Raw genomic sequence first — 68,523 nt, forward strand, 5'->3', positions numbered from 1 at the left:
CCGAATGCCAATTCTCCCCCAGCCAACGTGGGCAAAGCAATGTTTTATTTAGTACCAAACACTCCCAATACACAAAAGCCAAACTGCACAACAGGAAGGAGGGCAGGAATGGCCTCCCCAGAGGCCTTATTCTGTATACCCTGTGCTAAAAGAGATTTGTCTGGAAGTATCTAAATGGCAAAACTGGAACGGCTTCGATCCAGAAACCACAGGTTCCAGATGCCCACGGATAAGGATTTGCCCGAGCACACCCTGGAGAACAGGTATGCATTTCAGGAAATGAACCGAATGCAGCCGAGTTTGGGTCCCATTATGTGCACCTTAAAAGCAGAAGTTTCATCAACATCCTCAAAAACAGCTGTTCCTGTTTTCCCGATACTTGCGACCCAAAATAAAACTTCCCGGGAATACCGCACAAGAGTTGGCAGACAGCTGGGTTTTCTCTAGAATGCTAGGTGGACCATGGGCTCTTGGTTCTGCCCAATCTGACAGGGGTCTCTGCAAATCTGTGTACAGGGGCTCCGTGAGGGGACCCCCGGGGCACAGAGCGGGGCCGGGAAGGATCATGGAGGGAGTCACCACCCTTGGCCACCTTCGAAACTGCCTTCCACCAAAGCCCAAGCCTCCTCTCCTTGCTGTGTGTTCCCCGGTGCTTACTGACAGCCCCGGGGTGGGGGGGCCGAGACTGGGGCGTTTCCCTGCACCCCTGACCCAGTCTCGCAAGGCGCCCCTGCCAAGGCCCCCCACCGCTGTCTGCCTGGTACGTCCCTCTCCGCCCCTGGGCACTACCTAAGACGAGGGCACCACAGACTTCAGACAGAAAGCACCTAACACATGGATCGTAAAAATTTCAGGAAAAATAATTCGGATCTTCTCCAAGGCGTGTTTCTCGCTGCTTGTTGTTCCTGAGAATGCCTTAGGAGCAGCGACAGACTTGGAAATGTTATCAGCTGCTACGGTTTGTCTTCCTTCCATGGTCCTGGGTCCACCAAAACCACAAGGAAACAAACAACAACCCTGCAGGGCAGAACTTTCGTCTAGAGATCTGGCTGGCAGACGGCGACGTGAGGGCATCAGATAGACTCCTGCCCGAGGGAGCTTCGGTGCTCCCCCCCCCATGGCTCTCGGCATCAAACCCCAGAGACATTTCTTTGCCTGGTCCTTGAATTTTCCTTTACAAAACGTGCTGGTTAAAATACATCAAAGTTCAGAAGGGAAACAAACCAACCAACCAAGTAATCTCAGGTTTTCCACAAATAATAATCTTTCCCTCTGAAATATAGTTGACAGGCACCTGGCTGGGGGACACTAGGACCCAAAAGATGTTAGGCTCGTCCTGGACCCGCCCACACCCAGAACGGGCCAGCTCCGTCAGCCCAGTCACCATCAACTGAAAGTAACATAAAATGAAGCCCGCGGTCTCGGAACCCGAGAATCACGCACCCAGACCTCCCCGGCCAAGCCCTGTGCTGTGAAAACAAACGCTAGCTTTGGAGCTTTTAGTCCAAAGTGTCCCATTAGCACATCCTTCCCCTCAATGTGAAGTTTTATTAAACTTGACTCGATCTGCCTTTATTAAAAAACCTTACAAAAGATGTATTTAAGTGCTTGAAAAAATCAACTTTATGCTCTATGCACAGATAAACTCTTACTGTACAGCTAATATGGTTATATCCTTTGTTTAAAAAATATTTTCCCCCCACTAATGACACTCGGTGGGGGGTTCTACACAAGTGATCCCGTCATTCCTCCGGGAACGTGTCCTCAGGGTCGACACGTGGCCGGAAAGACCCTCACGGAGCGCGCCCCGCCGTGCTCGGGAACGTTTATTGAGATTGCTTGGGGGTTGGTGCTCTTTTCTTCCTCCTCCGTTTTTGTTTTCTGAGAGAGGGCGCTGGCGTGAGGGGACCCGGCCGGCTGGCTGATTGTCACTTGCCGTTGGCGCGGTCGAGACTCTCCAGCACCTTGTTGAGGCGGATGTTGAGCAGTCTGACCTGGTTCTCCAGGTGCTCCAGCTTCTCCTCCACGCTAGGGCCGCTGGGCCCGCTGCGCCAGTAGAAGCCCATGGGCCCGGTCATGAAGTAGATGGCCACCACGAAGCAGAGGGGCAGGACGGCGTTCTCCGGCTCCCCCTCGTACTTGTGCAGGACATACACGCACGACATGGAGAACAGGATGACCCGCGCGACCCAGAAGAAGCGGCCGAACACCACGTGCAGGAGGCTGAAGGTGAAGCCCAGGGTCAGAGACAAGAACCAGTAAGCCAGGAGAACGACACCGACCAGCAGGAGCGCGCGGGCCGGGCTGTTGGCCACCGAGGCCGGGCTGAAGTACTGGGACAGGTTCGACACTGCGGCACAGAAAAGAGGGACAGTGGCCGGTCACCAGGAGCCAGGGCTTTCTCTCCAAGTGGGGCTCGGGCAGCTCGGTTCCCTTGCTGGGTCTCTGCAATAAGATGTCCCTAAAGTCGGCTGCCTCACGATCCTTCGTGCTAAGCCCTGGGAGACTACCTGCCATATCCTGAGTTTAAGATGCCTTTTTGTGGCAGGGCACAGCTTACAAACTGACCTTGGATTTCCTCCCTTCCTGCCTTCCGGAGTCACAAACGCCCAATTTTAGGCCGGGTATGCGGCTGCCTAGGATGGAGGCATGTCCGGCCTCCCTTGTAGCTACAAAACTAAGCTTTGGTCAAGGAGATGTTTTGCGGTGGCCCCCAGGGGTTTTTCCTAAAAGTAGCAGGAATGTGCCCTTTACCTCCTTTTCTTCTGTCTGCTGGAATGTGGATGTGATGGCGGGAGTGGGAGCAGCTGTCTCGGGCCATGAAGTAAGGGAAGTCACCTATTGGGGAGCAATAAAATGGAAGGTGCCTCGGTTCTGAGGACAACGTGCTGCAAAGCCACCTACCTGCCTAACCACCTACCTGTGAACTTTCACATAGAGAAATAAGCTTCCATCTTGTTTAAGCTGCTGATATTTTGGATCTCTTACTCACAGTCAAACCTAATCATACATGAAGTTCCATCTTAAACATGGAGTAAAATGGAGGAGTTGCATCTTCTGTGTGCCCAACTTAAGAAAATTTTCAAACAGAAAAGTTAAAAGGATAGTAAAATAAATACTCCTATTGAAACCACTAGGTTTAATAGTGGTTAACATTTTACCATATCTTGTTTTGTCACATACTTTTTTTTTTTTTTTTACTGAGCCATTTGAAAGATGCAAAAGATCATACTTTGGCATATTTTTTTCCAGTTTTATTGAGCTATAACTGACATAAAGCACTGTATAAGCTCAAGCTGTAAAGCATGACTTATTATATATATTGTGAAATTACTACAATAAGCTTAATTAACATCCATCACCTCATATAGATACAAAAAAAAAAGAATTTTCTTGTCCTGAGAACTCTTAGAATCTACTATTCTCCTAATAACTTTCAAATATGCCATACAACAGAGTTAACTATAATCGTTACATTGTCTGTTACATCCCTGGGTCCTTATTTATCTTGTAATTAGAAATTTGTACCTTTTGACCATCTTGTTTCAATTCCCTCACCCACCACCTCCTACCTCTGACCACAAATCTGATCTCTTTTTCTATGAGGCTTTTTTTTTTTTAAAGATTCTACATATATGTGAGATCATACGGTATTTGTCTTTCCCTGTCTGACTTATTTCACTTAGCATAATGCCCTCAAGTTCCATCCACGTTGTTGCAAATGGCAGGATTTCCTTCTCTTTTTATGGCTGAGGAATATTCCATTGTGTATATGTATCCTTTTTTTTTTAAGATTTTATTTATTTATTTGACAGAATGAGACACAGAGAGCATGAGATGGGGGAGGGTCAGAGGGAGAAGCAGACTCCCCGCTGAGCAGGGAGCCCGATGTGGGACTCAATCCCGGGACTCCAGGATCATGACCTGAGCCGAAGGCAGTCGCCCAACCAACTGAGCCACCCAGGCGCCCATATGTATCACTTCTTTACCCATTCATCCGTCGATGGACACCTATGTTGTTTCCCTGTCTTGGCCATTGTAGATAATGCTGCAATGAACACAGTGGTGCACATGTCTCTGTGACATAGTGTTTTCATTTCCTTTGGGTATATTCCCAGAAGTGGGATTGCTGGATCATATGGTCACTCTAATTTTTAATTTTTTCAGGAACCCCCATACTGTTTTCCATAGTGACTGCACCAACTGACAATCCCACCAACAGTGGACACGGAAGGGTTCCCTTCTGCACACATCCTCGCCAGCATTTGTAATCTCGTCTTTGTGACAACAGTCATTTCAGTAGGTGTAAGATGATATCTCATGTGCTTTTGATTTGCACTTCCCTGATTAGTGATGTTGAGCATCTTTTTACATAACTGTTGGCCGTTTGTATATCTTCTTTGGAAAAATGTCTGTTTGGGTCCTTTGCTCGTATTTTAATCAGACTGTTGGTTTCTTGCTATTGAGTTGTAGGAGTTCGTTATATATTTTGGACATTAACCCCTTAACAGATATATGGTTTGCAAATATTTTTTTCCCATTCCATAGGTACTTTTCATTTTGTAGGTTGTTCCTTCTGCTCTGCAGAAGTTTCTCGGTCTGATGTGCTCCCACTTGTTTATTTTTGCTTTTGGCATCAAATCCCAAAAAAATCATTGCCAAGACTGATGTCAAGGAGCTTACCACCTGTTTTCTTCTAGGAGTTTTATGGTTTCTGGTCTTACATTTAAGTCTTTAATATATTTTGAGTTCATTTTTGCGAGGGGTGTATTATAGGGGTCTAGTTTCATTCTTTTACACGTGAATATTCAGTTTTCCCAGCACCGTCTATTGAAGACACTGTCCTTTCTCCACTGAGTATTCTTGGCTCCCTTGTCAAATACTAGTTGACCAGAGGTCCATGGTTTATTTCGGTACTCTCAATCCTCTTCCGTTGGTCTGCGTGTCTGTTTTTATGCCAGCACTATACTATTTTGATTACTACAGCTTTATAATACAACGTGAAATCAGCAAGTACCACTTTGTTCTTCCTTCTCAGGATTCCCGGGTCTTCTGTGGTTCCATATAAATTTTAGGACTTTTTTTCTACATCTGTAAAAAAAAAGCCTTTGGAATCCTGATAGGGACTACACTGAATCTGTAGCTGGCTTTGGGTAAATAACAGACATTTTAACAACATTAATTCTTCCAATCCATGAACATGGGATAACTTTCCATTTATTTGTGTTGTCATCAGTGTCTTGCAATTTTCAGAGTGGAGGTCTTTCACCTCCTTGGTTAAGTTATTCCTAAGTATTTTATTGTTTTTGATGCTACTATAAATGGGATCATTTTATTTCTTTTTCAGAGCATTCATTGTTAGTGTATAAAAATACTGCTGATTTTTGTATGTTAATTTTGTACCCTGCAACTTTACTGAATTCATTGATCAGATCTAACAGTTTTTTGGTGGAGTCTTTAGGATTTTCTATAGATAAAATCATGCCATCTGCAAAGAGAGACGATTTTACTTCTTCCTTTCCAATTCCGATGGCTTTTGTGTTTTAAGAATAAACATTCTCCTCAAAACCACGACACCATGACTGTAACTAAGAGTATTAAATCCCCTATTGTTCATCCCCCTGACCCCCACCACTCCCACTGGGATCCGGTCACAGTTCATGCACTGCCATTGGCCGTGCCGTGTTTGCATCTTTAACCCAGAGGAGTCCTGTGACAATGACTTTCTGAAGACCAGTTTTCAAGGCTAGTTTTCTTGCAAGAAGGTCCTATATCCTGGAGCGGTCTGTCTCCTCATGGTGTCGTTTACCCCGTTCAAGGGGAGTTCTATCCTAAGTACCTTCAATGTTCAACCAAAGTTCTCAACTCGAGTGTGTGCCTCAGACTTCCCTGGAGGGCCCTCCAACACACACAGCTGAGGCCCACCCCCAGGACATGGGATTTTGTAGGTCTGAGGTGGGCCTCGCTTTGAGACCTGCTGGCTGATGCACAACCGAGTCCATGCACGAGGGGGAGGGCATGAGGAGAGAGGTGGGGCATGAGGATTGGAAGTGAGCATGAGATGGAAGACTTGAGCCTTTCTGATGCTCTAAATGCATCCACAGCACAACTGTCTCCCATCCTCCCTTCACCCCCCGCCTGCCTGCCACCTCCAAAGTGATCAGATTACTGTGCCTCAGCTGGCCACTTCACGGGACCCAACCTCGGAAACAAAAACCTTGTCCAAGCCGAAGGCACGGGGTCACCCAGCACTCACTCCCCAAATGCCAGGGCACTGCACTCCTTCATTGTGCCTTCCGGAGGGATCAGGAGCATCTGGCTGAGTATGGCTTTGACTCTGGAGTTTTCACACTTAACCCCAGCAAAAGATGAGACAAAACCAACTGTTTTGGTCTCAGGATTCCCAAGAGATTTTGTTTATATGGGTTCTATCTATTTATATTTATTACAGTAGAAACTAAAACTAATTTCTAACCAATTGTTTTTTAAACACTGATGCATTTTATTTTAACTTTTATTTATTAAGTAATCTCTACCCTGGATGTGGGGCTCGAACTCACAACCCCGACCTCAAGAGTCACATGCTCTTACGACTGAGCCAACCAGGCGCCCTTAATAAATTCTTAATTTATTTTAATTATTATTTTTTTAAATAAATTCTTAACTTAGGGGCGCCTGGGTGGCTCAGTCGGTTAAAGGACTGCCTTCAGCTCAGGTCATGATCCTGGAGTCCCGGGATCGAGTCCCGCATCGGGCTCCCTGCTCGGCGGGGAGTCTGCTTCTCCCTCTGCTCCTCACCCCACTCTTGTGCTCTCTCTCTCTCTCTCTCTCTCTCATTCTCTCTCTCAAATAAATACATAAAATCTTTCTAAAAATATATAGATAAGTAAATAAATAAATAAATAAATTCTTAATTTAAAAAAGAATTTCACTGTGGGTGTCTGGGTGGCTCAGTCAGTTAAGCCTCTGACTCTTGATCTCAGCTCAGATCTTGATCTCAGGGTCTTGGGTTCAAGCCTCATGTTGGGCTCTACACTGGGCATGGAGCCTACTTAAAAAAATAAAATAGGGGCGCCTGGGTGGCTCAGTCTGTTAAGCGATGGCCTTCGGCTCAGGTCATGACCCCGGGGTCCTGGGATGGAGCCCCGCGTCGGGCTCCCTGCTCCGCGGGGGGGTCGCTCCCCCACTACTTTGCCCTCTCCCTCTGTCGCTCCCCTTGCCTGTGTTCTCCTGCTCTCTCTGTCAAATAAATAAATAAAATCTTCTTAAAAAATAATAAAATAAAGTAAAATAAAATAGAACTTCATTATGATTTTGTACTTAGATATACCTCATATTTTAAGGCTAATTTTTTCTTTAAAAAATTTTTTTTATTAAATGGCCTTAATTTTTCAGAGTTTTAGGTTTACAGAAAAATTAAGCAAAAGGAATAAATTCATTTTTAAATATTATTATCAATTTGTTTAAAAATAACAGTGAACCCATTATAGGTTAACACAAATAATATATTTTTCATGAAAAATAACTGCTTTCCAAAACAAAACCCCAAAACCCCCCACAATGAAAACAGTGGAGTTGTTTTGCGATTTTACAAATCTCTGTAATATCTGCCTTGAGAGAGGAGGGCTGGATCCTCAGATCTGGTTTTGAATCCACAGAAACAGGATGCCAGCCACAAAGGTAGGCCACAGATGTAATCTAAATATTTCTAGCGGCCAAATATTTTTGCCCATTAAAAAGGGCAAAAAAGAGGGCGTCTGGGTGGCTCAGTTGGTTAAGCAACTGCCTTCGGCTCAGGTCATGATCCTGGAGTCCCGGGATCGAGTCCCTTCTCCCTCTGACCTTCCTCCCTCTCATGCTCTCTCTCTACCATTCTCTCTCTCTCAATAAATGAATAAAAATCTTAAACAAACAAACAAAAAAAGGGCAAAAAAGAAACAGGTAAAAATTAATGTGTAGAAAGCCCAACGTATTCAATATATTATCGACGTGGAATCGATGCAAAAAACTATGGAAGCACTCCTTGAATGCCTAACCTCACAATTTTCCCTGAGGGGCCTCAGGGAATCCCCCCCAGGGTTCCTTAGAGCATACTTTGAGAGCCGCCAGACTAGCCTCTTACATCCAAAACCATATAACATGTACTATCAGGTTATCAAGGGGCCAAGTTCGGTGACCAGTGGGCCCAAGGACCCCCAGGGGGAATACCGGACCGGGGCAGAGAGTGGTTAACACAGGTAAAGAGACCCTTATAAAAACTGCGCTTCTCTCCAGCGAGGCTCCTAAGGAGCACCCTGCCTCCCGCGGAGACCCTAAAAGTCCTAAATAGGACATGAGCAGCTCTGGATGTCCCGCCTGTATCTGCTTCCCAGGCCTGCCCCAGTGAAGAACCACTGGCTGAGTGGCTTAGACAAGAGGATCATATTCTTACACAGCACGGAGGCCACGATTGTGAGGCCAAGGTGCCGACAGGCGGTACCTTCTGAGGCCGTGAGGAAGAACCCATCCCAGGCCTCTCCCCGGCTTCTGGGGTGTGCGGGCCATCCCCAGCCTTCTTGACTCAGGGAAGCATCCCCCGATCTCTACCTTCATCTTTGCGTGGCCTCTGTGAGGTCGCCGGTCATACTGGATTAGGGGCCCACCCGGTCCAGAGCCCAGGGAGAGCTGGCTCTGAGCACAGCCGGGCGCAGGTGGCCCTCAGCCTCGAGAATCGGGATTACGTGCGCCCCAGAAGTGCATGGTGACGTATTTTTTGGAGCAGAGCCCCTTCGTAAGCCATGCAGTGTTCACGAGGCATTTACCGTGGGCCAGGCACTGTTCTAACGGCTCTGCACAAATTGTCATCTGGTCCTCACAACGCGCTGAGGATACGTAGCATTTCCCACGTGGGGACTCGGGCGCAGAGCGTGACTTGCCCTAAGTCCCACAGCTAGAGTGGGGAGGGGCTGGGATTGCGATGCAGGGAGTCTGGCGCTTGGAGCCACCCACTACCTGCGCTATCCTGATGCGTGGTCACAGCATGTGTGGGAAGTGGCTTCCAAGCCTTCAGAGAAAGTAAACAACTTGATGAAGGCACAAGACTTAAATCCATCCTTCCGACTCTTGGACAAGGGCTCCACTTCCCAGAACAGTGGCTTGAGCCACCAGATCTAGAGAAGGGCTAATGCCATGGTGTCCACTATGGTAGCCACTGGCCACGTGTGGCCACGGAGCGCTTGAGACGTGGCGAGTCTGAACGGCGATGTGCTGTGTCAAATACAGGCTGGATTTCAACGGCTTAATACCCCCCAAAATGTAAGATACCTTAATAATTTTTTGTATTGATCAAAAGTTGAGATGACAATATTTTGAACCTATTGGGGCAACTAAAACACCTTATTAAGTTAATGTCTTTTTACTTTTCTAATGTGGCAACTGGAACGTGTAATATCATCTGGCATTCTATTTCCATTGGACTGCTCTGGCTCAGGAGGCTCCAGGACCCTGAAAACTCCTGGAGTCGGAAGTTAGAGGATTGTACTCATGGAAACATTTTAGAAAACTTCTGGAGTCGGAAGTTAGAGGATTGTACTCATGGAAATATTTTACACCAGAATATCCAACTTTGGGATACAGGTTCCTGCCTTTTGCACACTCAAACTTCTAAGCCTAAGATGCAAATTCCAAAGGCCTTTGGATGCTTTGAAGCTGATGCACCAACTACGAGGGGAAAACACGACGTGGAAGGGAGTTCTTTCACCTCTGGGATGTCCAGCGACCCTGGCCGTGAACACAAGCATGTGGGGCCTCCGTGGAATGATGCTGTTCTGATCTGTCCCACGTAATCAGGAGGCTGTCGCTACTCTAGCTTTCCACTCCAAGCTGCATGAAACTTTTGGCAATCAGGCTGGCTTCTCCAGGGCGCGTCGGTCGGGGATGGAATCTGGGCAGGTGGTGAATATGGAGCCTGAGCAGGATCGCACGCAGTTGTATCTGTGCTATGTGTTGACTCAGCCTGACTCCCAGGAGGGGTCCCCAGCAGCCCCAGGAGGCTGCAGGTGGCACAGCATCCTCTCAAAGGGTCGTCCCGCTGCCGCGGAATCTTTGCCCAAGCCGTGAGGTGCCCTGAGCTGGTCTAAGGTCTCTCACAGGTTGAACTCGGTGATTCAAGGCTGGAGTCAGATTCCCAGGGGCTGAAGGGGATGACAGCGGGTGTGAACCAGGGAGCCCCACCTATGGGGCCAGTCTCCAGTCCGTCAGGTGGGAGTGTCAAAGGCAGGCAGGAGGACTCCCAGAGACCCTGCACGTGGCCAGGGTTTCCCACAGCTGCTGTAACAAATGACTAGATGAGGTGGCTTAAAGCAGTAGGAATGCATTGTCTTGCCGGCTGGGGGCCAGAATTCCGAAATCAAGGTGTGGGCAGGGCTGCTCTCCCTGAGCACTCCACAGGGGTCCTTCCTGCCTCTTCCAGCAACTGGGGGCTCCAGGCGTCCTGGGGTTGTGGCCGCATCTCTCTAGTCTCTGCCAGGGCCATCTCTTCTCTGGGTATTTCTGTCTTCTGTGTCCAAATTTCCCTCCTCATACAAGGACATTGGACGTAGGACCCACCCTGATCCAGGATGACCTCATCTTAACTTGATCATATCTGCAAAGACTATTCCCAAATAAGCTCATGTTCACAGATATGGGGCTTCTGGCGCGCTTCTGGGGGCACACAAGTGAACTCACACCAGCAGCAAAGTAGTGGGGCCAACAGTCCTCCAACTTTTATGAGCGATGAGCCCCTGTGCACCAGAGGCAGAGCAAGGCAGAGGGGGCAGTCCGGAGGAGATGGGCAAAACCCCACTCACAGGAGCAGAGATTCCAGAAGGGAGATGAGCAATAAACACACATGCGCACGCGTGTGTGCACACAGAACATCACAGCTGGTGAGGGGTGGTGGGTGTGAGAACAGATGGGGTCCCTCCTGTACACGGGTTAGTCAGGATGGGCCCCTTGGAGGAGGTGTCATGTACCAGAGAGCAGAGGATGGGAAAGACTCAGCAGGCAAAGGGCTGAGGGACTGCTCCTGGCAGAGGACACCTGATGGAACCAAAGCTGCGTCCAAGAGCAGGATGGAGGCCGGGGACTGGGTAGGGAGGCTGGGCAGATCCTCGGCGCTGACTATCCTCGGCGGGAGCCCTGTGTCAATTCCAAGTGCAACAGGAGTCACTGGGCAGTCTGAAGGTGAATGATGACCCGACTAATTTTTTTTTTTTAAATCACTCTATGCAGCAAAAGTTGTAATAAAAACAAAACAACACCCTGGCTCTCGGTTGAGAAGGAACCACAGGGGCCAAGAGAGGACACCAAGTTAGGAGGTGTGCAGGAAGGGTTAACACAGTGGGCCTGAGGCTGCTCTCTAGAAAGGTGTGCAGGTAAGAAGGGCCCTTGGCTGGCATTTGGGAACTTGGATTTCTGGAGTGTGATATGGTGATTTATAATAAGAAGTATATATATTCGGTCTTTGTCCCCATGCCTGGCACAGAGCAGCTAAATCCTTTGGAGTTTTCTAAGGGACGAGAGCAATAACAGTATCTTGATAATTCAGAACAAGCCCCTTTCAGCCTCACCTGAGCACAATCCGAGGCAGTGACTTTTGGAAAGGTCCTAAGGATGGGGGCTGGGTGCTAGGAGAACCAACCGTGAGGAGGGGGCTGGGATTTCTTTCCCATCCCCTGACCTCCAGGGAGGGGAGAGCGGCTGAAGGTTGAGTCAGTCACCGATAGCCAAGGACTTGGTCAATCATGCCTGTGTCACGGAGCCTCCATAAACACCTGGACAGGGTTTGGGTAGGTTCCAGGTTGGGGAGCTCAGAGAACATTAAAGCTCCCTGGCCCTTCCCACGGACCTCGCGCTGCATATCTCTTCCATCTGGCTGTTCCTGGGTTACATCCATCTATAACAAACTGGTAACCTAGTTAAGGAAATGGGTTTCTGGAGTTCTGTGAGCCACTCTAGCAAATCAGTCAAACCCAGGCAGGGGCACGTGGGAACCTTCGATCTAGAGCCGGTCAGTCAGAAGCACAGGTGGGCTTGCAACTGGCGTCTAGAGAGGAAGGGGCAGTCTTGTGGGGGGAGCCCTTGCCCTGTGGGTTCGCTCTGACACTATCCAGATAGACAGGGTCAGAATTCAGTTAAATTTGCGGGACGCCTGATCAGTGTCCATGGAGGATGGAGTTTATTGGTTGGTGGTGTGGAAAAAACACATGTATGGAGGGGACTTCCCTCCATTCCCTCATAAGGGACTGTGCCCGGACTGTTTGTACGAATCACGTGGTTTATGCTGACCACCTGCTTTCCTGCGGGCAGTCGGGAGTTTTGGTCGGTGCCAGGCAGAAAGTACCTAGGTGACCAGCCCTAAGAAACACCCCGGGCACTGGGTCTCTAACGGGCTTCCCTGGTAGACGACACTTTACACCTGTTGTCACAAATTGTTGCTGGAGGAATTAGAGCGTCCTGTGCCCCTGGCTCATGGTGCTTTGTGTCCTTGCACTCTAATAAGTCACAGCCATAAGCATGACTATAATGCTGAGTCCTGGGTTTTCCTAGTGGCTCACCGAACCTGGGGCTGGTCTTGGGGACCTCAACACAGGCTAATGGAGACTTCCCGGCAAAAGAGGTGGCAGCCTGGCCCAGGGCCCGTGACCTTGAATTCAACCGTCCCAGAGGCAGCCTCCTGATTCCTGGGGCTGAGGAGCAACTCCCCTCTCAGGCCAGTTCGGCAGTGTTCTGGGGGCCACACACCACTTCTTCTGTCCTTCTGATAACTCTGTGAGTGCCCCAAGCTCTGTATGAAATCCCTTTCTGCCTAAATAACTGTCTAGTCTGTGATGGATCCCAACAACCCAGAGGTTCCTCCTCTGGTCCGTGCGGCTTTGCAGGGGGCAGACAAGTCAGCACCACCCACTTGTACCTTGCCCTAAACAGCATCTGTGAATCTCAGTTTGGAGGGGCCATTTCTTTATGCAACTATTACAAGAAAAAAATGTTCATTTGTGTCCCCCTGCCCCCCTCCAAAGGGTCCCCTGTGCCACCCGCTGCAGATACTGCGTCCACACCTTGAGAACCACTAGAATAAAACAGCGCCTTAAATGAATGGCCCCCCTCCACACACGTACCGTCAAGTCCAAGAACATCCAAGAGCTCCATCCAAACTTTCCACAACGTTTCGACAAACATATCCACCCCCAGCACGAACCTCTCGGTCAGCCTGGTCAGGAACTGCAGAAAGAAGAGAATGGTCACTAAGCTGACTTGGACAACTCCCCCTTCTCCTCGTCCAGCCAGGCCCAGTGGTATACATGTCAACGGGAAACAGAGCCGGGTAGCCTGGGCGCCGTCATGAGCCCGGTCGGCCAGGAGCTGGGAGAAGTCTGGTCAAGCCTCCTCCGCCACAGGCCGAGTGGCACACCTATGGGAGACGGGAGGTCCCCGCAAAGCGGCTTCGCTCCACTTCCGATTTCTCCTAGAGCCCTGCTGCTCACGACAAGGTGAAGGTCTCTGCTTTTCTCTGATTTCTCATTTTTAAAGAGTGGGAGTTTCTGCCCCCCAACCCATTTCGCCTGGAGTGTGGGTGCTGCCTCGAGGGACGAGGACCAGGATGATGGTGGCTCTCACATGTGAGCTGTATCCCGTGTCCTGGGCACGTGGAAACGCTAGAGCCCCACACCCCACCTGGCTGTAAGGACCTGGGCCGTCGGAGGGCTTTGTGAGCTCTCCGGGTGATTCCGGAGGAATATGAATAGGAGGTGCAGCCTCGTTCCCCTATTTTTCTGGAGTAATACTCTGCATACATGGTATAAAACTCAAAGCTGCAAATGGGAACTCAGTGAAAAGTAAGCCTCCCACTTCACTCCGCATGATGCAAACCTCCGTCCGGAGGCACCTGCTGTTATCAGTCGCTTCTGTGGCCTCCCTTAGTGGCGCCCAGTGAGCCACGGCGGACAAACGTTCTTCCCACCAGCAGCAGTGAATGTTCACGGTTTTGCAGTTTTTCTCCTGTGCCACTCTGTCTTGGTGATTACTCAACCTCAGCCTGTACAGAGCTGCCTCATTCTCCATAAAGAGGTTTAAGCAATCCCTCCCCATGGGCACCTCGGTTGTACCCATCTGCACTGTTACAGCAAACAGAAGTGACGAGCAGAGCCCTGGACTTGTGCCCTTTGACTCACATGTGGGCAAGAAGTGCCTCGGAGTGAACTGGCTACGGCATTTGGAATCAGACTTCATGGGTGGATCGCTGCCCCAGGACAAGGGTAAAAGAAGCAGGGTTGAATCAGCAACCAGGAGAGAGGACTCAAATAACCTCCACATCCGTTCTGTGGCTTGGCTGAGAGTGCGTGCGGCTGGGAGTCTGAGTGCCTGGGTTCAAATCTCAGATCTGCCTCTTACTGCTATAGCTACGCAGCCATGTGTGTGGTACCTGGATATACAATACGATACACAGCAGGGCTCCAGCTAAGAGATACGTGCCCTTGTCCCACCCCACCTGGTTTTCTGAGCAGTAAGTGCTCTATTCACGTGAAGTGCCTTGAGCACCCGGTAAGTGATCGCAATTCCTACTGACATCCCATATTCTCACAGAGCACTGACCCCAACATGTCCTGCAAGGAATCATCCTTTTATCCTGAGGTCATTGCCCTAACGGGGTTTGTGCATGTAAAGACCATGTGGCCATCAGCTGATGGATGGACGAACAAAGCCTGGTCTATCCAGACAACAGGATATTATTTGGCCATAAAATGGAAGTACTGATGCATGCTTCCACGTCAACGAACCTTGAAAACGTGACGCTCAGGGAACGAAGCCAGACACAAGAGGCCACACAGCAAATGATTATGTTTGCATGAAATGTCCAAGAGAGGCAAAGCCATAGGGATGGAAAGTAGTGGGCGGTTGCCAGGGGCTGTGATAGCTAAAAGGTACACGATTTTTCTAGAAGTGATGAAACGTCCTACCACGGACTGTGGTGATGAGTGCACAACTCTGTGAACAGACTAACAAGGGTTGAATGGCACATTTTAGGGGGATGAATTGTATGGTACTTGACTTATACCTCCATAAAGCTATTTTAAAACGGAAGGGTAAAAAAAAAAAAAATAGAAGACCTGTGATTAAAAAAAACCAAAAACCAAAAAACAGGGCACCTGGCTGGCTCAGTCAGTGGAACATGTGACTCTTGATCTCAGGGTCCTTAGTTCAAGCCCCACGTTGGGTGTGGAGTCTCCTTAAAAAAAAAAATAAAAACAAAAAACAAAAAAACACATACACACACAAATGAAAAGACTGTGTGGAGCACACCAGAAAGAAGCATCTGTGTCACAAAAAAGAGAGGGCGGCTGTCCCTCTTGTCAGTGGAGGGAGGTGGTGCAATGCACCTTCCCCCAGGTAGAAGGCCCATTGGTAATGGTCTAATTAAAACTCTGTTTTTAGGGGCGCCTGGGTGGCGCAGTTGGTTAAGCATTCAACTCTTGGTTTCGACTCGCATCGCGATCTCAGGGACATGTGACTTAGCCCAGTGTTGGGCTCTGTGCTCAGAGGGGACTCAGCTTGGGAGTCTCTCCTTCTCCCTCACCCTCTGTCCACTCCCCTCTCTTTCTAAAAAACAAAAACAAAAACAAAAGGCTCCTTTTTTAAAAAGAGCTTTACTGGCATATGATTTACATACCATTAGGTTCATGTCTTCAAAGTGTCCAGGTGGCTGGTCTTTGGAATAAGTCACGAGGTTACAAAGTTATACAACCATCACCATAATCTAATTTTAGAACATGGTCATCACCTCCAAAGAAACCCCCCCATCCCTCCACCCCAACCTAGGCAACGACTTATCTGTCTCTACGGATTTGCCTTTCCTAGACTTTCCATGCAAATGGAATTGTACAACACGTGACCTTTCATGTCCGGCTTCGTTCTCTCATAATGACATTTCCTATGTCGTACCAGGAATCAGGAGTTCATTCCTTTTTATGGCCACATAGCATTCCACTTTGCAGATACGCCCTGTTTTGCTCATCCTGTTGCATAATGGGTGTACGACCCATACATGTTGGTCTGGAATTGGGTAGCAGTTTTTATACTTTGTTCAAATGGAGGAAAAAGGAAGGGCGCTAGGCTTTTCTAGAAGAGGGTATTGGGCCTTTGAGATGGCACCAGCTCCCCCAGAAAGGGTGTGAGGAAGCAACTATTTTGGAAGGAAGAGGCACCAGTGCTCACACCGCTGAAACTCTCTGTGCCTCAGTTTTGTCAGCTGTCAAATGGGGCCAAGACAGGATTGGACACTGCAACCTGGAAAGGCCTCTGCACAGGGTGGGCACGCACCGGGGGCCCGGCATCGGAGCTGCTAAGGATGCTTCTGTCACAGCGCCTAGACACGCAGGTCTCCAGGTAGGTGCCTGCAGACCCACCATCCTGGGAAATCCTCATGCCCACGCAGGACGGGCATTGCTCAGAAGGAAGAACAGGCCCCTTCCTGAAAACTGGCCAGGGCAGGAGAGGCTGAAAGCAGAGAAGGGCCCACCCTTGGCCTTTTAACCACGCACTGGGCAAGCTCGCTCTCTGACCTGTGGGCACGCTGTTGCTTTAGCAAGAGATGTAGTTCCTGAGATGTAGGACACCTTGGCCCACTTCACCTGGCAAAGACACGCGAGCCCTGAGGGCGATGAACTGTGTTCTCCCTAAACCCCTACCTTGAAGCCCGAATCCTCAGGACCTCAGAATGTGACTGGAGTTAATGATAGGGTCTTCAGAGAGGTAAGTAAGGTAAAACCAGGTCACTAGGGTGGGCCCTAACCCAATGGGACCCATGTCCTTATAAGAAGAGGAGATCAGGACACAGACACACAGAGAGGGAGGGCCACGCGACGACACGTGTACGCATCAAGGAGAGAGGCCTCAGAAGAAATGACCCTGCCAACACCGTGGTCTCGGATTTCTAGTAAATTCCTATTGTTGGAGCTGCACCGTGTGGCCCTGTTCGGGCAGCCCCGAGCCACTACTACAGGGGTTATACTGCAGCCCGGGCCCGGAGCGCTGCACCTGCCCAGTGCGGACGGGGACTCGCCCCAGGACGGGGGCCCGGCTTGTCCACCACAGAAGCCACAGGGGACAGAAGAAGCAGTGAGAGGGAAAGAGCCCTTCAAACTAAGGCCACTTGAATCAGGCTGAGAGTCTGTGCCCTTGATGTGTCTTCCACTCAAACCCACACGAGAAAAACCTCAGACCCATCACAGCCGACGGGTGTCTTGCAGAATCCTTGACCGGGGCTCCTGCAAACTGCCCAGGTGGCCGCCACCAAGGAGAGGCCGAGAGATGTCCCAGCTCAAGGACAGCTCAATCCAGTGCACTGTTCTGGATGTGATCCTCGGACACAAAAGGATGTGGGGTAAAAACCAAGGACATCGAAAGAAAGCATGGGCTCTGAACTACTAATAATCTATCAATACTGGTTCATTCACACAACAAATGTGCTCTAGGAATGTAGGACGTTCCCAACAGGGGAATCTGGCTGCAAGGAATGAGGGGATTCTGTACCATCCTCTCAATTTTTCTATAAATCTAAAACTGTTCTTAAAAAAATAAAGATATATCTATTTTTAAAGATTTTTTTAAAGTCATCCCTAAGCCCAACGTGGGACTCGAACTCACAACCCGAGATCAAGAATCGCGTGGTCCACCGACTCAGCCAGTCTGGCGCCCCTTAAGGGAAAGATATTTTTTTAAAAGGGTGACTTAACAGACACAGTGGTTAAATGCAGGGTAAACTTTGCTTGGATCCCAATGCAAAGGAAGTAATTTTGTCGGGAGACCTTTCAAGTCCGTCGAAAAACTGGAAAATGGACTGGGGTTAGTCACTACAGAATATTGCCATGAGCCGTGTGTTCTGTGGTCATGTTTTTGTTGTTTGTTAAAGATAGACTAAGGGGCACCTGGGTGTCTCAGTCGTTGGGCGTCTGCCTTCGGCTCAGGTCATGGTCCCAGGGCCCCGGGATCGAGCCCCGCGTTGGGCTCCCTGCTCGGCGGGAAGCATGCTTCTCCCTCTCCCGCTCCCCCTGCTTGTGTTCCCTCTCTCGCTGTGTCTCTCTCTGTCAAATAAATAAATAAAAATCTTAAAAATAAATAAATAAATAAATAAGATACAGACTAAAGTATTCTCAGGTTAACTAATATGTCTTGGATTGGCTTTAAGATATTATTGCAGGTCAAACGTCGTTTTTGGCGAGGGGATAAATGTAACAGGAATGGCAGAAGGTTGATAAACAGAAGCCATGGGTGTTGGGTGTGGGGTTCATTACAAGATTCTTTCTCCCTTTGTGCAGGTTGTACAATGTTCGGGGTGAAAAGTTAGAACAAGGGGGACTCAGGTGAACGGACTCAGGAGGCCCACAGCTGTCCCCGAGGGAGGAACAAAATTACTCAAGCCAGGATTTCATTATCCCTCTTCTTGCAGCAGAAAAGCCTGGACACCCACCTCCGGGCAGCGTCCTGCACCCCAGTCTCACCCCTGTCACCCTCTGGCTTATGAAAACTGACTCCAAGGAAAATCCGCAAACGTGTCTTGATGAGCAAGTCAGAGAAGGAGTGACGTTTCTGCGGTTTCGAGTTTGCCCGAGCCTGTGAAGGACACGCCAACTGCAAAGACCGCAGGAACGAAAAACACTAGGACATACACAGAGATCACAAATGAATCACCAAGGGGAAGGGCAACCACACAGGCCCCTTCAGTAGAATTCTTGCCGGATAGGTGTGTGTGCCCTTATGTAAACTGTGAGGGAACAAGCAGACAACACACGCTGCAGGACATTTCAAGAAACGACTGGTCTGGGGGCACCTGGCTGGCTCAGTCAGTGGAACTGCGACTCTTGATCTCGGGGTTGTGAGTTCAAGCCCCAGGTTGGGGGTAGAGATAACTTAAAAATAAAATCTCAAAAAAAAAAAAAAAGAAAAGAAAAGAAAAGAGTGGTCTGTCAAGACCACAGTGAGATACCATTTCGGCCTCACTCCGATGGCTATAATCAAAAAGACAATGACGAGTGTTTGCAAGAATGTAGAGAAATGGGGATCCTCACATGCTGCCGGTGGGAATCCAAAATGGTGCATCTGTACAGTGATCGCTTGAAATGTCAGTTACCACGTGCCCCAGCAATTCCACTCCTACTTACACACCCCAAATGTTGAAAACGTATGTTCATATGAAAACTTGTACATGGGGCCACCTGGGTGGCTCAGTCGGTTCAGCGTCTGCCTTTGGCTCGGATCGTGCCCCCAGGGTCCCGGGATCGAGTGCCACATCGGGCTCCCCGCTTCTCCCTGTCCCTCTACCTGTTGCTCCCCCTGCCTGTGCGTTCTCGCTCTCTCTCAAAAAAAAAAAAAACAAAACCAAAAAACTCGTACATGAATGTTCACAGTAGCATTATTCATAGTAGCCAAAAAGTGGAAACAACCCAATATCCATCAACTGATGAATAAATAAAAACTCGTAAGAAGGGATGAGGTTCTGATGCAGGTCACACCGTGGATGAATCTTGAAGCAGCCAGATACTCCGTGTGATTCCCTTTGTATGAAACGTCCAGAATAGGCAAGTCTACGGAGCCAGAATGCAGATTTGGGGTGTCTAGGGATGCGGGAAGAGGAATGATGGCTAATGGGTACAGGGTCTCTTTCTGGGGTGAAGAGGATGTTCTGAAATCGACTGTGGTGACGGCCATACAGTTCTCTGAATGTACTCAAAACCGCTGAGCTCTCCATGACCGAAGTGTATGGTACCTGAATTAGCGCTCCCTAGAGCTGTTACCAAAACAAGGGGGAAGAAAAGGCAATTGGTCTGCGCTGTTCAAAAATGTCAATGTCAGAAAAGCTCTCCACACCCCCCCTCCCAAGAAAGTGAGGGAATTTTGACAAACTCAAGGACACTAAGGAGACGTGAAACCTAAATGCAGTGAGCAATGCCTGATTACGCATTAGATTTTTTTGGAAAGCTGTAAAGGAAATGTAAATATAGACTATATGATGAGTTCTTATTGTACTAAATGCAAGGTTTTTTCTGGCGGCGTGGACAACGGTATCGTGGTTCTGTAGGGAGAAAGTGTCATGACACCTGCAACTCACTTTCAAATGTTTCTGTGAAGAAAAAAACATGCCTGTGCATGTGCACACGTGAGCCCGTATGCACGTGTGTGCTTGTGCGTGTGTGTGCGGTGTGTGCAAAGAAAAAGAGAAAAACAGGTTTGCGGGAAATGTGACCCAACGGGGGCCAGGGGAGGAGTTTCTAGCTGTTCTTTCAACTGCTCTGTACTTCAAAATTTTTCAAAATAACAAGTTAGAGGAAACATTTTGATTGTGGTGATGTTTTCACAGATACGTCAAAATGTATCAACTTGTCCACTTTTGGACACTTTCACCCTACTTTAAATAGGTAGTCTCTTGAAGTGTAATGTCAGTTACACTACTCTGTAAGGCTTTTCGATGGGGTGGGGTGGGAAAAAAGGACCGGGAAGTGTCAGAGTTATTTTGCTCAGAATACTTTCTTGCAAACAGCTAACAATGCAAGCCTCTCAAAAAACAAAAACACAAGACGGACAGCTCAATAGAAAAATGGCAAAGAAAACAAAGGCAGTTTCCAGAAAAGAAAACGCCAATGGATTCTGAATAAGTGAAAAGACCATCTATCTCAAAGATAGTAAAACCAAAAATTTAATGACACACTTCGTTGGAGAAGGTTGGAAGCCAGCCTTCACGTGTCTGGGAGGAGTGAAAACGCGTCATTCTTTGGAAAACAATCCAGCAGTCTCTCTTGGTATTAAAAGTATATATGGGGCGCCTGGTGGCTCAGTCGGTTAAGAGTCTGCCTTCAGCTCAGGTCATGATCTTGGAGTTCTGGGATCGAGTCCCGTGTCGGGCTCCCTGCTCAGTTGGGAGTCTGCTTCTCCCTTTCCCCCTGCTCGTGCTCTCTTTCTCTCTCTCTCAAATAAATACATAAAATCTTTTTTTTCTTAAGTGTATATGGAATTAGAACTGGGTGTAAAGACAAAACTAATTTATGTTGTCAAAGTCAGGAGAATGGTTGCCTTGGGTTGGGGGGGTAGAGGGCCTGGGACAATCCATTTCTAGATCCACGTGCCGGTGACACGGGTGCATTCAGGGTATAATGATTCACTATGCTTTATACTTCTCATGCAGAAAAGTACACCAACTAGAACTCAATTTAAAAATTTCTAAATGCACAGACCCTTTGACTCAGCAATCCCATTTCTAACAGTCTGCAGATGAACTTGTCTATGTGCACACACAACACTCTGCATATGGAGACCTTTATTGCCACCAGGTTTGGAGGGGCAAAAGATGTGAAGCTAACAAATCATCGACTATTAGGGGGTGGGTTAAATTACGGTACATCCTGAATGATAGTTTGCTTTTTGCAGCCCTCCAAAAAGAAGGAATCAAAGCTTTATGTACCAATAGGACCTGGTCTCCAAAACTCATTAATTAAAAAAGAAGAGGAAGAAGGAGGGGGAGGGGGAGGAGGGGGAGGTGGAGGAAGAAGAAGAGTGGAAGAGCATGCATAATGAAAAACAAACAGAAAACCCATGAAGAGGCAGGATCTGTCTGTATGCTCAGAATATCTGGCTGCTCTGGGAAGGAGAACGGATGGGGTCAGAGGTAGCAAGCAGATCTCTTTTTCTTTCTTTTTTTTTTTTTTAAAGATTTATTTATCCATCTGAGAGAACAAGAACGAGAGAGAGAGAGAGAGAGAGAGAGCACACGAGAGGGAAGAGGGTCAGAGGGAGAAGGAGACTCCCTGCCGAGCAGGGAGCCCGATGCGGGGCTCGATCCCGGGACTCCAGGATCATGACCTGAGCCGAAGGCAGTCGCTTCACCAACTGAGCCACCCAGGCGCCCCAGATTTCTTTTTCTTAACTTTTGAACTATTTGAAATAGGATTCCATGCAACTGTGGCCTTATTAAAAAAAAAAAAACAAACAAAAACAGAAAACAAAACTTTAAACCTAAAAAAAAAAAACTAACTAAAAAGCAAAGGGGTAAGAAAAAAACACCAGCTCTCAGCTTAGCATTCAGACGTTCCCACCATGTGAGTCCAGCTATAATTTTTCTCTGTGCTCCCCAAGATCTACACCCCAGTGCAGCCAACCTGTGAACCGTGCCCCAACCTTGCCCCAGCCCTTTCCTTCCCTGCCAACCCATCTTCCCAGACCCAACTCATGGCCCCTTCCTCCACCCCCTGCCCAATGCCTCCAGGCAGGGCACTCCACCCCTTTCTCCTGGCTCCCCACAAGGCCTTTCTTGCATCACTGTTGAGCCTGTTTTGTTAAACCCTAGGTCCTGCCTGACATGTTTGTCTCCCTCTGTTCCTTGCTCTGTCACAGCCCTACAACTGGCCCTCCCTGGCCCTCATACACCAAACCCATTCCCATCGCAGGACCTTTGCTCATGCTGTTCCCTTTGCCTGGCATGCTGTGTCCCTCCACCTCCTTCTCATTCAGCTCACTCTATTCCACGTATTTCCAATTCTGCAGAGGTTACAAGTGTAGGCACGCCCAGCCCTCTCCCTCTGATTAGCTAGACCGGGGGCAAGAGATTCAACCTTTCCATGCCTTGCTGTCCTCATCTGTAAAACAGGGAAGGTCATCACAGAGCCTCTCTCTTAGAACAGTACAGACACACACTAAACTTAAAGATTCTTCTTCATTATGATTACATCATCTTCTCTTATTTCTGTAACGGCACTTATTACTCGGAAATAATCTTGTTTTATGTGTCTGACTTATCTATCGCCCGTCCTGTGAAAGGTCCACAGGAGGGGCCATTTTGTCTGGCTTGTGCTCATATAATAGGGGCTTAAGAAATTTTTTTAAGTTGTTGTAAAATATACACAGCATAAAATTAACCATTTTAAAGTGTACAGTTCAGTGGCATTTAGTACGTTCACACTGTTGTGCGATCTCTACCTAGTTCCAAAACATTTTCATTGCCCCCAAAAGAAACCCCTTATCAATTCAGCAGTCACTCCCTATTCCCCCCCTCCCCTTAGCAACCATTTTACCTAATTTCAGGCTCTACGGATTTGCTTGTTCTGGATATTTCATACAAATGGAACCATACAACATGTGGCCTTTGGTGTCTGGCTTCTTTCATTTGTTTTTCACGTTTCATCCAAGTGCTTTCTTTATTCCTTTTTATGGCTGGATAATATTCCCTGCTTGCACAGGCCACAGCTTATCCGTTATCAACTGATAAATATTTGGGTTGTTTCCACTTTTTGGCTAATATGCAAAGCACTATGAACACTCATGTACAAGTTGCTTAATAGTTTTTAAAAAATAAATGAGTTGATCACTCTCCTACCAGATGAACCTGTTTCTTATATAATAAATATCTTCTACCATGTACTAAATGCTTATTCAGTACCTGGTATTGTACAATGTGGCTCATTGCATTCAACCTCTAGTTCATCTCCCCTGTGCAAATGAGACAGAGAGGTCAAACAACTGGCCCGCGGTCACAGACCTAGGGATTCCGACCCATGTCTGCTGGACAGCAAGGCCCATGCTCCAAACCAGAACATCACGGGTTTATTCTAGTCGTGGCCCAGATTAGAATACGGGGTGTGTCTTTAAACACCCTCAAACTTCACAACCCACCAAGCCGGTCTGGCTCCAATTAGTAACCCCAGGCATGCTGAAAACTACAGTTGCCAGCAGACCCAGTTTTTGTTTAATTAAGAGTAACAAAACAGCCTCCCCCAAGCCTGGCCAGTCTAGGCTACACGCAGCAGGAAATGTCAGGTCAGCCTCATTCTAGATGCTGGATTGATGGGGGGAACCAGAAAGGATCATGAGGCAAGAAGACCTGGGAAGGTACCAGTGTGGACTCCAGGCCCACTCTGCCTGGGTTCAATTCCTGGCTCTGGCACTCAGTTTGACTTGAAGCCACGCACATCACCACTCTGTGCCTCAGTTTCCCTACCTATAACATGAACGCATTAACAGTACCTACTCATAGGGTTGTTCTAAGAACTGAGTTACCTTATCTATAAAAGCACTCAGCACATTTCAAGCAAATAACAGTTTATCATCCCTACTGAAGGCACAAACCCTGGTTTACCCCAGGAAGAATTCTGAACTTGAGATTCCCAGGTTCTTTGCCGGAATAGAGCTGTCTTATTGTATCAATAACCCAGAGCTTAGGCCCTTAAGTATCATTCTGTATTTCATGCCCATAGAACTTAGATTCTCACCTAGGACCATCTGCTGAAACATGAGTTGCCTGCCCTTATACCTGCACAAGTCAGACTTTCAAAATTTTTGCTCCAAAACAAAAGATTTTTGCCTTCAAATCATTCAAGAACAATGGCATCTTGCTCACACCCTTTATGCCCAGGCAGACAGGATGAGAATCTTTTTGCACCCACGTGCTGGGTCATGCCCACCTACAAAGTGATCTTCTCCCCACAGAGCCCACAACCTCCACAAGTGTCTGCACACCCATAGGAGAGGGCAGTCAGAAGTCAGTTTTCCTACTAAATTAATCTTTTTATTTCACCCAATAAGAATATCCAGCTAATCTGATTTGGGTTTTAATTTTTTTTCCCACCTCCATCTCAAGCACCAGAAAACTTTTTTTTTTTCCCACCCTGGAAGTCCTTCCAACAAGGCTAAAAGCAATGTGGATTTGCACCTTGGCCAGGGTGTAGCTGATACTGATTCAGCCATTATTCTGGGCCAGGAAGGCACCGACGATTCATAATTACCACTTCATAATGAAGGGGATATTATGATTAACCCCTTTCAAAGGATAAAGAAACTGAGGCTCAAAGAAACGAAGCCACTTGTGCAAAGCCAGCCGGCTTGTAAGCTGTAGAGCGAGAACTTGAGTTCCCAAACCCCAGGGCTAGCTTAGAGCAATGATTTTAACAGGAGGAACAGCAAGCGCTGCGCTCAGGGAACCACATTACCACATGCAACTGTCCCTCATTCACTTCCCCTTTCTCAGGGGACTTGGCCCCAAATGAAGCCCGTCCCACCAGGCTCCAGAGGGCAGACAGTGTGTGGGGAGAAGTTCCCGCGCTCCTCCTGGACGCTCAACATACAGGGGTCTGCAGGTTGATAAAAGCTCCAAAATAAAAACGCTCCAAATCAAGGGGCGGCACACAGTAGGAACTCAGGAGACTTACTGGGCCAGGTTGCCAAAGCAACAGAGCAGACCGCACTTCTCCCCTTTCTTTTCTTGTAAAGTTAAAAAAAAAGGGGGGGGGGCTAAATATCCTCAAAGCAGAAGGAGGAGGGCCTAAGGTGCTCAGGGTAAGTGGGTCGGTGCGAGGCTAGCAGAGATGTGGGGTTGCTAGGGAGCGGGCAGGGCGCCCCCTGGGCAGCCCGCGCGGCGCCTGGCTCATAGTAGGTGCTCCTTCAAACGCGCTGAATGAATGAATGAGAGGCGCGGCCGGCGTCAGCGCAGCCCAGGGGCCGCCCTGCCCGCGCCGCGCTAGCGGGCAAGGTCCAAGGAGAAGTGCCGGGCGCTGAGCCCAGGGCGCCCGAGGCCCTGCGCCCCCGCCGTGCGCGGGCACCCGCCGCCGGTCCCGACCACGGCCTGGCGCGGGCGCGGGGGCGGGGGCCCGCAGGCGGCAGGCCGCGGGGCGCAGGCCGGCCCCCCCTCTCCCCTCTCCCCGCCGCCCGGCAGCCCCGGAGGCCGCGCACGGCCCAGGCCGGACCCGGGCGCCAGGTGCGCGGCGGCCGGGGCAAGGTGACCGCGGGCTCGAGCCCGGCGCCCACCTTCTGAGCGGCGCGCACGTTGTCCTCGCCGAACAGGCTGCTGACGCTCTGCGAGAAGGTGTTGACCGTGCGGCGGTAGCTGTTCTTCTCGGTGCCGCCGCGGCCCCGCGCCCCCTGCGCGCCCGGGGCCAGCAGCCCGAGGAGCAGCAGGAGCAGCAGGAGCCCAGCCCGGGCCCGGGGCCCGCCCGAGGCGCGCGCGCCCATCCTGGGGCCGGCGGGATGCGGGGTCGGGAGCGGGGCCGAGGGCCGCACCGGGGACGCCGCGGTTCCGGCGGGGACCGCGTTGGCGCGCTCGGGGGGCCGCGCGCCGCGCCTCTGTCAGCCGCCACCGCCGCTGTCGCAGCGCCACCTGCCCCGCCCCGCGCGCAAAGCCGCGACGGCCCTGCCCACGCCTCGCCCCGCCCCCGGACGCGGGGTCCCGGCCAACGACCCCGCCAACGTCCCCGCCAACGTCCCTACGAGGGGCCGCGGAGGCCGGAGGCTGCTTTTTCTCCCCGCCCCCACTGAATGTGTGTGTGGGAGGTTAACCTTTAGCAAGTATATACTAATTTTTATTTTTAACTTTTCGGTAAAAAGCAGCCCGCGCCCGTAAAACTTGAAACGGCCTCAGCAAGGATAATGACCTTAATTGATTGGAAACCCAGATACAAACATGTCACGGAGTTTATAACGATTCCCCAAACCTTGGCCACCGTTGGCGATGGCAAGGGCCCCAGCTCATCCACTCCTCCGTTCTGAAATTTTGAAATAAAGGGGAAGCAGCGAGCATCCCTCCTGCCCTTCCTGAACGAACTGTAATTCAGCATCACGGAATAGGTGAGGAGGGAAAGTTTTCTGAAGATGAAGTCCAGCTGGTTAAAAAAGGAGGGCGCGAGAGAGTTAGAGAATCACGTTGCACCCCGTTCGTGAAATGATGGATGCAGGAGCCAGGCAGCAAGAGACTGAAACCAAAAAGGTGACTTGAAAATGGAGAGGCCTCGCTGTCCTGACCGGGACGCGCCCTACCCTAGTAGCAGGAAGTACCTGCGCCACCTACGATGGATTCTTGCCAAAACACTTTGAACCCTCAGCCGATCTAGCCTCTATATCTAACCCAACAGTTTACAGGAAATAGGGGGCCATGGAGGAGAAAATGAGGAGAAGCCTCCGGTCAAATCCAGCATATGGAGCCTTCTACAGGGCAGAAGACCCAGTTTCTTCAGTAAGTAAATGGTATAAAAAGTGAAGGAGGATGATTGATTTTAAAGGACTGAAGAGCCATCATTAACCAAATGCAACACAAGGGCCTAAAGCAAACCGTGACCAACCAGACATTTTTTTTTGAGACGGCCAGGGAAATAAAACTTAACCTTTGCCAATCCAACGAGTGAAAAATTGTATCTTATTTTTGAACTTACACTTTCTCTGGATTCCTGGTGAAGTTTTCATATATTTATTGACCACATATTCTAAGGTTTGTTTTTTTTTTTTAAAGATTTTATTTATTTGACAGAGAGGGAGCACTAGAGGGAGTGTGAGAGGGGGAAGCAGGCTCCCCGCTGAGCAGGGAGCCCAATGTCGGACTTGATCCCAGGACTCAGGGACCATGACCTGAGCTGAAGGCAGATGCCTAACCAACTGAGCCACCCATAAGTTCTTATTTTTTAAGAAAACTTTTTTACTGAAGTATAGCATACAAACAGAAAAATACCCAAATCATAAGGTGCTTTTGTATGAGTTTAAACAAACAACACATGAGGTAACCAGCACCCAGACCAGTTTACCAGCCTCTGGGGAAAGCTCCCTTTGTCCTCTCCCACTCACTATTTCCCCTCCAAAATGTGGGGAATTTATTTTGCCTGTTTTTGAACATGATGTACATGAGATCACACAGTATGCTCTTTTGTGATTGGTTTCTTTTTTCAACATATTTACGAGAGGTCTTTTTCATTATATTTTCTGGAGATAATCCTTTGGTATATAATATTTTAGGAGAAAATATAGGAGAATGTACTATTACCTACTTAAGTTTAAAATGGGCACACTTTTTATTTATTTAAATAAAGATATTTAAGGGGAAAACTGCAGACCACAATCATTCTAAGCTATAAAACCCAAGGAACCAGAGGTTTGATATGCTAATTATGTTTTCCCCCACAAAATCCATTTAATATATATCTTTATAAACATGTTCATACCTTCACTACCGAAGTCCTCTCATGCCCCACCTGTGTGTGTGTGGAGATTTGTTTTTGCTTTTGTTTTTTGGGGGCAGGAGGGAAGCTAATGCAGTCACATTCTTCATTCCTTCCTATATTCAGTAACTACTTATTATCTGCTCTGCAGCCAGGTCTCGTTTTAGGTTCTAAAACTCTAAAATCCTAATGCCTTCACCTTTTTTTTTTTTGTAATATATTTTAAATGTCTGCCCTTTACAGATTAATGCTTTTAACAGAAAAAAATGCTGCCGATATAACTGTTCCGTATGCAAGATAATTACAGGATCCAGAAAATACATTATTTCCGTGTGCGCTACAGACAATGTGATAGGGTAATGAGAGTTTAAAGCCGCCTAATAGATGCTTTCTGCTCTTAGTGCTTCTGTCCCTGTAATGGAAACATTTGTGCCTTTTTACTACACAACTAATTACGTCTCTTATAGGAATATCAAAAAGTGCAAATGAACAAAAGACAAGAGGGAAGAAGTTTGCAATGGGGGCGGGGTTACATTTCAAAAGGTGACAAAACAGTCCCACTCCCAAGTAACTAAATTAGTATTAGCAGATGACTCAGATTTTGAGACTCAGCCACACCACGTGCGAACCGCTCAGAGCTGAAACTCAGGCCTCCCCGGCGACCTCAGGCTTCGCTCCCGCCTCTAAATTGGCCCCGCCCCCAAGCCCGCTCGCCAGGCCCCGGTTATTCGCAGCTCTCGCGAGAACGCATCCCGGAAGTTTCGGGGCCTGAGCCGGGGGTCTGAGAGCCCACGTGGGCTGGGCTTCGGGGTGCGCTGCCGACTCGGCCCCGCCGGAACCGGGGCAGTACTGGGCGTCATGGGGAAGCTGCGCCGGCGCTACAACGTCAAGGGGCGCCTGCAGGCGACCCCCGGCGCCTCGAAGGGCGTCCCGGAGCCGCCCCCCGTGCGGCTGGAACTAGAGGGTAAGGCGTCCGGGCCGGACACTGGGCCCGGGCTGGCCTGCGCCCTGCCTCCGCGACTCTGGGGCGGGGGGACCAGGAGGCACCTCCTCTCCTCAGATGATCCAAAGAGCAGGACACCGTGACGGTCTAGTTTTAGCGGTGATTTTGGGGCAATCCCAAGGCTTTCTCGCCTGTGGAGTCCGGCACTAGTTTTTTTTAAGTTTTATTTAAGTTCTCTCCACGCCCAACGTGGGGCTCGAACTCTCAGATCAAGAGTCCCCCGCTCTTCCGACTGAGCCAGCCGGCCGCCCCCAGCCCTAGTTTAGTAGCACGGGGATTGTGGGCAAGACAGTAAAGTAACCCCATCTACATCTCTGGCTTCTATTATAATCTTCTTGCCAGCGACCCCTGAATATGTTTTTTAGCCCAGACATTTCTGCTCAGCTCCAGGGTGCTTGACACTTCTGCTCGGACTCCCCCTCGTTAGTAGGAGCGCCCACTGTGTGCCAGGGTTTGTTGTAGGAGACGGAACAGGGGTTTGCTTTGTTTTGTTTTTAATCTCTGCCCTGCTGAGCTTAGATGCTTGTGGGAGGAGACAGCCAGCCTCTCCTAACTTCGTGACACGAGGACGGACAAAGCCAGAGGCTAGTGGAGTCAGATGCTGCCCACAGGGAGCACAGTTTTGACCTCAGGCGTCCGCCGAAAGCGGGACCACATTCTGAGGGGAGCGCTGTTGCAGCATGTACCCTCCCTACTGGCGCCCCGCCCCCTCTCCCCTGACCACTAGGATGGAGGTGCCCTGGTTCACCGAGGAGTCTGACACGTGGCGGGTGCTGGGCAGACAAGTTGAGAGAACAGTGACGGGCCTGCACCCCCATTCCTTTGTGGGCATTCAGGGGGTCTCACACATGGGGCAGGGGTGCCCATGAGAGGTGGCACGGAGCCACCCCAGAGAACATGGCATTAATGTGGACTCTGGTCCCTGGGCTGGGGGTTCAGGCAAGTGTGTCTTTTCAGATAAAGACACGTTGAAAGGAGTAGATGCAAGTAATGCACTCGTTTTGCCGGGAAAGAAGAAAAAGAAGCCTAAAGCCCCTCCCCCGTCGAAGAAGGAGAAGAAGCCTCTGACCAGGAAAGAGCGGAAAATGCTGCAGAAAATCTTAGAACAGAAGGAGAAAAAGAGCCAGGTAGGCCTGTTCTGACAGGGTGTGCACACAGCTCCCCACATTGGGGAGAGACGGGGTATGTGTCCCCCAACTTGATCCCTGCCGCATGACTGGCCGAACTTTCCGGAATGAGGGGCATGCTTTGGGTCTGCATAATCCCATATAGTAGTTACTAGTCACGTGTGGCTAGCATGGTTGAGGAATTGAATTTTTTATGTGATTTATTTTTAATTCGAATGGCTTCTTGTGGCTAGCAGCCCCCATACCTGACTCAGCTCCAGAGCCTTCAGACCCTCCAGGAGCTCTGTCAGTCTGGATGAACCCAGGTTTGTTGAGGCCAGATGTTCGTTAACTGGGGAGTCAGCCCATCAGCATGCTCATCTCTTCTTTATTTGTCCTAATCCTCTTGTGTCCCTTATTTTTTAACTTTATTCTGGAGAATTTCAACCTTTCTCCCTTCATACTTTTTTAAGGAATACATTTTATAATGAGAAACTCCAGCATCTACAGAAATGGAGAACCTAACGCACTGAGCTCACTTGTACCTGTCACCAGTGTCAGCAGCTGTCAACCCACGGTCCCCCGGTCGTCTCCACAGCTGGCCACTTTCCCACCTCCTGGGTCAAAGCCCGGGTAGCATAAATCTGTATTTGGGTCCCGGGGTTGCTGAAAGAGAGGACCACAAACTGGGTGGCTCACAACAACAGGGATGTATTCTGTTGTAGTTCTGGAGGCCAAGGGTCTGAAATCAAGGTGTTGGGCAGGGCCCTGCTCCCTGTGAAGGCTCTCGGGGAGCAGCCTTCCTACCATCCAGCTTGGGGTGGCCCCAGGCATTCTTGGCCTCTGGCCACGTCCCTCCAGTCTTGGCCCCTGTCTTCACATGGCTGTCCCCTCTCTGTGTGTTTTATAAGGACACTTGTCTTGGGATTTAGGACCCACCTGAATAATGCAGGATCTCACCTCGAGATCTTTGACTTAATTACATCTGAAGAGACCCTTTTTCCAAGGAAGATCACATTCTGGGACATGGCGTATGTTGGGGGGGCACTATTCAACCCCGTATGCATAATATTTTATCCATATATATTTACAATTGTATCTCTAAAATAAGGACCATTTAGTACACCTAAATTTTTTAAAAATATCAAATATCCAGTAAAGGTCAAGTTTCCAGTTGTTTCATAAATGCTCCCCTACCCCACCTCTTTTGTTTTTCCCCCCTTGTCATTTATTTGCTGAAGTTAATCAGGTTGGTTGTCTGTAGAGTTTCCCGCAGTCTGCATTTTTAAAACTTCATGTCTGTGGTAAAGTTAAACACATTCCTTTGCCCTTCCAAATTTCCTGGGAATGGTATTTGGCTCTGGGGCAGCGATGCGCAACCAGGACAGTTTTGCCCGAGAGGATCTCTGGTGGTGTCTGGAGACACCCAGTGGAGGCATGAGACACTACCACGCGGCCTACAGCGCACAGAACAGCCGAATGCTCTCTGGCCCGCCGTGCCTACAGCACAGACACTGAGGAACCCCCACCTGGAGACTTCATGGGATTCCCACTTGCCTTTCTGTCAAGGCCACCACCCAGGGTCCCCTGTTCGCAGCCCTGACACTCAGGCCCTAGAGCCCTTGGCACAGGGAGGCTCATTTTGCCGCAAGGGTGTCCTTTTAAAATCCTATGCTATATTTTTTTTCCACCGTTCTGTACATGGTTTTTCCTTTTATTGATTGCAAAATACATAGACATATAAAAGTACATAAACATAATTTCAAGAGTAATAAAACTCCTGACCCGCTCACCATGGGAAGGAGGCCACCTGTCCCTGCCCCCACGTGCTCTTGAAGGCAGCGTGGGGACCCCTCGCCGGCACACCAGAGCCTCTCCTCCCTGTGAGACAGCTGGGGAGCGCCGCATCACACACACGGGCCCTCCTTTATTGGGTCTCCCTCGGATGGGCATCTGGATGGTGGATAATCCCTCCTGACACGCAGTGATGCAGAGATGGCCTGGTTCATGCGGCGCCAGACTCTGTCTGGGGCTAGAAAGCCACCCCGGCTCTCGGGGAGGCGAGACTGCCGTGCAGCACTTGTAACATGACCTTTGGGTTAAAAAGACTAGTTGTTAGCAAGGCCAAAACCTGATGTAGAGTCTTGCTTCCTTTCTGACGAGAGGGTCGTCCTGCCAGATGATTGACACACTCGTTTCCTTCCCCAGCGAGTAGAGATGCTGCAGAAATTGAGCCAAGTCCAGGTTTCAGAAGCCGAGCTGAGCCTGTTCTACACCACGTCCAAGCTGGGCACGGGGGACCGCATGTACCACAGCAGAGAGTGAGTGCGCCAGGCCATCCTGCCAGCGCCCTGGGGGCGAGCAGACATGTGCAGTGGCAGCGGGTGGAGGCCCCGACACTGCCAGAACCCTGGTGACACACAGGCTGCAGAGTTTCTCGGTCCAGCCACGTGGGGGTTCCTGTGACGCAGAGTCCTGCAGGACAGGTTTCCAGCTCTGGCACACACGAGGAGGCTAGCATTTGCTTTTAAGGCGGTCAGGGGTTAGGTTTGGCCTATCAGCAAGTTTTGTCGGGTTAACATCCTGTCATGAAGGCATTCAGGTCTTCCGCCAGCGTGTTTGTCCAGGTTCCCGGGGCGGCCGTAACAAAACTCTGCAAACCCGGTGCCTTAAAACAAGGGAAATGTATTCTCTCGTGGTGTTGAAGGCCAGAACCCCGGCCGTCAGGGTTGGGCCCTTCTGGAAGCTGGAGAATTTCTTCCTTGCCTCTCTCCCAGCTTCTGGTGGTCTCCAGCAGTCCTGGGCGTCCCGTCCTTGCCAAGCTGACACTGAGGTTGGCTTGTCTCCCGGCACGTCTCCATGTCTTCCTCGGTCTTCTCCTGTCTCTGTCTGTCTCTCTTTTCTCTCCTTGTGAGGACACTGGACATTGGGTTTAGGGCCCACCCTGATCCAGGATGCCCTCATTTTACCTTACTTACATCTGCAAAGACCCTTTTTCCAAAAGGGTAATATTCTGAGTTTCTGGACATGAATTCTGGGGAGGCACTGTTCAACCCAGTACAACCACATTAAAATCCAGGTTCCCACCTGGTCTTGAGCCACACTAGCTGGCCTTCCTGTAGGGCAGCTGAGCCTTAGACGGAGCCCACGCGCCCCTCCTACCCTAGACCCGCCCCACACACTGCTGTCTTACTCTTAACCTTCTCCCTTAAGCATTGTGCATTTATGGCTGCTGTGGGTGCAAACTAGGTCCCAAGTTCTCCTCCAGGTCCTGGGGGTAGAGGGGTGCACAAGAGTAAAATAATAAGTAAGCTTCCCTTAAGAAGCTTACATTCTAATGGTGGGGAGATGGACAATAATCAAATGAATATGTCTATATCTAGTGCTGAGAGGCCCTAGGCAGAAAATAAAGCAGGGAAAGAGGGTGGAGGGAAATGGGAGAGTCTCCCTGTTGGGTGACATTTGGGTCAAGTGAGGGAGAATGTATGTGCAGAGAGCAGGAATAGCAAGTGCAAAGGCCCTGAGGTGGGAAAGGGTGTGGCCTTTGGATCCTGACTTCTGTGGGATAGATAGCAACACAGAGCTGCGTCAGGTCCATTGTAGGACTTTTGTGCCTGACTTTTGGCTGTCCCAGCAGGAAGTCTGACAGGATCGAAGCCCAGGGGCAGGAGAAGATCAGCAGCCTCAGCGGGGCCCACCGGAAGCACTATCACCAGGAAGAGGAGGAATCGGAGTCCTCGGTGGAGTCTGAACCCGATGAGGCCCCTGCCGCTGAGCTGGTGGATGCTGGTGCAGAGAATGGGAGCCCAGGGCCCAGTAGCCAGCCCCGTGTGGCCGGGACTACCTCGGCACCTCCCGCAGCAACCTCCACCCCGGCCAGGGCCCCAGCAAAGCCTGCCGTCTTCATTCCTGTGAACCGCACCCCTGAAATGCAGGTTTGCTGCTCTGGTGTTGGTGATCGGCGCTTAGGCTAGCACAGTGGGGGTCTGAGGATGTGGAAGGGGGGGCATGCCTGATTCGAGCAGGTCACATCACCTCCTGTACCCCAGCGGCCTCGCCTGGAATGGGGACAGCTGTTCCTACCTGGTAGGGTTGTCGTGGAGACGAGACGCAGGAGTATGTGCACATGTGTCTACAGCAGACCCGGCACAGGGCCAGGGCTGTTGAGGTGGGTGTCAGCTGCTTCTGTCGTCACCTGCTCACCATCACCCTCGGCCCCTGACCACGGGTCCTGGCCCAGGGGGCCACTCGGCCAGACAAGAGCCAACAGCTGTGGAGTCCGTTGACCTGAAGTGGACAGCTGGTTCCACCACTTTCTAGCCTATTCCTGGGCTTTCTTCATCTGCAGAACGCGGGGCACAGGGGGCCCCCACCTCCATGCCCAAGTGTGTGCTGTGGGCCAGGCCCCGGGAGTGCGACCATCTGTAGCCTCCGCTGTCAGCCCACCAGAGGATGCGGACATGGACCCCTCACTGTTGTGAACAGGGATGAGCCGCGTCGGAAAGGACTGGGGGCCGTGAAGGGGGAGAACAGGAGGGCCTGGGAAGCCATCTAGGGCAAGCACTCAGAGCCCAGCAGGAGCCAAGGAGAGGGTCTATCCCACACTTAGAACCACGGAGCTGAGTCCCTGAGGCAGGCGGCCTCCTGGGTCCAAGAGGGGCTGTTTCAGACCTCAGATTGTATTGTGGATATCCGTGGGACGTGACCAGCTCCTTTTTTTTTTTTTTTTAATGGGGAAAAAAAAAACCAAAACGAAGATATCAGTGCAGTGTTCTACGTAAGAATAAATACTATTTATTGAAACTGGTTTCAGTCATAGGTAAATTTATGTGCTTACGTGTAGTTAGGGCAAGCTGACTGACTTTTTTTGAGAGAGTATTTATAAGCAGGGGTGGGAGAGAATCTTTTGATTTTATTTATTTAGAGAGAGCACAAGTGGGGGGAGGAGCAGAGGGAGAGTCCCACGCAGACTCCCCACCGAGTGCAGAGCCCCATGTGCAGGGCTCGATCCCAGGACCCTGAGATCATGACCGGAGCCGAAACCAAGAGTCAGACGCTTAACCGACTGAGCCACCCAGGCGCCCCTAGATTTCCCTCTAGGTGAAATCAGAGCGCAGTGCCATCTGATGGCTGGTGGTGGTGTGGGGTTTTGCCTCACACCATCATTCAGGGATCCGGGCTCCACCATCAAGTGTCCCTGCTGCCCGTCCCAGCTTTGTCCCCTCTCTCTGCTTGTTCCACATACATGTTCCCAAGCCATTTATTAGGTTTACCTGGTTTTATCAGGGACATGTCATTTTTTTCCCTGCATTTTGCTTTTTTGTTAGTTTTATGTTTCTGAGATTGATTGATCCACGTTGATGCATGTAGCTGAAGTTCATTTGTTTGGGGGTCCCCCCCCCCCCCCCCGCTGTGTAGTATTCCACTATGTGAATAGGGCACAGTTCAAGTATTCTTCTCTCGCAAGTATTCCTTATACGTGCAACATTTTCCCTTGGGCAGTGTTTGCAAACTGAGAGTCACGGCTGTCACTGGTCATGAGATGACCAGCACTTTTTGTTTTTGAAGCAAATAGAATAGAAATAGAGTAGAATTTTTTTTTTTAATTAGCATGTGAGCATGCTTCACATAGTGAAGGTAAGCAGTGGTTCTTAAAACTTTTTCAGTATATGATACAGTTGACCTTGAACAAAACGGGTTTAGGGGCACTCCCCACGCAGGCAGAAACCCACATTCAACTTTGACTTCCCCAGAAACTTAACTGCAAATAGCCCCGTTGACCAGAAACCTTATCAGAAGCATGAAACGGTCAATTGATAGTGTTTTGTGCGTTACATGTATCGTATAATGTATTTTTACAATAAAGTAAGCTAGAGAAAAGATGGTATTAAGGAAGTCATAGGAAGAGAAAACACATCTATCGTTCTGGACTTTTTTTTTTTTTTAAGTAAACTGTATGCCCCACGTGGGCTCGAACTCATGACCCTGAGATCAAGCATCGGATGCTCTCCTGACAGCCAGCCAGGCGCCCCTAGTCCTGTACTTTATTTTTAGGGAAAATACCTGTGCATAAGGAAGCCGACCCGCGCAGTTCAAACCCAATGCATGTGTGTGTCTGTGCACATGTACGTAGTGAGTCACCACAAAATGTGTTCTGTGTGTGGGTTGTAGGAAAAGGTTTGAAAGTCACTGCTCTGGGGGCCCCTGGGTGGCTCGGTAGGTTAAGCGTCTTGACTCTTGATTTCGGCTCAGGTCATGGAATCAGGCTCCACACTCAGCAGGGAGTCTCCTTGTCCCTTTCGCTCTGTTCCCCCTCCTTAACGCAGGCGCTCGCTCACGTGCTCTCTCTCTCTCTCACATAAATTTTAAAGAAAGAAAGTCACTGCTCTGGAACACGTGTCTAGGGGAGGAATTGCCAGGTCGCACATCCTTGACTTGGATAAAATTAGCGCCAGGTTATTTACCGGAGTGATCATATATCAATGACCCCACGCCGCTCCCTGCAACAGCCGAGACCGTTGTGTCTCAGGGGCCTCCTCTGCACCGGCCAAGCCGCCCCCACCAACGTCTGCTCGGACACTGAAGTCCCCCACCCATATCTCTGTGTCCTGTGGGCTGTGGCCCTCTGTCCCACTCCTCAGCGGTCAGGGGCTCACCTGTTCCCCTGTGGCAGGGCGTCATTGACTTGCTAGGAAGGCTCACAGCATCTGTGTGCCCACAGGCACCTTTCCAGAAACTGCGTCACCCTTCGTGGTCCTGTTGATGCCGTCTGCCATTCTGCAGGGGACTCCCCACCCGCCCCCCCACCTTCCCTGAGCACTGACTGCCTCTCTTTCACCAGGAAGAACGGCTGAAGCTCCCCATTCTCGCTGAAGAACAAGTGATCATGGAGGCCGTGGCCGAGCACCCCATCGTCATCGTGTGCGGGGAGACCGGCAGCGGGAAGACCACGCAGGTGCCACAGTTTCTCTACGAAGCAGGCTACAGCAGGTGGGGGCTGGCCACAGGGTCCTCCGTGGGTCCCTCGCGGGACAGTGGAGGTGCGATCCCCAAAAGTTATTCCAAACATGAGCCCCCACGGATCTAGTCCTGGCTCTGCCATTTATGTGCTGTGTGGCCTTGGGCAAGCTGCTTCACCTCTCTTGGCCTCCGTTTCCTCAGCTCTGAGATAAGAACAGCCATGGCACCTACTTCACGGGTTATGTAGATGGAATGAGGGAGTTTGTGTAAGATGCTTAGATCAATCCCCGGCATGCGGGGCCGTGCATTCGCTAATGTCGCCTCCTGTTGGCACTTTTGACCCGTGTGTGTCATGGGTCCCCAAGACCACCCAGCCTCATGGATTTGCTGGGAAGGTTCATGGCACCCAGCCTGTAGCTGTACGCATGAGAGTGATTTATTAGAGCAAAAGAGCACAGAACCTAGCCGGCAGAGGGGAGAGGCACGTGGGGTGAAGTCTGGGGGATCCAGGCACAGGCTTCCAGAATCCTCTCCCGGGAGAGTCACACAGAAGCAGCAAGTTGTGACAACACGTGTGAGGAGTTGTCACCGGGGAAGCCTAGTAGAGACGGAGTACCCGGGGTGTTTGTTTGGGGTCACCTCGGCACCCTCTGCCTGGTACCTCCCCGAGTCCCAGATGCCCAGAAGGAAAGCAGATGGTCCGGCATCAGCCACATCGTTTGTACAGACAGTCCAGGCACAGGACTGGGAGTCCTCCCGAAATTCAGATCCCACACGCCAGCCACCACCAACCCAGTACGCAGACCTTTCCCAGGAAAGCAGCCGTGGGCCTGCTGCACTGTTTTCGGCACGGCCTGGAATCCGGCCCCTGTCCTCTTGGCAGGTTCTGTGTCGGGACGAGCACGTGCTCCCCTGGCTAAGGGCCAGCTCCCCCCGGGCCCCGTTCTAGCAGCTGCTGCCTGGTTTCTGCTGGGCTGCAACCACCGAAGCGTCTGTGTGCTGACCGGCGGGCTGGTCCCTTTTGCTGTTCAGCTTGTCTGGTGCCCGTCCCGTCACCCCTGGAGAGGGCCTCTCCACACCCCGAATCCTGGCATGGACCCGCGTGTGACTTTGGGACGGACGAGTGGGCCCGTGCACCACTGATGTGTTGTGCTCTCCTCCCCCAGTGACAACAGCATCATCGGCATCACCGAGCCCCGCCGAGTGGCTGCTGTGGCCATGTCCCAGCGAGTGGCCAAGGAGATGAATCTGTCACAGAGGTGAGGGCTCTGCCTCCTAGAGGAGGGGTCAGGGTGGTCCTCTGGCCTTGTTCGTGGGCCCTGTCCGTCCCAAGGGTGCTGGGTGGGAGTGTTGCTTCCGCATCTGAGTACGTGGAGATCCTTGTGCAAGAAGGCTTCCCACACTCTGGACAGCAGGACCTTCCTGGGGAGGGGGCCACAGAGCAAGGACCAGGCAGCCAGGCCCTGGTGGTCACTTCATGCGCAGTGCGCTGAGGACCCTGACGGGTTCAGGGGCGGAACAGAGTGGCAGGCGCCTGGTCAGACACAGCCAGGCAGTGATGAGTGCTGGGCATGGGCGAATTATGTTAGGCGAAGTTCCTGAGTACAGACCTTCTGCTACAGTAAGCCTGTAGGACATGCTTCGTCAAGTACAGCACTTGCTTGGGAATGGCTCGGGGCCGTGTTTAGAATGCATGTGCCTGGGCCCCAGCCTAGACCACGGTATTCGGGTTCGAAGGGGTAGCTCGTCCAGTGTGGTCTAAAATTGAGAAAGCACAGAAGAACATAGAGCTCCCTTCATCTGCCTCGTTAGTGAATGTTTAGGGAGTAGTACCTGCTGTGTACCTGGCCCCACCCCGGACTGGCATGTGAATGGGGAGGCTTGTTCTGGTTGCCGGGGGGGGGGGGGCAAGGTGCCCCCAGCATATTTCCTGTGGAGCCTTCTAGACTTGTAGGCACAGACAAGCAGCTGTGTGCATCTCTATTTCTTCCCGTCTGACTTTTACAGAAATGGTTCCTACTGCCCACGCTTTTCTGTGTCCTTCCTGTCGCATTCAGTGGTATATATTTGAAAATACCAATACATACAAAGCTGCCCTTTTTTCTCATCCTTTTTAACTTCTTATTGTGGACATTTTAAGCACGGACAGAAGTAGAAAGACTAGCGAATGAGCCCCTGCGGACCCTAAACCCAGTTTCTTTTTTTTTTTTTTTTTTGAGAGAGAGAGAGAATGAGAGAGAGCACGAGAGGGAAGAGGGTCAGAGGGAGAAGCAGACTCCCTGCCGAGCAGGGAGCCTGATGTGGGACTCGATCCAGGGACTCCAGGATCACGACCTGAGCCGAAGGCAGTCGCTTAACCAACTGAGCCACCCAGGCGCCCCCTCAACCCAGTTTCAATGATTGTCAAGTCATGGCCAAGGTTTCATCTGTGCCCCACTCACCCCCCGGGGTTTAGAAGCCAGTGCTGGCTGCGGAGAGTTCATCCTCAAGGTTCCACTGTGTGGGGCTGCAAGGTCAAGACTGTTTGGTTTTTTTAATTAATCAATTTATTTATTTATTTATTTATTTTTTATATATATATATGTAATAAGATAGAGAGGGAACACAAGCAGGGGGAGTGGGAGAGGGAGAAGCAGGCTTCCCGCGGAGCAGTGAGCCCGATATGGGGCTCGATCCCAGGACTCTGGGATCATGACCTGAGCCAAAGGCAGCTTAACGACTGAGCCACCCAGGCGCCCCAAGACTGTTTTATTTTTGGAGATAAGGACTCTTGAAAGCACTTGTAATACCCTTACCCTAACTAAAACTGGAGGAACTCTGGAGCGTTCTCATGTCCGCGCTCTTCTAAAAGGTTTCCACAGTTGGTTGATTGAATTGCGCTCCAGCCGAGGTCCGTGTCTGGTTGGTGTATCCTTCAGAGGGCTGTGACAGCCCCCTCCACATCACGTTGGCGCAGGCCGGGTGGCGTCCGTGCCTTGCTGAGGGCAGCTGCTGGGCCAGGCCTCTGCTGTCTACCTTGGTGTGGCCACGAGGCTGCAGCTGGTCGGGGCCTTGCTCGCCCTGAGCCGGAGCCTGTCTCTTCAGGGTCGTCTCCTACCAGATCCGATATGAAGGAAACGTGACCGAAGAGACCAGAATCAAGTTCATGACGGATGGCGTGTTGCTCAAGGAAATCCAGAAGGTTGGTCGCTCATCTTATCTCACAAAGCAAGGCCAATGAGCATGGGGTGGGGAGCGCGCATGTCACTGTGCGAGGGTGAGCAGTTGGCATGCTGACCGCCGGCAAAGCACCACACGGCATGGTGCCACTGTGTGACCATGGGTAAGTTACTTAACCTCTCTGAGCCTCAGCTTCTTGATCTGCAAGCCTGTACTTTTCTCATATAATTTTCTCGAAGCAGAAACTTCATGACGCGTGGAAGCACCTTAGCATAACACCTAGAAGGTGCTCCTTACTCGCAAACTCCTGTTACTGTGATTTGGTTCACTGACTTTGTGCCTCGGCCACATGCATACTGCTCCTTGCTGGCTGTGTGACGTCCACCTGGGTTGGGACCTCTGGGGAGGGTAGAGGTGATGCCTGTCTCTGCCAGGACACAGGGGTCACCCAGGAAGGTGGCTGTGAATGTGGCTCCGGTGTGGCTGAATACGGCTGCTTTGTGTCTGGTGTACGCTGTCTGATTGCCCTCAGTCCCGCCTGCCACCTCTCCGTTTCTGTTTCCTGCCTGCCCTCCCTACCCGACAGGTGTCTGGGTTTGGCAGCTTGGCTCTTAATGCATGGTAGCTGCCCTTCCTCCAGCAATTTCTTTGCCGGGTTCCGGGCCCCAGGCCATGCACCTTGTAGTGACTGTCATGGAAACCTCACCGTGACCCCGTGGGGTGGGTCCTGTTGCCCCATCTTACAGAGGGAGAAATGGGCACAGGGAGGCGAAGTAGCTTGCCTGAGTTCACGGACCAGGTGCTCCAGGATCCGTGCGAGCTATGACGGGCTCCTTAAGGGGGAGCTGTGGGGTGTGAGTGACCCTGGAGCAGCTGGGGCCTGGGCTGGCAGGCCTCACCGCGCTGCCTCTCCCCAGGACTTCCTGCTGCAGAGATACAGGGTGGTGCTCATCGACGAAGCCCACGAGAGGAGCGTGTACACGGACATCCTCATCGGCCTTCTGTCCCGCATCGTGTCTCTCCGGGCAAAGGTAGGGCAAGGGGGGGAGCCAGGGAACCCCCCCGAGAGCCAAGGGCGAGACTCCTGCGCCTTGTCGGGAGCATGGGCTCCCTGGGCCCAGCGCCAGGGCTGTGGCTCTCCGTATGAACAGCCACTGTGGGACTCCACCCTATTGAAATCTAGCCTTGTGAGCTGCTACCCTTCCCTCCGTCACCGAGTCTGTCATCCCCCAGAGGCACATGCCGCTGAAGCTGCTCATCATGTCGGCCACGTTGCGGGTGGAGGACTTCACACACAACCAGCGGCTCTTCCCCCAGCCGCCCCCGGTCATCAAGGTAGTGCCCGGGCCAGAGCCTCGGGCTGGCGGGGGCAAGTGGGGCCTGTCGGCATTCACAGTTGGACGCCCGGTCAGAGGCGGCTGAGCACTTGGGGGGGGGGGGAGGGGCGGGCCTCTCTGCTGGTGGAGGCCCCACTCCGGGGAGTGAGTGCTGGGAGGCGTTAGGGAACTGCTCGTGCTGAGCTAGAAGCTCCGAGGTTGGACAGGCCAGGGAAGGGGGAGGCACCAGGCCGCGGCGGAGGCTCAGCGTGCAGCCCCGGTGCCTCCTTGGGGTGTGTCCCAGGTGGAGTCCAGGCAGTTCCCGGTGACGGTGCACTTCAACAAGCGGACCCCGCTAGAAGACTACAGCAGCGAGTGCTTCCGGAAGGTCTGCAAGATCCACCGAATGCTGCCAGCAGGTGAGGCCTTGGGGACCAGAAAGGCCGGACCTGCCCTCAAACCCCCAGTGCGCAGGCTCGGGGTTCCGGGCCTCCCGGTCACTGCTCTTTTCCCGTGGGGCACCCTTCCCCTGGTGGTGGGCCGTCCATAACATAAGCTTTACATCCTAACTGTACGTAAGTGTGCAATCCAATGGCATCGGGCGTTCACAACACAGGCAGGCCCCGTTTGCTGTGCTTGGCTTTATAGGCTTCCACAGACACTGCGTTTTTTTTCCACACTGAAGGTTTGTGGGCAACCTTTAGTCAAGCAAGTGTGTCCGTCCTGTTTTTCCAACAGCGCTAGCTCACTTCCTGTGTCAAACATCCTGGTAATTCTCGCAGTATTTCAGACTTCTTCATTATCGCGTTTGTTACAGCAATCTGTGGTCCGTGATTATGGCTCACCAAAAGCTCAGGTGATGGTTAGCAGTTTTTAGTAATAAGGTATTTTTAGTTAAGGAGTAGGAGTTGGTTTTTAGACACGATGCTATTACACAGTTAATGGGTTACAGTGTGGCGTCCACATAACTTTCATAGGCCCCGGGAAAGCAGACATATTGGCCGTATTAGGGTGGGCTGGAAGCAGACCCGCAGTGTCCCTGAGGTGTGCGTGTGCTGTGCAGCTGTCCCCTCCATCCCTCTGCGGAGCGTTTTCGTCACCACTGGCGGAAGCTCCGTCCGCACTAAATGCAAACTCTCCACCCCCTCCCCTGGCCCCCGCCATTCGATTTTCTGCCTCTCCGCCTTTACCCATCCTGGACGTTATATACAGACGGACTTAGGCGATAGGGGCTTCCGTGCCTGGCTTCTGTCACAGAGCATCTTGTCTTTGAGGTTCATCCATGTCGTGGTGGGTGTCCGCGCGTCACTCCTGTGTATGGTGGGACCACGTTCTGCTGTGCGGATGGGCCACATCCTGTCTAGCCATTCACCAGTTCGCGGACACTGGGTGACTTCCCCCTCCTGGCTGTTGTGAACAGAGCCGCCATGCGCACCCGCGTGCGGGTTTTGGGTTGCGTCCCTCTTTCCTGGTTTTCTGGGCTTATGCCGAGGAGTCAAGCAGCCAGGTCATGCAGGAGCTCTGTCCAGCTCCCCGTCACACGTCCCCCGTCTGGGAGGCCACTGTCCGCTGCTCGTCTGTGTCTCTCAGGGCTGCTGTGACCAGCTCTCCCTCACGCCCAGCTCTTGGCAGCCTGCTCCGGGAATGCACGGATAGCAGAGGAGTCTCGTTCTTTCCACAGGCGGCATCCTGGTGTTCCTGACGGGGCAGGCAGAGGTGCACGCACTGTGCCGCAGGCTGAGGAGAGCCTTCCCACACCCCAGACGCAGGCCGCCAGGTAATCAGCAGCGCTTGGCCCTGATAGCCGGCAGGTGGTCAGCCTCAGCTTCACAGCCTCCCTGTGTGAGCGCCGGCACCTTTGCCTGCCCTACCAGTCCCTGAGGAATGGCCAGCAGTGGGCGCCTGGGTGGCTCAGTCGGTGAAGCAGATGCTTACAGCTCGGGTCATGATCCCGGAGTCCTGGGATCGAGTCCCGCGGCAGGCTCCCAGCTCAGCAGGGGGTCTGCTTCTCCCTCTGCCCCTGCAGCTCCCTCTGCCCGTGCGAGCACATGGGTGCGTGCGCGCTCTCTTTCTCTGTCTCACTCTCAAATAAATAATTAAAATCTTTAAAAACAAAGAAAGAAATGGCCAGCAGTGCAGCGACCTTACCCTTGACGACAAAGAACAGTCCTCGTAGCCTGGGTCTGGCCTCAAGGTGTTTTCCTCCTCAATCTGTTCCTCTTGCAGAAAAAGAAGATCAAGAAGATTCAGTAGAGGAAATGCGGAAGTTTAAGAAGTCAAGGACAAGGGCAAAGAAGGCCCAGGCGGCGGTATGTAGAGGCTCGTGTGGTAGGGCCAGCTTGGGGCTCTGAAGCTGCCTTGTTTCTATGGCAGCTGACAGCCCCATGTAGCTGTGTAGAGGCAAATTTAATTAAAATGAAATAAGATTAAAATTCAGTTCCACAGTCGCATCAGACATGTTTCAGGGGCTCAGTAGCCACCTGGGGCTGCTGGTGACCATATTGGGCAGCATGGGTCTACAACATTCCTGCCGTGGAAGGGAGTTCTGTTGGATGGTTCGGCTCCAGAGGCTGCAGGGTGGGCTGTGATTTCCAATATTTAAGCTTCCCTGTGCTGTGGGCCAGGAGGAAGCTTCTGGAAGGCTGGCCCTGAGCAAGGCCTGTGAGGATCTCTGGGAGGGCAAACAGAACAAGGGCACGGGGTCCCTGGTGTTGGCTGTAGAACTGGGGAGGGGGGTGCTCTCCCCTGGTGTCCCCACGTTGTCGTCGTGGATCCATGGGTAACAGCGTCCTCATTTGGAGCTCACTAACCCCCCTGCTGCGTTTAGGACCCACCAGGCGGCGCCCTAAGTGCCTTCCGAGTGTTGCCCCGGTGCTCACGGCAGGCCTGCAACCCTGTGAGATGAGTCCTGTGGTTCTCTCCAGTGTTAGGGCGAGGACGGTTGCCAGGGCTTCCCGAGGCCTCGTGGCTCATGGGTGGGGGGATGGGGCCTCGTGCTTGAACGTGCTTGTCTTTCTGGCCTGTGACCTGCGTCTCCTGCAGTCTGTGGTTCCGACGTTTTGTTTGCCGTAGACGTTGCCCCAGATCCGTTTGGACAACTACTCGGTGTTGCCAGCAGGCGAAAGCGACCAGGACAGGGAGGCAGAGATGGACGAGGAGGAGGAGGCAGCCCTGGGCTCCGACCTTGATCTGGACTTGGGGGATGACGGAGCAGATGGAGGTGTGGCCTGGGCAGAGCCCCTGCTCACGCTCCTTTGGTCATTCACTCGGCAAGTGTCTGTTGAGCACCTGCTGTATACCAGGCCCCGTTGTTAGGCCCAGACGTCTTTGTCTCGAGCCTCAAGAGAGCTGGGCTTGCTGCTGCTTTGTGCCTACTGTTTGCTGAGCTCCTTTAACTGCCTGGCAAAGTAGACCCTCAGATATTTGTAGTGTTGATTGTAATGGGGGTGCTCAGCTTTGCTGGGTAAACGCAGGCCTCAGACCTGGCTGGGAGGGCTGCCCAGTTCCTGGGCCCCCTGTTCGGAGATGGGTCCAGGGCTGCATGGGGTCTCCCGAGGGCGTCCAGCAGGCGGTAGGGCTCATGGCCAGACTTCCAAGAAGGAGACTATATAGTGAGGCGGGCATTTCCCACCTGGATCAGGATCATGGAGCCTCTCAGACTGTGACCCAGACTGTGCTCACCCACTGTGCTGGTCTGGAAGGTAGAGGCCCCTGGCAGCAGGCAGAACAGGTCCGGGGGGAGGCGGCGCTGGGCAGCCTGAGGTGGGCGCCTGCCGTGGGCGTTTGGGAGTGGCAGCAGGCCTATGCTTTCCCTGCAGGTGAGCAGCCAGACGCCTCGCTCCCCCTCCACGTGCTCCCACTCTACTCTTTGCTCGCCCCAGAGAAGCAAGCTCAGGTAACAGCGTGGGGCCTCGGGTGGATGCTGGGTGGATGCTTGGCTGGGGGCACCATCCTGCCTCTCGGGGGCACCTCCTTAGGGCATCGAGAGAAGGGCAGGGAAGGCCCTGGGTTGTCCTTGTCATCAGATCAGCACCCCCAGTTTTAAAAGGGTGTTGGGATCTCTCTGGAGAACAGGAGCGCTTCCCTGCCTTTATGCTGAGGAGTATTGTGGCCTGAGGCAAGGAGAGGGCCTGTCACCCTCGCCACCTCTGGGGTCCCACCCATCCTGGCCTGACTTCTCTCTGATCAAGAGAAATTTCTTGGCTCCCCCTCTGACCCCCACCCGCATGTGTCGCACAAATTCTTTCCTGATTCTGGTGGTTTTGGCTGCCTCCCCTCCCCCACAATCCCAGGTCTTCCAACCTCCCCCAGAGGGGACGCGGCTTTGTGTTGTGGCCACCAACGTGGCCGAGACGTCCCTCACCATCCCGGGCATCAAGTACGTGGTGGACTGTGGGAAGGTCAAGAAGCGGCACTATGACCGTGTCACCGGCGTGTCATCCTTCCGGGTCTCCTGGGTGTCCCAGGCCTCAGCCGACCAGCGGGCGGGCCGAGCGGGCCGGACAGAGCCGGGCCACTGCTACAGGTGGGCTTCCTTGGGCCTGTCCAGTGATTGGCGGGGGGTTGGCGGGGAGTCACCGTGCAGCAGCAGCCACCACCAGGGGCAAGGAAAGGGGGTCCCCTCCCCAGTCCGCGGTGAGTGCTGTCCCACTGGAGACAGCCCTTGGGGGCTCTGCGGGGCCTCGGTGGTGCTCAGACGCTTGTGTCCTTTCTTTAATCTGACCCCGAAGTAGACACTTATTTTTAGTGGTTTTCTTTTCATTTTATTTTGCGACAGCTTCACAGCGGTGAAATTAACCTGCCAGAAATGTCGCCATTTTGAAGCACGCAGTTCTGGGGGGTGTAGTGTTCTCGGGGTGTGCAGCATCGCCCAGCCCGCACCCAGCGTTCTCATCACCCTGAAAGAGGCCCACACCCCCTCCTGTCCCCACTCTTGGGCATGTGTCCCCATCTCCCCAGGTCCGTCCCTGGGGAAGGGTTGCTGGGTCCCATGACCGCTCTGCCACCCTGTGTCCCGCAGTGGCTACACCGTGTGCCACTCCCACCAGCGCACGAAGGTTTTCCCTGGTGGCTGCACGTTCTCACTGACACCTGTTACTTCTCCGTTTTGATGCACTGTGGTCCTGGTCTGCGTCTCCCCGATGGCTGGTGACCCTGTGCGTCTTTTCCTGTGCTTGTTGGCCACTAGTCTGTGTTCTTTGGAGAAATGTTTTTTTCAGATCTCTTATTTTTTAACAGGGTTATTTGTGTTTTATTGTTGAGCTGAACAGGTTCTTTTCCTAATCCGGATATTAGATCCGCATCAGAGGTGCCACTGGCGAGTGTTTTTTCCCAGTTCTGTGTCCTGTTGCTAATTTTCGATAGCTTTATTGCTGGTTTTGTTGATGTTGTTTTAAGTGATAAGGAAGAAAATTGAGAAATCGTGCCCAAAAACCCAGTGAGAACTGATAGTGGTTGCTGTTTGCCGGGGACTGCGCACGAGGCGCTGCTCTCCATCGCCCACGTGGCGGCTGGAATATCCTCCCCGCCCTGGGGGTGCACCTGCTGCTGAGCCCCAGCCGCGGGAGAGGAACACGAGGTAGGGGCAGCATACGTGCCGGCCTCAGTGGCCGAGTAGAGATCCAGTGCCGGGTGGCTTGCTGAGTTCCCCTCTTATTTATTTCTACAATAATTCTGTTATCGTTGGTGCCTCTCCTGGCCCAGGCTCTATTCATCGGCGGTTTTCGGTGACTTTGAGCAGTTTCCTCCTCCTGAAATCACCCGGAGACCTGTTGAAGACTTGATCCTTCAGATGAAAGCACTCAACATTGAAAAGGTCAGCAGCAGCCCCAGCCCTGCCCGCACCCCACTGAGCTCCCAGTGTATGTACTGTGTCTACATGCCCCCCACCCGCGCCCCGGCACAGGCCGCCTCCCAGGACGCAGGGAACCCCGGAGCTGAGCCCAGCGGTCCCTGCCCAGCCGCCTGGTGCTCTCCCGCGGGACACTGCGTCACCACATGCCTCCAGGGTGTCCTGGAGACCCTGCTTCCCCAGGGCCACACCCCTCCAGCACCCAGAGGGCCTGCCCACAGCACAGAGGGCTGTCGTCGTCCTGGGGCGCACAGAATGTTCTGTTGACCCAATCCTCTGCCTGACGAAGCAGCATCCTCACATTGCCCCATCCAGGGGTCCCCGCTTCTCTGCTGCTCCCCGGGGGGGTGGTGCAGGCAGAGCGAGACGAGACCCTGGGCCCATTACTAGTCATTCCTGTTCCTTCCTCCCCAGCCCCAAAGTCTCTATGGCTCCGTCTGTTTTGGACATTTCATATAAACGGAATCATTCCTGTAAACGTCCTCAGGGGTCACCCCCAATGCGGCATGTGTCGGTACTTCAGTCCTTGCCGGCTGAGTCAGGCCCCATCATGGGCCCGGGCCGGCCACCTTCCGTGCAGCCGTTCATCTGTCAGTGGGTGCCTGGGTTGCCTGCACCTCCGGCCGTTAGGGACAGAGCGGCTGTGAACACGGGTGTATGCGGATTTACCAGATGAGTTTCTCAGGTGCCACCGTCCCTGAGCCCGGTCCCTCTGCCCCTCACCATGTCCTCGTGCGGGCATGTTTGCCCCTATTTGTCTCTGTGCTCACTCCCTTCCGGCTGAGGCATAGCCCTTGTTGTGTGCTTTCTTGGTCTCTGTGGCCAAGAACAGCCGTGGCCCACATTAGGTGCTCAGTGCGTGCTTTTGAGTACGCGGATCGTGTGTATAAAGGAAGGAAGGGGACATTTGGGGTTCCCCTGGCTCACAGACGTGGAGAGTGCCTGGGGCTGTGAGTGGTCTCAGGACAGGTGCAGAGCACCGTCCTCCTGCCAGGCCTGCCGCGCTGCCCCTTGCGGTCACTGCTTCCTTCTCTGTGTTCATGCTGCCCCCGCCCCGTCTCCCCCTGCCCAGGTCATCAACTTCCCCTTTCCAACCCCTCCCTCCGTGGAGGCCCTCATTGCCGCCGAGGAGCTGTTGGTCGCACTGGGTGCCCTGGAGGCACCCCAGAAAACAAAGAGGTAGGTGGGGGGTAGGGGGAGCCAAGAGCCCAGCTCCCAGCCCGTTCTCGGCCCTCTCCCTCCTGAGCTGCCCTGAACACCAGGGCCGCTTAGCTGCGGCACCCCTCCCCTCACCACACACCTCTATCCTCCAGCATGAAGCAGCTGCAGAGGTCCCGGCTGAGCTGCCCCATCACTGCGCTGGGCAGGACCATGGCCACGTTCCCCGTGGCGCCCCGCTACGCCAAGATGCTGGCACTGAGCAGGCAACACGGCTGCCTGCCCTACACCATCACAATTGTGGCTGCCATGACAGTCCGCGAGCTGTTCGAGGAGCTGGACAGGTGAGCACTGGGGGCCCCGCTCAGGCCGGCGGGGGCTGCCCCGCACTGGGCAGCCGGAGGTGCAGGCAACCCAGGCACCCTCTGACCGGGAGCCCGGCCTCCGGGGGGAGTAACTGGCACATTGGGTGGCCTCGTGCTAGTGCTCATCCTCCCTGAGCCCAGCAGCGACGTGATCCCTGCAGAGCTCTGTCTTCATTTCTGGAGCCCAGGCTCTGGCCCATAGCACCTGGGTTCACATCTCCCTCTGCCACTCCAGGCTCTGTGGCTTCAGGGCGGTGACTTCACCTCTCTGCGCCTCATCTTTCCCATCTGGAAAATGGGGGTGAGACGTTAATAATAGTGGAGTTATTGTCAGGGTTAAAGTAGTTAACACAAGCTAAGGGCTCCAAACCATGCCTGACGCATACCTTAACCCCGGTGTCAGCCCTTTACGGGTTGGGGAACCGTGATTCACTTACCCAGGCCGCCGTCGGTGGCCGTAACGGCGGCATTCAGGGTTTTTTGTTGTCACAAAAGCGGTGCAGCCACGTGTGATGATTATTCGGTTGTTGGATTCTTTCTTTGTTAATCAATCTCTAGACGTGGAATGGTTGGCTTAGGAGACACACATATTTTTAATCTCCTGGGCTGCAGGTAGTGCATTTTGAGCCCAAGACCTCAACTGTGTTAGTCAGTGGCTCCCCCAGACATTTTCTCTGCCCCGAGGGCGGCCAGGCCAGTAGCCCGGGTGGTGTGTGTGTGTGTGTCTGTGTGTGTGTGTGTGTCTGTGTGTGTGTGTGTGTCTGTGTGTTTGCAGACCTGCGGCCAGCAACGAGGAGCTCACCAAGCTGAAGGACAAGCAGGCCCGGGTGGCCCAGATGAAGAGGATCTGGGCGGGGCAAGGCGCCTCTCTCAAACTCGGAGACATCATGGTGCTGCTGGGTGCGTGCCCCCTGCGGCGTGGAGGGGTGGCGGAGGTCAGGCAGGGCTGGGGTGGGGCAGCAGGTGAGTGCACCCCTCCTCCGCAGGTGCTGTGGGAGCCTGCGAGTACTCTGGCTGCTCACCCCAGTTCTGCGAGGCCAACGGGCTTCGGTACAAGGCCATGCTGGAGATCCGGCGCCTGCGGGGCCAGCTGACCACTGCAGGTACTGTCCCCCACGCCAGCCTGTGGGGACTCCCCAGGTCCCCCCATCTCAGGCAACACCTGCCAGAGAACCTGACTATTTTAATGATTAAAGTTGTTTTGAGCAGCATTAATGACATACCACTAATCCCCATTATCCACGGCTTCCACATTTACAAATTCATCTACTTACTGGGACTTACTTGTAACCCCAAAATTGGTCCTGACCACTTCTTGGACGTGCGTGCCAAGGGAGGGGTGAGGTGCACCCTCTCTCCCCTGAGCTGTTCCTCAGTCTCTTTTCCTTACTAACATCCCTCTTCGTCACCCTGTGTCCCCAGGGCAGGCCTGGACCTGCTGCTCACCGCATCTTCCCAGGAGCCCCTGGGCCCCCCATAGTCTCATCCGGGGTTCCCCCCTTGCACCAAGTGGAGGCCCCCTTTTGGGAGTCAGGGGGCAGATGACAGTGCGGTCCCCCGTTTTCCAAGCCGGTGGAGACCAGACCTCAGGGAAGCTCGGTGTGGGAGGCAGGGCCTCCGGCGGGCATCGAAGTCGGCTGGCCTTCTGCGTTCTGTCCTTGGGCCTGCTTCTTTTCTCTTTCTTTCCTTTTCTCTCTTTCTTTACGTTAAACAACATATGTTTTGCCAAGGGTTTTGCGGAAAAGACAGAGGGCGTTTACGTAACACATCTCGGAACAGAGACGATCTTCCTTCTAAGTCCTGAGCGTCTTGTTCTTCTCCCTGCCGCGTTCCCCTCTGAGCTGCAGGGCCCAAAGCCCCATCTCCATTCTCCCCTTCCAGGGTGTCCCCACAGCTTCAGGCCCTCCGCCGCCGCCCCCCTGCCGAAGGGTGAGGCCTCACCTGATCTCATGCCTGGCTCAGCAGTGCCTGCAGAAGCTCCAGAGGAGACGGTCTTGCCTTGCTGGGCACACTTGGGGATGACCCGCTCTTCGGGTCCCTTCTGGGCACACATGCTCCTGTGCTCAGGCCAAGGGGGAAGTCACATGCGGGCCCAACAGGTTCTCCCTTAGCAGCTCCCTCTGCTGCCCGCTAAGGAATTGGGGTTTTTTCCTAAGGGAGAGAAGGACGTGGATTTGGGGCAGGCAGCTAGCTGTGCCCTGCTGAGGGCCTTGCCTCCCCTGGCAGCCTCCTCCTGGAGAGGAGCCAAAGCGAGCCGGCAACTGCGTCTGGAGCTGCACGTTGAGTGGTGTGAGGCCTTCCAGAAGGTCAGGGCAGAGGCAGCCCTGGGCTCCGCCGTCCTCACACCTGCCTCTCCCTGCAGTCAATACTGTGTGCCCTGAGGCCGGGCTCTTCGTGGACCCCAAGATGCAGCCGCCATCTGAAAGCCAGGTGACCTACCTGCGGCAGATCGTGGTAGCCGGCCTGGGCGACCACCTGGCCCGTAGGGTACAGAGTGAGGACCTGCTGGATGACAAGTGGAAGAATGCCTACAAGGTTGGCCCCGGGCGCTGCGCCAGGCTCCCTGCCACCCCGCCCTCCCCATCTGTCTGGAGTCCTGCCAGCCTGGGCCCTCAGCCCCCCTGGTGAGGGGCTGCTCGGGGCCCCCTCCTCCTCACACATGAGTCCCTGCAGCCTCTGGGAAAGTCCCCACCAAGGATCAGGGTGGGGTGTGAGGTGGGGTCACATCTTCCTTTGGGCCTTAGCTTTGCCCCCAACTTTGTTTTTGGAACCGCTTATTTGAGAGGGAAATCATATATGCTACAATTCCCCATTTTAAGGTGTGCAGTTCAGTGGTTTTCCGTCTCCACAGAGCTGTGTGGCCACACCCACAGTCAGCTTCAGAGCATCCACATCCTCCCCCAGAAGACGACAGTGCCCATTAGCAGTGGCTCCCCGTTTTCTGCTCACTCCCCACCCCATGAATCTGCTTTCTGCCTCTATGGATTTGTCTGTTCTGGATGTTTCACGTTAGCAGTTTGTGTGTGGCTTCTCTCACATGGCACCGCGTCGTTCAGGGTCATCCCTGGCCGCCTGGGTCAGCACGGTGGCTGCAGGGCTCAGTGCTGCTCGGCTTCCAGATCCGCCCCACGTGCGTGTCCACGTCCAGACCACACGCTCTCCCGCCTCCGGGCTGAGTGCCTAATGGAATTTGCGTGGGCTCATCTCACTGGTGTTTGCACCTCTCCTAGACTCATACTCACTCTCCCTCTCTCTGCAGACCCCTCTCCTTGATGACCCTGTCTTCATCCACCCCAGTTCCGTCCTTTTCAAAGAGCTCCCTGAGTTTGTGATCTACCAGGAAATTGTAGAGACCACCAAGATGTACATGAAAGGTAGCCAAGCTGGTGGCCGGCCCCTCGCCTGACCCATTGCGGCTCCGTGAGCTCTGTCACCGGGATCCTGTTGGGGGAGAACCTGGGCACCCCTCCCGTGCAAAAGCGATGTCCACGGCAACCCCCGGCCCTTCCCTTCCTGGTTCCCAGGCGTTTCGGCCGTGGAGGTCCAGTGGATCCCGGTCCTGCTGCCTTCTTACTGCCAGTTTGACAAGCCCTTGGAGGAGCCGCCGCCCGCCTACTGCCCGGAGAGGGGGCGGGTAATCTGTCACCGGGCCAGCGTGTTCTGTGAGTCGGGGTGACTTCCTGCCAGCCCTGGGCGCCAGCAGACACATGGTCGCACGCCAGGGGCCCTGAAAATGCAGGTCACAGGCCGTGTCACCTCAGGCCTTCTGCCTCTTTGCTGGGTGGGACCCGGGGCTCAGGGTCAGGACTAGGGACCTGTGGGGACCCAGACCCTTGCTCATGGGCTCTTGCCCTCCAGATCGTGTCGGCTGGCCGCTCCCTGCAGTGCAGGTGGATTTTCCAGAGGGCATTGACTGTTACAAGCACTTCGCCCGGGTTCTGCTGGAAGGGCAGGTAGGCAGCCCAGCAGCTCCCTCGGCCCCTTGCCTGGTACTGTGGGCAGAAGGTGAGCCAGGATCCCTCACCCCATCCTGTTGTCTCTCCTCAGGTCTTCCACAAGCTGGCCTCCTACCGGGGCTGTTTGCTGTCCAGCCCTAGCACAATGCTGAAGACGTGGGCCAGGTAGAGGCTTCCCCAGGAGCAAGGGTGGCAGATGGTGGGGAAGGGGGCCGTATGAGTGCCCCAGGGCGGCCATAACAAATTACCACCACCGAGTGGCTTAGAACACCAGAAATTTATTTCTCACAGCCCTGGAGGCCAGAAGTTGGAAGTCAGGGTGTCAGCAGGGCTGTGCTCCCTCTGCATGCTCTAGGGGAGGATCCTTCCTGCCTCTTCCGGCTCCTGGTGCATCCGGGCATTCCTTGGCTTGTGACCACGTCCTTCCAATGTCTGCCTCTGTGTTCAGGAGGCTGTGTTTCCCTGTCTCTGGGTTTTCTCTTCTTATAAGGACACCAGTCACTGGACGTGGGGCTCACCTCAATCCAGTATGAGCTTCTGGGTAATTACATCTGCAAAGATCCTCTTTCCAAATAAGGTCACATTCTGAGGTTTTGGGGAGATCCTGGTCAGCCCATTTTGAGCTCCAGGCTTCAGCAGGAGGCATCCTGTACCAGAAGCCCTGGGGGCCGCCTGCCGGCTCAGCACAGACCCCCCCCCCATCCCAATAACCTTCTCCCTATCCCTGCCCCTCCCTTTTTTTTTCTTTCTACCCATGGCCCAGCTCCAAGAAGACACTTCCCCCTTCCTAAGGCAGCATCCTAGATAGTGCAGGGGGCTTGACCAGAGGAGGCAGGCAGGCGTGCACATGCACCAGCGTTCCCTGGGACTCGGGGTGGGGGCATGGGGCCAGGTGCCCCCTGCCAATCAAGTCATTCACCCAGCAGACAGTCTGGAGCACCCGCTCTGTGCCAGGCATGTCCCTGTGCTAGGACGCAAGCACAGCCCCGTCCCTGTGGAAGCTTAACACCAGAGAGAGTGTAACTAGGACAGATGGCATGTGGGGCCTGAGCTACAAAGGGACAGAGCAGGACATCCAGTGGAGTAAGTTTGGTCAGGGGAGTCTGACCAAGCAGATGGGGAGGGGGTAAGGCTGTGAGCAGAAACGCGGAGGAAGGTTCTAGGTGGGATGAGCAGCATGTACAGCAGCAGCCTGGGTGGGAGTACTCAAGGACCATGAAGAAAGCCAGGGTGGCAGATCAGAGGCAGCAAAGATTCAAGTGTGAAGAGGAGATGAGGTTGGAGGGGTGACAGAGTCTAGATCCTTCTCTTTGGCCAACACCCCCAGCATGACAGAGGCAGACCATTCACCGTCCTAGGTAAGGCTGGCCCTGGCAGCGGTACCTGCCCCTTCCCACAGCTTCTGGACACAGTGATGCCCTACAACCTGCGTCCCCACCCACAGGCTGCAGCCCAGGACAGAGAGTCTCCTGAGAGCCCTTGTTGCTGAGCAAGCCAACTGCCGAGAGGCCTTGCTCGCTACTTGGAAGGAAAACCCCAAATGTGAGTGTGGCCAAGGGGTTGCGAGTGGACGGGATGGGACCCACTGAGGCATTGGAGGGTTGGTGGGAGGATCGGCCCTGTAGCGGGCAGCCGGGTCCAGAGCCCCTCTGACTGTCGTCCCTCCTGCCCCCTGCAGACCTGCTGGCTGAGTACTGCCAGTGGCTTCCACAGGCCATGCACGCCGACGTCGAGAAAGCCTGGCCCCCCACCTCTGACCGCTGACCTGAGGCCTAGCTGCAAGGCCGGGGGCTGGTCTGGGGAACCATGGAGGCTGGCAGTGGCCGCTTTCCAGCCTGGTCCCCCTGGTCTGTGTACTGCTCCCAGGAGGTCGGTCAGGCCCCTGGAAACCCTCACTCATCTTGGATTCAAGACATCTGGACACAGCTTGCTGCTGCCCTGGGCAGTCTGACCCTGGGGAGCTTTTTTACAACTATTTATTATGTGGCAGAGAATGCTTTTACCTCACATGCCGCTCTGGGGACGACATTAGTCCCTCGCGGAGCAGCAGGGCTGGAGAACGAAGCGGCGGCGAGCAGGAGGGTGCCCGTGGGCCCTTCCCCTGCATCCCCTCCCCAGCGAGGGTGGTGCTCCCTTGCCATGCATGTCGCTCTAATAAATCTCAGCTGTCAGAACAACGGTGTGCGAGTCTAGTGGATCTCTTGAGTGGGCATGGTCTGGGGGACTCCGCCCCCCCACACACACACACAGGCACATATGGAAACTGGCCTGGGTGGGTGCTCACCCAGCTGTCCACCTTGCCTGTAGGGCTTGATGCCATCTCCTTCACCCAGGTGTTTGTCCTAAATCAGTTTGTTCTGATATTAATAGTATCAATGCATAAAGTCCATTAATGCAAATACGTAAATAAAACAACAGGGGTACATGTTTAACATTCCAAAATTACTCACTTTCTCCACAGACTGGCCACTAACCCCAGTGTACCCCCAAACCAGGTCTCCCCTACTCTCCCCACATTCAAGCCATCTTCAAGTTTTGTGGGCCCTACCCCAGAATATGTCCAGAGCCCCCTCGTGCTCCCCAGCTCCACACCCAGGATCTCAGATTCCCACCCCTTGCCCAGCAGACCTCCAGCAGCTTCTGCCTGGCCATGGTGGTGACTTCCTGGCTGGTCTCCCAGCGTCCACCTGCCGGCCTATGGTGTATTCTCCACATGGCAGCCAGAGGGAACCGTGTAACACATATGTCTGATCATGTCCTTTCACATCAGGCCTTCTGGAATCTTTGATGATAAAATTCAAGCCCCTCATACCCTCATTCACCAAACTCCGGACACAGAGCTTGCTTTCTGTCCCTTCAACACAGAGCGCCCCTCCCCTTCCCCCTCCCCCTCCCAGCCTCAGGCCTTAGCACCTGGCATTTCCTCTGCTTCTGCAGACAGACCTCCCTGGCAGCTCTGCACTGCAAGCGCCCACACCCTACCCCTTCGGTCTCCAGCCCATCAGTGTTACTGTGTTGGCAAAACCTACCACTACTCGCTGAATGCAAGTCTCTGGAAGTCAAACTTTGCTTGTCTTATCCGAGAATACCAGGGTACTTAATTAGCACTGTACCTGGGCACACAGTTGGTGCTCAACCAGCATTCGGCGCTTAGGACTCACTGAATACACAGCCAGTTAGTTGCAAAATCCTCCTTAGAAATCACTGCCTTAATTCCAGTTAAGAAATGGGCAGAGGATCCGAGTAGACACTTTTCCAAAGACATCCAGATGACTAACAGACACATGACAATTTGCTCAACATCACTGCTCATTGGGAAAACACAAAACCACAATGAGATAATCACCTCACATCTGTCAGAATGGCTAAAATTAACAGAAGAAACAACAGGTGTTGGCGAGGATGCAGAGAAAGGGGAATCTTCCTGCACTGTTGGTGAGAATGCAAATTGGTACAGCCACTCTGGAGAACAATATGGAGGGTCCTCAAAAGCTCAAAACAGAACTACCCCACAATCCGGCAATTGCCTACTAGGTATTTACCCAAAGGATACAAAAATACAGATTTGAAGGGATATTTGCACCCCAATGTTTATAGCAGCATTATCAACATTACCCAAACTATGGAGAGAGCCCAAATGTCCACCAGCTGAGGAATGGATAAAGAAGATGTATATATGTACCATGGAATATTACTCAGCCACTAAAAAGAATGAAATCTTGCCATTTGCAATGACATGGATGGAGCTAGAGTGTATTATGTTAAGTGAACTAAGTCAGAGAAAGACAAATACCATGTGATCTCACTCGTCTGTGGAATTTAAGAAAGGAAACAGTTGAACACATGGGAATTGGTGGGAGGAGGAGAGAGGGAAACAAACCAGAAGATTCTCTTCACAATAGAGAACAAACAGGGTTGATGGAGGGGGCGGGAGGGGGATGGGGTAGATGGGGGATGGTTATGATGAGCGGTGGGTGTTAAATGTTAGGTGATGAATCACCGAATTGTACTTCTGAAACCAGTATTTCACTGTATGTTAACTCAAAGGAGAGGGTGCTTGGGTGGCTCAGTTGGTTAAGCGACTGCCTTGGGCTCAGGTCTTGATCCTGGAGTCCCGGGATCGAGTCCCACATCGGGCTCCCTGCTCGGCGGGGGTCTGCTGCTCCCTCTGTGCTGTCTCTCATTCTTGCTCTCTCAAATAAATAGATAAATATTTTAAATAGTTAATTAATTAATTAATTAAATTTAAAGGAGAAAAAAAATCACTGCCTGACAGCTCGAATAACTAGTAGGAGTGTAAAAACGCAGATTCCTGGGCCTACCTCTGTTCAACCGGCATCTCCAAGGGGGAGGGAGTTACCTGAGCGTCCGCATATGGGAGCAGGCCAGGGAGGTTTCCTGGCGCTGCCCCGGGCGTGCGAGCTTATTTCTCAGACCCACTAATTGGTAGCATCTGGGTCTTCCTTCCTGCTTTGCCCTCCAGTGTGGCGACTTGATTTTAAGCAAGAAAAGGTGGAGATGCCGGGGATTGAACCCGGGGCCTCATACATGCAAAGCATGCGCTCTACCACTGAGCTACATCCCCTGACCGCGAGAGCCATCTTCTCGGAATGAGGATATCGGAAGGCACACCTTCGTCCCTTTTGTGCGTTTCTTCCCTCGCAGAGGTTCAGTGTCTCATCGATTCCGAGAGGCCTCTTTGCGCCCAGGAAAGTCCATCAGCCAGAGGCACTAGGCGCTTCATCTGTAAAAGCCCAAGGGGAACGGACAGGTGCAGTGGCAGGACAGCTCTATGTCTATATGAATTGAACCAGACAAACCCTAGCACGGCTCGTCCTCGTTAGTATAGTGGTGAGTATCCCCGCCTGTCACGCGGGAGACCGGGGTTCGATTCCCCGACGGGGAGGCTGCTCAATCGTTTTAACAGTAAAACAGGTTTTCCCGGCATTCTTCTTAGGCATTACAGGAGCATGCTGCGGGGTTCTCCATAGGTTCCCTCTTAACGTATAAGATATGTGTATATCGTGACCGTGTTATTTCTAATTCCGACGGGCATTACAGTAACGATAATAGCTGGTAACTCTATAGCTCTTACCACGCACGGGGGCATTGACAAGCACAGGTGTGCACTCCTGTGATACCGGCAGGGGCTACCTGGTCATGTCAGGCAGGTGAGGAAGTGCACGCCGAGAGAGCAGCTCCGAAACTTGCCCACGGTTGCATCAATCACAGTCTTCTTGGGACACTGGTTACCTCTGGAAGGAAGGACTGGCATTGGTGGGAACCACTCTCACCTTCCATTCTGTACCTGTTTGCACTGTTTGAATTTTATTTTTCTCCCTCCCTCCCTCCCTCCTTCCTTCCTTCCTTTTTCTCTTCTTTCCTTCCTTTGTTCCTTATTCGGTTTTTACCAAAATGATACACTTAAATGGTTTTTAAAGTACTACAGAGGTAGGGGTTGCGCAGCATTGTCAATGTACTAAATGCTACCAAATTGTTTACTTTGAAATGGTTATTTTTATATTTTGTGAATTTCACCTCAATTTTAAAAAACTACTTAAAAAAAAAAAGATCAAGACTCGTTTAGGGAAGAAAGGAATGGAAGGGGTGGATGGGAGTGTGTAAATGGCTTCAGCCCATTCAGAAAGCGCCTGGAAAGCTGTACGTTCCACCAACTAACTTGATGATCCCGTGCATGAAATTTTGCCTTTAGGGAAAGGATGCAAAAGGAAAAGCCTACGTACAAACAACCTTGGTTTATTTTGCTTCTTAGCATTGTTATTATACGGAATATCTGGTTAGTGTATTTGTGACTGGGCCAGGGGATCATTAGGTGCTTAGCAAAAACACTTATTAAATGACTTCATCATGAAGCCTCCCCACTCCACATCCTCTCCCAGACATCACTCCCCTTCCATTTCCCCAAAGGAGGGGAAGCAGGGAGCCCCAAACCTGGACGACAACCTGTTGATTTCTTCATGCCTTGAAGCTGAGCAGGTGCCACAGGTATGGCGGCCATGCTTGGAGGCTGGATCTGAGTCACTCACTGCCCCGAGGAAATCACAAACCGGCCAATGTGTCCTCCACACGCCTTGGCTGGTCAGCATCCCTGTCACACCTTAGGCTGCTTGGGGAGTTGCACCCATAGGGTGACCTTGTTCCTATCACAAAGAAGAGAGCTTGAGAAAGTGGAGTTCTGAGCCAGGTACCTACCGTTCGTTCATTCATTCATTTGTTCATTAATTCAAAACATATTTATTAAGCACCTACTACGTGCCAGGTACTGTTCTAGACCTTGAGGGATACAAAATTGACCCTCAGGGGTCTGTCATTTTAACTGGGCAGACAGAGAATGGACAAGGAAAAACAATGTGTAAGCTAACAGTAAGCAGTAGGGGGTTGGGGTCGTGCTGGGAGGCGTGATCGGGGAGGTCGTCCTCGGAGGCGGTGACCTTGAAGGACGAGAAGGAGTAGGTGCCTGCGAGCCTGGCAGGCATGCGTCCCAGCTGATCCCGCACTCCCCGCATCGATCCCCAGGCGGAGCGCCCAGGGCTGGCAGCACGACCAGGAGGAGCCGATCGGAGCGCAACAGCACCGGCCGCCGAAATAGCTCAGTTGGGAGAGCGTTAGACTGAAGATCTAAAGGTCCCTGGTTCGATCCCGGGTTTCGGCAGCTCAGTTTTCCTTTTTTCTTTTCCCCCCAAGTGAAAAGGGCTTAAAAAAAACAACACATGAAGAGACGAAGAGAAAAGAGACGACATTAATTCTTTCCAATAAGTTAACGGGTTTCAGTTTATTTAAAAAAGCTCCGAGCGGTATCCATGGGAAACCAGAGCGGAGGGAAACTTCCTTGCAATCTGGGGAATTCCAGGAAGGCTGTGTTTTTCCTGATTCCTTTGCTCCTCTTTCGTAAACGTGTGCTAATCTCTGTTACATGTTTGCTGATGTCTGCTCGTTAATTTTGGCTTCCAGTTTATTAATTTCTGTTCCCCGAATCCTCGCGACTGAATTAAGGACGGAGCAGGGAACAGCCTCTCTAAGGCGGAGTTAAATCGAGGGGGACTTTTGTTCTTCAGTTTTGAAGAAAAAAGAAGAAAACATGGAACCCTTTGATGTGTATTGATACTCAGCGGAATTTGTATGTGCCTTAAAAAGAGTACCTGAAGGCAGGCTTACAGAGCCGGTCCTCGTTAGTATAGTGGTGAGTATCCCCGCCTGTCACGCGGGAGACCGGGGTTCGATTCCCCGACGGGGAGGCTGTGAGGCGTGTTTTTATCCTCATTTCATATTTTTTCCATTTTTCTCCCAAACTAAATTTTTCCACTTTTGCAGAAACTCCTTACTTTGGGAAGATCAACCTGACTAGCCGTCGAGATTCAGTGTGGCAGGCGTCCATCGAGGACCCGGCTGCAGTCACTGTCCTGCTCCCCAGTGTCACATGGTTAGGAGAAAGAAGACCAAGTTCTCGCCCTGCCTGCCGCGGTATTTCCATGGCCTGCATGCCCACAGCGCGGCTGTGAAGTGCTCGGTTTGGACGGTGCTGTCCCGGAACAAGACTGCCAACTTCCAAGGCCAGGAAACGCTCCTTCTGTCGCAAATAATTCCATCCTCTTGTATCTTGCTCGGGGCCCAGGCTGGCCCTTAAAAAAAGGTTTATGGATTTCGGGCAGGAGGTAGGGGGACGCTGCACTGAAACGTCTTCTTGTCTTAACTCCATTGCAGACTCCTTCCTGAGTAGCTGTCAGCCTTCCCAGGCCCCTACTCTTTTCATTTGTTTGTCTGGGTTCTCCCCGCCCCCACACAAGCCAGGTACTGTTCTAGGCACTGGGGCTGTAGCGGGAACCGGAGTGGCCTGGCCCCTGCCCTACTGAGCTTATGACACAGACAATAAACAAATGCTATAAAAACAGTCTCCCGGAGTGATAACTGCTGTGAAAACAAAACAAAACAAATGGGAGGGTGTACAAGGGAGTGTGTGGAATGGGCAGGCCCCATTAGTGATGTGTCCCAGAAGGTCCTGCGGAAGACCTGGACAATGAGAAGGAGCCACTCACCAGAAGATCTGGGGAGCACCCCTGCTGGCAGAGGAAAGGGCAAGTGCAAAGGCCCTGAGGTGGAAAGAAGGGGTCGTGCCTGCGGAACAGCAAGGAGACAAGTGTGCCCACAGGAGGGGGAGAGAAGGAAGGGATAAAGTCAGAGAAGTGGATCAGAGGGCCTTGAAGGCCAGACTAAGGAGTTTGGATTCGACTTTAGGGTTTTATGCAGAGAGGAAGCACAGTCAGGTTTGTTTTGAGCAGAGTAGTGTGGCAAGAGAGAAAAGAGGGGCACCTGCTGAACCAAACACAATTCCTTAGCTTGTTACCAAAGCGTGTCCAAAATGTCACCTATGGCCAAGGCCTCTCCCCACCAGAGTTCACATAATAACAACGGCATTTACCATCCTGAGAACCCACACTAGGGCCAGACCTTGTAGCAGGCACTGTTCCAAACATTCCGGGCGTAGCTGCTCAATGGCCGCACCCACCTTAGGGAGTAGGCACTACTCAGATCTCCATTTTATGGATGAGGCCCAGGGAGGTGAGGATATGAAATCACAGATGCCAGTCTGGTGTCCTGGGCTCCAGCTCAGTTAGGCCTTTACCCGAGGAGGGTGTCAGGCATCAGCGGGCCATAAGGGAGCTGACTGGACCAAGGTGGCAGGACAGTTCGGGGTGTGTTCTCCCCATCACAGTAAGTGACTGTTTCCTGCCAGGAAAGCTCAAGCGCTGGTGGAAAGAGGTGAAGCCCCCGTTTTCTGCCCTCTCCTTGCCTTCAGCCGTTCCTTCACCCCTGAGTGACCCCCTGAGGACCTGGAGGATGTGATATAGACATATTCTCTCCCCTGCTGTGCTTCATAAGCACTCTGCACAGCTGTGCTAAGTGACAGTTTAAAATGGTTCTTTTCAGTGGGCTATGCAAAGCGATTCCTCCCTCAAAGCCATGATTCTGGAGCTGGATCTGTTTCTTTTTAATTTGCTTATTTTTATATTTAGAAGAGTTCTCTGGGAGATGGGCAGGTCTGCAAACCTCAGGCTTACTGAAGACTGGATTTTTTTAGTTTTTCTTGTAGTGTTCCATGATTCATTGTTTGCGTATAACACCCAGTGCTCCATGCAGAACGTGCCCTCTTTAATACCCATCACCAGGCTAACCCATCCCCCCTCTAGAACCCTCAGTTTGTTTTTCAGAGTCCATCGTGTCTCATGGTTCATCTCCCCCTCCTATTTCCCCCCCTTCATTCTTCCCCTCCTGCTGTCGTCTTCTTCTAACATATAATGTATTATCTGCTTCAGAGGTACAGATCTGTGATTCAACAAGACTGGATACTTTTTATTAAGTCTTTTGATTCCAGTATAGTTAACATACAGTGTTATGTTAGTGTCAGGTGTACAATACAGTGACAACACTTCTATACGTCACCTGGTGCGCATCACGACAGGTGCGCTCCTCAGTCCCTCCCCATCACCTATTTCACCCTGGAATGGTTTTAAAGGACTGGCAACCAGACATTTCTGGATAGAGGTGTAATTAGGGCAACACCCTTATTTATTGGAAAGAAACTCATTTTCCTTCCCTTCTTTTCCGTGATGAGCAACATTCAAAAAATAGGTCAATTTCCCTTTGTTCCTTAGTCCTGAAAGCAGCTAGAATTTCAGCTGCAGGGCTATACAGAATGGGCCTATTTGGGAATATTTATTTTGGTTTGCTTATGCTAACCCCCAACACACATTTAATTATACAAAATTTTAACTTAGGAAAACAGGGGGAAAAAAATCTCAAGTATAGAGTATAGCAGAGAAATTCAGAGAACAAGGCAAAAGGGGAGGGGGATGTAGCTCAGTGGTAGAGCGCATGCTTTGCATGTATGAGGCCCCGGGTTCGATCCCCGGCATCTCCACCATGTGTTTTTCTGATTCTTTTCTACTCCTGTTCTTCATCATTAAAGCGCCATTTATGTGATTATTACTCCTCCTCTAGTCACTACTTGGAGGTGGGATTTTCACAATAGGCATGATCCTGTGTTTCTGAAACCCATAACACCCCTGATGTACTTTTGTTGGAAGAGGCTAAGGGGAGCTGTTAGCAGACAAATGCAATGCGGCAAAGATCACCTGATCACTGAAACCACAGTGAGAAAGATCAACTGGCAAGGTCACAGTCCTTTTCCTGGCACTGTGACTGCAGTAAAAGGCCCCCAGCCCTGGTGACTGATTCCTCGCCATCAGAGGGCAAGTGCGGAAGGTGTGACGGTGTTGGCCCTTGCCCTTTATTTGTGCTGTTAATAACCAACCAGTTTGGGAGTGACCCAAAAGGAAACCAGCATTCCTGGCAGGCAGGATTTTGTTTCCTGCTTCATCAGCAACAGGTCACTAATGAATGAATGAATGGCTTTGATGCACATACTGTTCATGTTTATATTTACACATGATCTGTATTTTATCATTAAAGAACAAAGATGTATTTTATTAAAAGAAGGGATCCTATTGCATTCTGTGGGTCCCGTTCTTTGTCTGCAGTAATAATGAATTCCTCACCCATCAAATCCTGTCTCTCATGTGACTTGGCCTCATATTTTAAAGCATAAAGCCTTCTCATCTTAGATGTGGGGGGACGTGACTCTTTGCAAAGCGTTCACTTCTGAGATGAAACTGAAATTTGTGAGATGACTCACCTGCTGTGTGGTGGCGTTTTGGTGAGCTTCTGTGAAGGTTATTTCTCTCCAAATGTCAACAAGGTTTTAAGGGAACAAAATGTTGAGGTAATTTCTAAAGTTATCAGGCCTAACATGAAAGTAATTATATGCTTCTCTTTTTACTTTGTATCTTATAAATATTTCTAATAGCACACTGACAAGCACACGCATGATGAGGCATGTTGGGGAATGTAGCTGCCTAGAAAAGCTGTAGTGAATCTTTGAAAAACATGTCTTTTTCAACTATTACATTTTATTTTACACTTAAAAAAAACAAAGCTCATTATATGACATCGCTGGAGTAGTCAAATTCAAAGAGATGGAAAGTAGAAGAGTGGATGCCAGGTGCTGGGGGAAGGGGGAATGGGGAACTTTTTTTTTTTTTAAGATTTTATTTATTTATTTGAGATGGCAGGGGAGGGGGGGGTAAAGAGAGAGGATCTCAAGCTGACTCCATGATTGTAGAGCCTGCTGCGGGGCTCGATTCCCTGACCCGGAGATCACAGCCTGAGCCAAGATCAAGAGTTGGAAGCCCAATGACTGAGCCACCCAGACACCCCAGGGAGATTTTTTTATTACCTATTTTTAAAGATTTTATTTATTTGAGAGAGTGTGTGAGAGAGCGAGCACAAGCAGGGGGAGCAGCAGAGAGAGAGGGAGAAGCCGACTCCCGGCGGAGCAGGGAGCCTGATGTGGGGCTCGATGTGGGGCTCGATTCCAGGACCCTGAGATCATGACCTGAGCCGAAGGCAGACTGAGCCACCCAGGCGCCCCACAGGGAGCTTTGTTTAATGAGGGCAGAGGATCAGGTTTCCAAGATGAAAGAATTCTGGAGATGGATGGTGGTGATGATTGCACAACAATGTGAATATTGAAGGATAGTAGCATATGCCAGTCCCAAATATGCCACTTTGATATTACTTTGAGCTGAAGTCACTTGAAAAATAGCAGACAGGAGGAGAGGATGTCTGTGAACTCCCTTTTGTCTTACTTGCAGAGCCTTCCAACGGGCTCAGCGGTTGTAGAACCCCTCACTGGAGCTTCACCAACCAGGGAAGACTGGCTCCTGTCACAGGACAGGAGACTAGAAGTAATGCTATAGGACAGACTTTAGGGTTTGAAGCCGATGGCAAAGAAAGAATTCTTGAGACATCTTTGGTGCACAAGGGTGGTTTTATTCAAGCACAGAGACAGGACCCGTGGGCAGAACGGTCATGAGGAGTGGCCCATTATATACTTTCACGTTGGGAGGGGGTTAGGGAGAGCGTAAGTCTCTAAGGAATTTTGGAAGCAAGGTTTCCAGGATCTTGAGGGGGCTAGCTGTTGTTGGGAAAAGGTCATTTACTGCCGTCTAATAAAACCTTAGTCACGAACCCCTTCAGATGTATATCGGTGGGCCATATGCTTGGGGGGTGATTGCCAATACGTATCTCGGGGGTTTAGAGATAAAGGAAATTTCTAAAGAAATTTTTATATGTTAAAGTAGACTTACAGGATCCTGGGGGGTGCGGGTCCAGCTAGAATTGTCTTTTGCCCTTAGCAAAGTATCAACTTCAAGGCAGCTGAGTCCCCAGAGAAATGTCACTCTGCCTGTTTCAAGGACTTGTCAAGGGACTGTAGGTAGTAAGGAAATTTAATAATTTTTCGTCTGCCTTTATTTCCCACATCAGTTAGACACTAAACTGTCACAGACTATCCTACCTCCCATCTATTCTATTCATCTTTCCTAAAAACCATTTACTTTCCACTGAGAGGCCTATATTCCCCTTCTCTTTCCCTATTAAGATGGCATTTGAGCCTAACTTCTTAAAACCACCTCTGAGTTACTCATTTTCCCCTGGGTATCTCCCATGTATACCTGAAATATACATGTTAATAAACTTCTGGGGTTTTTTTTCTCTCTTTTGTTTATCTGTCTTTCATTACAGGGGTCTCAGCTAAGAACTCCGAGGGTAAAGGGAAAATTATTCCCCTCCCCGCCCCGCAGTATACCTAACACGACTGAACTGTCCTCTTAAAAAATGGTTAAGATGGTAAATTTTGTTATGTGTATATTTTGCCACAACTTAAAAACAATGAATTAAGAACAAAACAAGTCCACTGTTGACTAACTTCTCAATCTTCCTAAAGTAGGCAAATTTGGGGACTGGAACTGAAGTCTGATTTTCTGCCTGGCGGGGGATAAAACTGGTTATTTTTAAACTGGAGCAGCCGACGCTCTGCCACACAACGCAAATGCGCTCCTGTAAGGAGGAAAAAGGAGAGTCCCTTGGGCTTCCCCACCCCACGCTGCAGATACCTTTAATTACCTTTTATGGTTATATAACCAATGACAAAGCAAGACAAACATTCCCCAGCCAGCTCTCGATTTCACTCTTTCTCTTGGGGGGGGGGGGAATGTTTGCTGATCCTTTTGCTCTTGGACTTTCTTATGAGGCTGAGTTAAGTCCCATACATGGTTGTGACCTTCAGGGGAACCGAATCCTTCAGGGAAGGAAGTAAAGGCAGGCTGACAAGCAGGCACCAGGCCACCAGCACCCCCACCTCCCTCCCTCCAGCAGCCCAACACCCAGGCCCTTTGTGAGCTCAGCCCATCACGTGCTCACTCCTGCCCACCAATCCCGCTGTGTTGCTGGGCCTCTGTCACTCTTCCATTGGTGTCAGTTCTGAAGCAATCTCTTCTGGGGCGCTTGCAAAGGACGGATCTGTGGGTGGAAGGAACTGAAAATGGATCCAGTGACTCACCCTGCATCTCGCACATTCTAGCACATTACATTCTAGGTCAGGAGATTTTAGGTTTCAGGGACGTGACTTGATACCCAATTCCTGGGTCCAAGTGGGACATGTAGGTTTTGGGAGGTCTTCTCAGCAAACAGAAAAGCAATTGTAATGAGGACAACAAAATTCCTCTGTAGGGCAGGGTTTCTCATCCTCCTTGGCATTACCGACATTTGGGGCTGGGTGATTGTGTCGTAGAGGACGTGCAGCAGCATCTCCCACCTCCGCTACCAAGTGCCAGTGGCATTTTCCCCTCCCCACTAACACCACTGTTGGGACAACAAAAATGGTCTCCGGACATTGCCACATGTCCCCTGAAGAGCCAAGTCACTCCTGGTTGAGAACCACTGCTCTAGAGAAACACCAGCCACTTGCCTCACTTTCTCTTTCCCTCCCTGGCACCTCAGTGCCCTTGGACAAATGGTTACTTGTATTTCCTCTCACACGACCCATTGTTGGACTTAAGGAATGAAGGGGTGTTTCAGAGCTTTTTTTTTTTTTTTTTCCTGCTGGAGACAACATCAGTGTTCCCAGCTCCTAAGAATGTTGTTTTCTCCTTGGAGATAACCCTGGACCCACTTCCCACCCTCTGAGGCTCTCTTCTTCCTCCTTCCTCCCCTTCCTCCTCCTCTCCCTCCCCTGCCTCTGAAATCAGGCCTGTTTTTCTCTGTACCGTTTGGACTCTGGAAAAAGCTATGTCACAAAGCTCATGACTCAGCCTTTAAACAACATGATTCATGAGGCTGGCAGCAAAAGCCACAGCCAAAAGCGAGCAGGGTGTGGTATGAAGCCAAGCCTGGTTACCTTAGAAAGAACCTCGGCGTTCTGCTTCTCTGAAACTTCTGCCTGAAATTTGGGGAGAAATACCCCTATAAAGAGCCTCCATGTTTTGTTCCTTTAAAACCTCTTTCCAGAAATAACCTTCACAAAAAATCTGGATAGGAAGTGACTGGGGTCTCCTGCTAACCTGAAAAATGACATTTTGTTTTTCCTGTTCGTTTTAATTTTCCAGTAACCAATTCATTCTCTTTGAAAAATGTTAAAAATTGCACAGATTAGTCTATTTTGAACGTTCCTCGGGCCTTTTTCAAAAATACCTACATACATGGATCACCGAAGAAAATACATAGTTTTGTTTTGATTCACATTTTAAGAAAGTTTAATACAATGTTCATAATTTAAAACAGGAATGAGTCTTTTTTTTAATGGCAAAACATTTTTTTAGGCAATTTTTTTTTCTGGAAGGCTTTGAGGATGGAAATTAAAAGATCTTTCCCCCCTCTATATTGTAGAAATGGGGACTATTTCTAGAAGAGTCCAGAAGGGGCAGTGGCTGGGGAATTGAGCATGAGGGAAACTTTTCACTGTAAACTCCCAAAAACCTCTTAAGTTTTCACATATTTTTTTCATATTCATGTATTTTAAAAACAAAGAATACGTTGAAGAAATGACACCTAGAAACCCACAAAATGGGTGGTGGTAAAAACGGAAAAGATCGGGCCGGCAATCTTTCAATCTTTTCCTCTTCTCTTAGCCAAATGGAATTTCGCCGTAGAATTAAATTTTATATCTGGGATATAAAACTGTGTTTTTCTCGCCCCGCCACAAACGTACAGCACTGGGGTTCAAGTAGTGTGTTGAAAACCTCAGGCCTAACGAGGCTGGACTTCGGGGCTCCGCCGAGTATCAACAAGAAGGAAGACGGGACGCCTCCGCGCTCGTATTCAAGCACCCTCTTCTCGAACCCAAGAGGGCGCAGACGAAGCAGGAAGGCCAAAGAACAATCTAGAAAGTTCGGTCGGCTTCCAGAGGCATCTCGAGTAGGTGGACAAAGCGTGTGGGGTTTCTGCCCCCCCTTCTCAGACTGCGGCTGGGGCAGCCCCCCGGCACTCCCCCGGCCTCGCTCCTGCGCTGCCCCGAGCGCGGGCTGGGGGCCCAAACCCGGCCCGCGCCCGACCACCGCGCGGCGACCTTGCCGAGTCATCCGTCTTGTCCGCGCGCCCGCGCAGGGGGGATGGGCGCGCCGCCACAGCGGGCGGTGGGAGTGGGGGAGGGGACGCCGCCTGAGCGTGCCCCGGCGTGAAGACCCCTGAGTTCGCGGACGGGCGAGGGGCGCATGACGCCTGACCCCGCTCCGTCCAGCGCGGGTCTCGAGAGCCACG

The 68,523-nt window shown here is 51.7% G+C and overlaps 2 protein-coding genes and 5 non-coding genes across 10 annotated transcripts; 5 read left to right on the plus strand and 2 right to left on the minus strand.

The window, feature by feature from the left end:
• Positions 1–1,530: 1,530 nt before the first annotated feature.
• On the minus strand, positions 1,531–27,191 carry LOC113912494 (BRI3 binding protein). 2 transcript variants are annotated; one of them, XM_027575655.2, is made up of 4 exons: positions 25,804–27,191; positions 13,140–13,242; positions 2,755–2,838; positions 1,531–2,350 (listed from the first exon to the last, which is right to left on the minus strand). In XM_027575655.2, exons 1-4 carry the CDS (start codon positions 26,005–26,007, stop codon positions 1,929–1,931), a joined length of 813 nt encoding a protein of 270 aa, XP_027431456.1. In that variant the 5' UTR covers positions 26,008–27,191; the 3' UTR covers positions 1,531–1,928. The 2 variants fall into 2 exon arrangements, with proteins under 2 accessions (XP_027431456.1, XP_027431457.1); XM_027575656.1 differs by lacking the exon at positions 2,755–2,838 and having other exon boundaries at positions 1,603–2,350; positions 25,804–26,007.
• Positions 27,192–28,736: 1,545 nt separating this feature from the next.
• DHX37 (DEAH-box helicase 37) lies at positions 28,737–55,028 on the plus strand. 3 transcript variants are annotated; one of them, XM_035723974.1, is made up of 27 exons: positions 28,737–28,941; positions 29,938–30,107; positions 32,295–32,407; positions 33,721–34,021; positions 36,928–37,076; positions 38,213–38,305; positions 40,131–40,227; positions 41,123–41,236; positions 41,439–41,540; positions 41,826–41,940; positions 43,203–43,298; positions 43,748–43,830; positions 44,594–44,741; positions 45,340–45,416; positions 45,814–46,046; positions 47,225–47,336; positions 48,445–48,551; positions 48,686–48,874; positions 49,671–49,795; positions 49,882–49,998; positions 51,258–51,430; positions 52,155–52,269; positions 52,420–52,557; positions 52,754–52,848; positions 52,943–53,016; positions 54,296–54,393; positions 54,530–55,028. In XM_035723974.1, the coding sequence occupies exons 1-27, from the start codon at positions 28,836–28,838 to the stop codon at positions 54,613–54,615; spliced, it is 3,426 nt and encodes a 1,141-aa protein (XP_035579867.1). In that variant the 5' UTR covers positions 28,737–28,835; the 3' UTR covers positions 54,616–55,028. The 3 variants fall into 3 exon arrangements, with proteins under 3 accessions (XP_035579867.1, XP_027432601.1, XP_027432602.1); XM_027576800.2 differs by having other exon boundaries at positions 33,724–34,021; XM_027576801.2 differs by lacking the exons at positions 32,295–32,407; positions 33,721–34,021.
• Positions 55,029–57,364: 2,336 nt separating this feature from the next.
• On the minus strand, positions 57,365–57,436 carry TRNAA-UGC. Its single transcript has one exon. It is a non-coding gene; the product is annotated as a tRNA-Ala (tRNA).
• Positions 57,437–57,685: 249 nt separating this feature from the next.
• Positions 57,686–57,757, plus strand: TRNAD-GUC. The gene has a single exon. It is a non-coding gene; the product is annotated as a tRNA-Asp (tRNA).
• Positions 57,758–59,451: 1,694 nt separating this feature from the next.
• TRNAF-GAA lies at positions 59,452–59,524 on the plus strand. The gene has a single exon. It is a non-coding gene; the product is annotated as a tRNA-Phe (tRNA).
• Positions 59,525–60,035: 511 nt separating this feature from the next.
• Positions 60,036–60,107, plus strand: TRNAD-GUC. The gene has a single exon. It is a non-coding gene; the product is annotated as a tRNA-Asp (tRNA).
• Positions 60,108–62,716: 2,609 nt separating this feature from the next.
• TRNAA-UGC lies at positions 62,717–62,788 on the plus strand. The gene has a single exon. It is a non-coding gene; the product is annotated as a tRNA-Ala (tRNA).
• The last annotated feature ends 5,735 nt before the right edge of the window (positions 62,789–68,523 follow it).

The sequence above is a fragment of the Zalophus californianus genome, chromosome 14 (assembly GCF_009762305.2).
Source record: "Zalophus californianus isolate mZalCal1 chromosome 14, mZalCal1.pri.v2, whole genome shotgun sequence".
Classification (NCBI taxonomy): Eukaryota; Metazoa; Chordata; class Mammalia; order Carnivora; family Otariidae; genus Zalophus; species Zalophus californianus.

What these genes read in the sequence shown, in the direction of transcription:
- LOC113912494 (XM_027575655.2), bottom strand. Translation starts at nt 26,007, where the DNA reads ATGGGCGCGCGCGCCTCGGGCGGGCCCCGGGCCCGGGCTGGGCTCCTG. An exon ending in ACGTGCGCGCCGCTCAGAAG is followed by an intron (nt 13,243 to 25,803) that starts GTGGGCGCCGGG and finishes TTCTTTCTGCAG; the next exon opens with TTCCTGACCAGGCTGACCGA. An exon ending in AGCAGACAGAAGAAAAGGAG is followed by an intron (nt 2,351 to 2,754) that starts GTAAAGGGCACA and finishes TCTGTGCCGCAG; the next exon opens with TGTCGAACCTGTCCCAGTAC.
- DHX37 (XM_035723974.1), top strand. Translation starts at nt 28,836, where the DNA reads ATGGGGAAGCTGCGCCGGCGCTACAACGTCAAGGGGCGCCTGCAGGCG. An exon ending in CAAAGAAGGCCCAGGCGGCG is followed by an intron (nt 43,831 to 44,593) that starts GTATGTAGAGGC and finishes TGTTTGCCGTAG; the next exon opens with ACGTTGCCCCAGATCCGTTT. An exon ending in GGGCCAGCTGACCACTGCAG is followed by an intron (nt 49,999 to 51,257) that starts GTACTGTCCCCC and finishes CTCTCCCTGCAG; the next exon opens with TCAATACTGTGTGCCCTGAG.